Genomic DNA, 72,089 nt, shown 5'->3' with positions numbered 1-72,089 from the left:
GAATTAGAATGTAAAACTGGAAGAATGATGGACATACCAAAGTTTAAGTTTCTGCTATAAATATAGTCCAGGTTTCTGCCAAAAATTATGTCTAGAAATTGACCATTTTATTCCTCAAAGAAAAGATCAGTGCTGGTTTTCAATTCTCACATACTCACGTTGACCTACTACTGATGGTTCCCTTATGAGCTGGAACTTGTGTCAAATTCCCGTTTACTGGAACTCAGTAACAGAAGGAAGTCATCTGAGTACAGTGCAACTACTGTAACTGCACACATTCATAAGTGTCCTGTTTGGCAGGATACTTGAGAAATTTTATTTGTACTAGGCTTAAAAGTGCATTCCTTTCTACATTGTCTTAGAGTGTAGCAATCTTCCAATCAGAAAAAGAAAAAAGAAATTGTCTTCTTTTTCCTTCTCTTTTTTGTGGAATGACAACTTTTGTATGAAGGTGAAAAATATCCTATCTGATTTCCAAAAAAAATTTCCTGGGTTTTCAGAAGAATCTTGGGGAAAAAAGTGCTTTTACTTTTAGGTAGTTGATGTAGAATGAATGAGGTCAAAACAACATTTTAGTTTTTGCATGACATTCCTATTTATGTGAATTTACTTTTACATACATCTGATATGCTCTTCCTCATATTCAACTGATACCCAGGAAGTTCCACCTGAACATGAGGAAGAACTTCTTTTCTGTGCAGGTGACTGAGAACTGGAACTGATTGCCCAGAGATACTGTGGAATCTCCTTCACTGGAGATATTCAAGAACCATCTGAACACAGTCCTGTTGCATGTGAACACATCCTGTTGCAGGATGACCCTGCTTGAGAAGGGAGATTGGATCAGATGACCCACTGTGGTCTCTTCCAATCTGACCCATTTTGTGATTCTGTAATATAAATAATTTGATAGAGTTCTGACAAAGATCTTTAGCATCTAGATCTGCATGTAAATTTTGGGAACATAAAAAATCTAAAGAATAGTTCTAAAACAAGCACTCTGGCACCAAATGTTTCAGTTTGAATCTGGAGTTCTAAGGTGTATTATTTCACTTCATATCCTCTTTCATCTGCTCTCACCTTTGAAGATAGATAAATATCTTAATTTTCTGAATTTTACACTTCAGTCCTGGAATGACTTGCAAAAAACGAATAGTTTCGTAGGACCTCTGGATGTCTGAAGTAGTCTAAGTTGAACCAGGTTTCTCAGACTTTAAAACAAAAAAAAATTGAAAATCTCCAAGTGCAGACATTTCAGAACATCAACATCTTAATGAAACCTGTTATAATACTTGATATTCTTATTAAGATTTTTTTTTAACTATATCTGGAAGAAATGTCTCTTACTTCACCTTTGACCATAGCATGCTATATTAGACGGTGTTGACAGCCTTTCAAAGCTAATGTGGGAAACAATCCACTACTTTCCTTTCATAGAGGTCTACCAAGTTGGTCAGGCATGATTTTCCACTCCCAGAACTGTTGTCTTCAAACACTTTCTTGTGCTTCAGGTGACTGAAAATGCCTTTGTCTGGAATTTGGTCCATTTTACTCCCAAATCTTGTAGAGGACTGAGGTGAGGCTGAACATCCTGCAGTTTCCTGGACCCCTCCTCTTGTCCTTCTTAAAGATGTGCAGTGTAATTCCTCTTTCTAGTTAGGCTGCCTATAGTCTGTAGCAAATACTTAACACAACATTTCCCAGGGCTGGGCACCTCAACCAGTGCAGCATGTCACCAATGCATAGCACTGAATGGAAATTACATTCAGCCTCAAACACCACCTCCATCTTCCCTGCACTTCACAAATGTCTGTATCTTCACCAATTTCTTCATTAACTTTCTAGCTCTTATCTCCATCTCACAGCTGCTGGCACTTCATGTGTTCTAGCTGAGTAGGAGGCAAGTCAGAAACCTGCTTTGCACCTCTACCTCCCCTGAACATGATTTTGCCTGTCAGGAAAATCTTTTGCTTGATATTTTTAGGTCTTGGAAACAGCTCTATGACCTGGAGAACACCATTCTGGAAGTCCATTCTGCCTCCCATGCCGAGCTCTAAATCAGTCTTAATAAGTTTGTCAATTAGGTCTCTGTTTTCCCACATCTGAAGAGATCTAGAGACCTGGAAGGACTCTAACAAAGTTCCCTATGGGATCTATCTGGAAAGATTTTTCAGAGAGCACTCAGCTGGACCAAGCTGCATAAATATAATGGTTACCAATCAATTTCAGAAGCTTGCTTGGAAGAAAGGATGAGACCTGCAGGTCCACTCCAGTGTGTCAAAACTGATGGTCTTCTGCTAGAGCACTATTTCATTTTCTCCTAGACTTAGTTACCTTACCCGAGAGTGTAGGAAAGGACCTTCATCAGCTTGATGACTATTAGCCAGAACTACAATCTGAAGTGAACAGCTGTACAATTACACCTTCAGCTCTTGATTACAGAACTGACATGATTTTGCCATCCTCATTTTTTCTAAAGTCAGGTGTTCACCAGACCATACTGAAGTTGCTGGCACAGCCCAGCTTCATGGATATCTAGTTCTGTTTCTGATAGCAGTTTAACTCTCTGACACATTACTGTGGAATCATATGCGGTCTTATCAGCTGGGTCAATAGAGTATGTAATGTAGCCATATAGTTTCCATTCTCAAAGCTCACTAGTTCAGGTTTAAGATGTAGTTTTAGGTGTGTATGCTGTGCATCCCATGAATAAGCAGAGATGCTATGCATAGTTTCTTCATTTTTTTCAGTTAAAGGACATAGAAGCTTCTCAAACTATAGAAGTTTGTCAACATCCAAGACAAAACCTCCTAAAATACACAGATCATGGACAAAACGAATTCAACAGTGGAGCTGAAAATTATTTCCACTAGACCAGATGTGTTTATTTCTTCTTTATGGTAATCATCATGGTAGGGAATCACTTTGAATAAAGATGCCTTTTAGCAACTTTCAAATTCTAAGAGTGGCCAGCTTAAGCTGTTGTGCTGGTTTGCATTCCTACAGTTAAAAACTATTTCATATATTCCACAAGCATTCTTCCTATGTGATAATGTTTGCTTTCTGAAAGCATGGAGAAAATATTTGCTCTTAAACTGAGTTATCCTTTGCAGTGTTGGCAGATTCTGCAAGTTATTTAAAAAAACATCAAAGATATATATATATTTTTTTTTCATGTTGGAAAGCTGCAAAAGCAAGGACAAGGCTTTCCTTCAAAAATAAGAACAAAACCAGGTATCTGATACCTCTAAGAAACACTCAGAGAGGTGTACTCCTTCACTGGTGTTTTTATATTATCTTTAAAATAATATTTTATTTAACAGTTTAACAGTCCTATTTTCCTGAATTGCTTTCATTTGGTGTTAAGTGTGTAGTTTCCCATTGTCTCAGGATGTTGGCCTGGTTTCTCTTGAGTTCAAAGACATAGTTTGTGTTACTCTTTTTGTACACAGCCATTTGCTGTAAAAACTGAGCTATGGGAAAAGAACAAAGCAAGCAATCCCTACTAATATATTTAGTGGTATGGTCTATCAATCACTTTGGCAGGAAAATATCTTACGAACATACATTTTCAGTTTTTCTTTTATTTAAGAGACAGCAGACTGAATTCCAGCTTAGGACATGGCAATGTGAGTAGGAAGTGACTCAGCTGAAACTAATTGACCAAAAGAAAATCAAAACTATATTAGTGGAAAATTAAGCAAATCCATCGTATTTCTTTGAATTTTCATAGAGATTTTGCTGGAATACACTAGTGACAGTTTGCTTTAGACAAAGCTAAGTAGATCTGAGTTATGAAAGTGTTAAATGACTGCAGTATCTCAAAATTTAGTTTTTAAAAATATCAGTCTTTTTCCATGGTGACTTCAAGGCAGATTTTTTATCACAGAGATTTTACTGATTCCTGCTTCCATTAATGCTTAGAACACACAAAACGTACTATATAGGCTAGTTTATTATTTTTGAAAATAATCGACACTTTGTAAACACAGGCCCAATAAAACTCAGAGATCTCAATTATTTTAAAATATATATTGTATCTCAATTTCTTTAAAATATATATGTCTTGTTCTAGTTATGGTGGATAAGTAGAATATAAGCAGAGTTAGTACTCCAAAGAATTCCAGATGAATATCCATAAAATTGAAGGATTCTCAAAGAAAAGTCATTAAAATTAAAACCTTGTGGAATATATCTTTAATAAAACACTAGTCTATCAGAGTCTTCAGGTTGCCTTTTAAACAGTTTTATTCAACACACTGGATTACATGAATAGCCCATAATGGATAACAACATAGGTCCTTACTCTCTGATCTCATGCTTCAGACAGCCACTACTGGGTCAAAAGATAAATGCAACACAATGTGGTAAAAACTGAAAGAGGCTGTCTCATCTCTGCATCCTTTCCTATTTGTTCTACCTTCTTACTCCCAAACCACACATGTACCAGAATGCATATTCACAGAACTGCACAATAACATGTAACAGAGAAATTAATTGTTTGATTTAGTCCAGATGAGTTCCCTGTGAATAAATATGATTAATTGTTGAATTGTAATTCACAGAAATATCTTTACTTTCTTCAATATTAAATATATTTTAAAAAATTGTCAGGGGTGGATTGCATTGGAAAATTCTATTTTCTTATAATATTAAAATATACTTATAGAAAAAATTAATAATCAATCCCCCATGATTTATTTTTTTCTGTGACACATAGTCTTACCACGATTTCTGCTTGTGGAAATGTCATTGTCCTGAGAGCTTACTATTCCAGTCAGGTATATTTTATATTTAACTGATTTTCAAAGAAGGGAGAAAGGGGACATAGAAGAGTATCCACTGAATACTTAATCTGCTTATGAGACTGGAGAAAATACACATTTTAATAAAGTCTCTATCAAGTAATTAGAACTGGAAGGGACTAAAAAATCACTGAGTTCCAACCTACTTGCCATGGTCAGGGACACTTTCCACTAGAACAGGTTGCTCAAAGCCCTATCCAGCCTGGCCTTGAACATTTTCAGTGAGGGGATATTTACAACTTCTCTGGGCAACCTGCTCCAGTGCCTCACTGCCCTCACAGTAAAGAATTTCTTCCTAATATCTGATCTAAAACTGCTCTATTTCAGTTTTAAGACATTCTCCCTTGTCCTGTCATGCTCTTATAAAAAGGCCCTTTTCCAGCTCTCTTCTAAGCCCCTTTTAGGTACTGGAAGGTGCTGCAATGTCTCCCTAGACCCTTCTCTTCTCCAGGCTGAACAACCCAAATTGTCTGTCCTGGTTTAGGACAAATTAGGGGAAAATCTCCAAAGGAGCCCCTTAAAGGAAACAAACCTCCACAACTCCTCCTCCCTCCCCACTACCGGGTTCAGGAGGAATTTCCTCGGAGGATAAGTGGAAAAAACTTGTTTATTAAACAAGAACAAAAACCACTCCCCAACACAAGAAAAAACAGCCCGAGATGACAACAAATGTTTCCACCAGTCCGAGAGAGGCCGAACGGCTTGGGCAGTCTGCTGAGGAGGGTGCTGAGCTTCTCTGTAATGCAGACTCCGGAGGAGTTCCTTGACGTTCCTGAATCAAGGTCCGAAGCAGGTCCGATGTCTTCAGGGAAGGGGAGGAAGGAAGGAAGGGAAAAACAAAAATAGAAAAATGGCAAAATAAGGCAAGCAAAGAAAAAAACAAAAAAAAGCAAGAGAGCAGAGCAAGCGAAGCGGGCCTAAAGCTAGCAGCAGCAAGCCAGAGCAAGCAGCCGGGGGAGGGACACGGCTATAGACAAAACAAACTGAGAGCATGGGAACAGGAATACACGATTGGGATACAAAGCATGAAAATGTCCTGTCACCCCAGGACACTGTCTCAGCCTGTCTTCACAGGAGAGGAACTCCAGTCCTCTGATTATCCTTTTAGCCTTCCTCTGGTCTCTCTCCAATAGGTTCTAATCAAAACACAGTCTTAGTAACACATCTGTGTGTTCCAGTGCTTCTGCATGCTTGTCATGAATACTTCTGTGGTAGTTTGTTTTTCTGTTGTAGTTTTAAGGTGTTTCTTGTTCTAAGTTTGTAGTGGTTTGTTCCATGTACCCTGTTCATTTTCCCCAATGGTTTTGCCCTGAAGTTGTTTACCACTATTTTCCCGACAGTTCTTATGTCAGTCCTCATGTCAATCTCTCTTACACCTCCCTTATTTCCAGATCCTTCCCTGCCAATCCTGGAAGTACTGCCCTCTTCCCTTGTCTGTCAGAAGTAACTCTACCCCTTTCTCTAGAACCTTCTCTGTCTATCACCCTTCCCTCGAGGGTTCATTAGTGTGCCAAGCCTGTTCCCCTCTCATGTTATCCCCTATTGGTCACCTAAAACTTAACCCCTGCCCTACATTCCTCCCCTGCTGTTCTACTATTGGTTAAGATTTGCATCCTCCCCTAGTACCCGCCCCTATTTTTAAGTCGCTGTTACCATGTAAGAGCTGTCACTTGCCTCTGGACCCTCTTGGAGTTTAAGCGTTCTTGAGAACCTATACAAGTGGCCCCTCTTGTCTCTTTTGCTCTGGTTTCTCAGCTTGGGATCTTACTTTATAGTTGGACAGTGTAGCCCAGTGCCACTAGGAGATACCTGGCCCTGCGTACACCATCACCCAGACTGGTCTCAGAAGTGGTCAGGGGGTGGCCACTCTGGGCATGGGCTGGAAGGTGAGGGCTAGCCAAAGGACATCACCAAGCGACTGCGCGTGTCATACTTCTGTCTAAAACATTTACATTCACGACTTTAATTTGTTATTTCAGTTCCCTAATTGACATAATGTTCAAGGGCAGCACAAAATTAATTTCTGACATGTCAAATTGAGTGGAAATAAGAACTAGATCCAGAAAGATAGAAATATTAACCAACACAGAAGTTAATTGTGTATTCCAGTCATCAAGACACTAAAAGGGTAGAAATACATGTAGTGTTACTTAAATTTCAGGTTGGGATGCCTTTTTCAAATGTGGGAATGGTAATTTTTTCTTGATGAAATCTACACTGTTATACACTCTTTAATGTAGTAACAATGGGGATTGACTGTTAGATAACTGATTTTCGGTAGGTGCTGTTATACATTTAGAGTAAATGCATCAAGAACTAATTATCCCGGAATGGATTTTCTCCAAGTTTTTCAGGTTAGTTGATTAAGAATTAAAACAGAGTAGTCAGAACAAATCCCCATCTAGGGTACAATGGAACAAAATGTATTTTCCATACTGACTAAAAAAAAATAAATCTTGAGAGTCTACAGCACTTTTCCTGAATAAAAGAGAAAATTTCATCATTTAGGATAAGAAAAATGTGACAGAAATTTGCAAACTTCAGTTTTCTCAGAGAAATGCAGGGGCAGTCATTGTCTTAATGCTTGTCAGATCCAAAGATCTGAGTAGACCTAGATGAACTTTGTAAGACTTATAAATATATTTCAACCACCAATAAAGCAATTGATTTTGAAGGTTCTATAATTGTGAGCTGTTTGAAGCAATGCAATTTTAAAATTCATCTCCCATGCCTTTAAATTACCATATGGCAGTTCAATTCAAACAACACTCCTATCAATAAAATTTTAGGCACTTTATACTCACCATCACATGTGTCATCTATATGACCTGATACCATCTATTTGCATTCTGAGTAAATGAAACATCTAAGGGGAAGAAGAACATGAAAAACAATTGGAAGGAAAATGGGAGCAGCTATGAAGATAGGTTGAGATTTTTGTGTTGTAGGATGGATTGGTTTAGTTAGGGATTTTAATAAATATTAGTTAGGTTGGTTCTCTATACCCCTATTTTCCCTTACAATGGTTTGCTCCAAGCTGTCTACCACGGGAGCTCTTACATGTCAATCTTGTAACCACTCCCTGCTTCTTCACAGAAAGTGCTGTGTCAATCACCCCACCTTTGCAATGCTATTTGTCCCAGAACACTGTACCCACCTCTGTTATGTTCCCATAGGTTGTTATGTTCTATGTCCCTCCCCTGTTGTCTGTCCCTATTGGGCGAGGGGGTTTTCCACCCCTGTCCGCCCACCCCCTATTTAACTTAATGCTTTCTTTGTCCCGGCGCCATTTTTGCCTTGCACCGTGTTGGGAACAGTCGCTCCGACCACCACTGCAGCCACACGGGAAATAAAAGTTCTCAGGCTCACTGGCAAAGTGTGCCTCTCTTGTCCCTTCATTTCCTCTCAGCGTGAAGCAATCAAAGCAGCTAACCCATACCGGGACGCTCCACAACCCTGGAGTGCCCGGCAGCTATGGTCTCTGCAAGGATAGCTCTAGCCGGGCTTTCCAGCTACTTGAGGCCGTAGCGAGTAAAAGCCGCAATTTTTGTACTTTTTTTCCCTCTTTGTTTCCCCTCCCAGAATTCATACATGATTGACTTGTCTTCTCAGTCCTTATTCAATTATAGAAATAGTTGTGTGGGCTTTTTTAGCAGTTGATTTTTTTTAAGTTGTTTTTTTTTAACAATTTCGTAAGATTTAGGGCCATCTACTATTTTTCAAACAATAGCTTAAAAAGCTCTGTGTAGTCCTTTTAACAAAAGCTGAGGTCAGTGATAGGAGAATCAAAGACATGGACTTGACCTTGTGTGAACAAAAATAGCAGATAAAATTCATAGGCTTCATAAAATAAATTGCAATAATGGCCAAAAATGTATGTCTGCAATACTGCTCTGGGCCTGACAGTGAGTTTCAATATAACCCAAACAACTATTAAATCTTTCAGAAGAAACATCTGAATGGATAATAATTATTGGTATTGTTTTAAGTAAACATGTTCCTCAATATATATTTCTTCTGAATTTCTTTATGGTGCTCCTTATATTATCATCAGAGTGCTTTGGACATTTTTACTAAATTTAACTGAATTCTGACAACAAGGTAAAACATTTATGAGACAAATTATGATGATTAATACAGTTTTATGAGTAAAGACAGTTGCATGAAAGTAAGGTTAAGAATGTCCAAGAGTTTTAGGGATTCAGTTTGATACAACAAAGATCTGAGGTTTGTGCTGTGTTTTGGTGTGGCATTTATTGTTTGTTTTCAGTGTTGTTTTGTTTATGTGGGCATTTTTCTCCTCCAAAGGATGCAAATACAATCACCTTAAAATCACATTGTATTTTAAAACTATTAGCTTTGGCTATTTTTAGCAGCAGTGAGGACATGTCATACAACCTTCAAATTTCTGCTATAGCACTTCTTAGCTTAGAAGTTTGCTAGTCTTTTCTAAGCTAACGCACTTAAACATCATGTCCCATGGTTTCCAAAAGTGCATCGACCACAATATAATTTACTGTTAATAACTGCTTTACTCTTTTCATTAACTCCATATTTGCCAGCAAAAATTACTTCAAATAAACTCAGTTAGTTACTAGTGAGATAAAATCAAATTGCAGATGTTTCTGAGTGCAAGCACTTGTCAAATTCAAATTAGTAAAAGCAGAAATTTGTTAAAAATATTTGCTTTCAAGTAGGAGAGTTTTCTCTTGCAGCTCTTGTAGAGTGCACAAGATGTACATACTCTAGATGTGTGTGTATATTTAAGAATCACTTCATCAACCATCAACTGCCAATAGGATGTAATTAGCATGAATGAAAAGCAATTCTGCAAATCCCTTTGATGGATTTACTAACTTTTCCTCACAAAAGAGCAGGTAATTTTTCAGTATAACTCAACAACATTATAGAACTGAAGTTAAATTTATTTATCTTGACCATCACTGCAATTCAATGACATTTTTCAGCCCCTGAGAGTATTATAGCATGCATTTAAAAAATGTGAGACATCTGAGAAATAAGAAGGAATATTTCTACTTATTGCAAAGTTTTAAAATATTGTTGGAGGTTAGGTTTCTTTCCTTTTGTTCCTTTTTACTTACAGAATCTTTTCCTGTAAGTTGCTGGGAAACACTAAAGACTGGGTATTTAAGAAAAAAAACAAAAGTGACCAAGTTCAGAGGAGGAGGGCATCTGGTTGTACTTCTCTTATCTGGGAGTTTCCTTCTGAGAGACAGACATACCTGGAGAATGGGGCTGATAAAAGACGGGGCTGGGGCAGCTGCTCCCTCTCTCTCTTGGCTTCAGAGGAGCATAGTTGGAGCTGCTGCTTGGGGAAGGGAATTTGCTGCTCCTGCCAGAGCCCAGCCCAGAGCTGCTTCTTCTGCCAAGGGCTGAGCCTCTGCTCGTGAAGGCTGAGCCTCTGCCCAGTTCCCACTGAACTGGGACCTTATTAACACCCACCTCACTAAAAGAGGGACTATCATCATCTGCTCGGGTGCCTGGGATCCTGAGCTTGCCTCTCCCTGCCCTGCTGGGAGCCAGGCCACCGCTGCCCTGCCCCCACTGTCTCTTCGGCACTGCTCCGAGCTCTCCCTTCACTGTAGCCCTGTAACCCCTGCCTGTCAAAACATCCTGCTGTCCCAGCTTGCTGCTTCTGAGGTTCCTGCTGGGACACCGGGATCAACTGCCCCCGGGGTTTGTGAAGAAAACCCTCCCTTCCATCCCTTCCCATCTTGGCCAAGCCGCCATTACCGGGTGCTCCCCGAGCTCGCGCTGGAGCGCCCCCTGCAGCCGTGGGGGAACCACCGCACCTGCCCCACCCACCGGGAGCCACCAGCGCCCCTGCTGGCTGTGCCTGGAACTGCACCAGAGGGGAAAGCGCTGCGGCCGAGAGAGGCGCTGTCTCTGGGTGCCGGGCTCTCTTTGGTGTTCATGCCATAGTCATTGTTTGTTTGCTTTATAATACATGCTAGTAAAGAACTGTTAGTCCTATTCTCATATCTTTGCCTGAGAGCACATTAATTTCAAAACTGTAATGATTTGAAAGGAAGGGGTTTACATTTTCCATTCCAAGAGAGGCTCCTGCCTTCCTTAGCAGACACCTGTCTTTCAAACCAAGACAAATACTCAGTCTTTTAGAGGAAATTTGCAATGTGCATGATACAAACATTGCACAATACATTATTTTCTTGAGGCATTCTTCATGATGTAGCAGGCAGTATAAAATTTTCATTTGGATGGAAAATAGAGTAGCCATTTGTTGCATTCCTGTCTCAATCATAGCAATGGTACTACAAGCTACATAATAACACAATAAAGCATACAGGATTCCTCAGAAATTAAATAAACATTTGTCTGTATATGTATTTGTTACCTTTACTGATAGAACATTGGTAATAATACTTAAAACTCTCTCACTGAATATTGGTAGGATTAATCACTGATGAAATCTGAAAAATAATATACACTGGTGAAGGATCATAATTGCTCTCTTAAAGGATGGAAATTAGATTGATCTGAACTTCTGAAATGGAACCTTCAAAAGGAAAAAAAAATAAGCTTGTTAAAAGGGTCAGATTTACATTTAACATGTAATTTTACAAGTAGTACTCTTACAATACATTTCAGTCTGCCTTTTTTATATAATTAATAACAGCATGCAGCAAATCAATTTTCCTTTAACAAATAATGTTACAATCATAAAAAAACACATTCTTAATGCTGTATTTAATTTTAGATTTATCAGTGTATGAAAACCAGTAGTTCTCTCTTACATGACAAAATACAACCACATTTTTCAGCCAGTCATTCTCCTACAATTTTCCCAAAGCCTCTTTGAACTGCCTTGTTTACTTTGTTCTTCAGTGAGTGCCTAAAAGAAAATCATGTACTTTACTCCACAGACTAACTACACTGTAAGGGGAGAGGAAAACAGATTTATTAGCTGTCTTATTACAAAAGTTTAAATCCCTTTGTTCTCTTCACCTTCTGTTTTATCTTAATTATACTCGCTCGCTTGAAATCAAAACTACAAATTCATCATTTGGGAGTGATCCTGTTTATGAACTTGATGGTTTTAAAGTTTTTCTTCATATTCTGTAGGTATTTGACAGATGGAGCTATACAGTCCACAAACTGTGAAATGTCTTACGAAGTGAAGATTGTGTTAAAACCGTGACGATATTTCTCTCACATTAAATATTAAGATGGAGGAAGAAATTCTTGTAACTAGATAATGGGTACATGTTAATTAATTATTTAATATTCATGTGTTTATGTAGTGCATTGACTTTGTCTGGCTGTCAGGCAAGGCTCTATCATGCCTTCTTCTTAGCTGTGTGTGACAGTTCTGTTTCCATTTGACTGGCACTGACAGTGTTTGCTGCAGCACTGAAAGTCACAGAGAGGTGCAGTGATAGCAGTTGAGTGAGATTTCTGTTTTTCTTTCTCCTTTGGTGGAAGAATGCAGAGGTAAGGGAAAACAGCTGAGAAATATAAGTCACTTGACTGGAGCCCACACACCATAACAATGAAGAGCAAAAAGTAAGGAGGGTTGTCATTCTCTGCTGGCCAGCATTGGAGTGGGAACAAACTTTTGGTTTGATTCATTCTTATTGTGTATTGTGGTAAGCTGCATTATCAGTGCAATTTGAAAACATTGGAGAAGCTATTTGTAACATTGCCAGAATGTTTAATGTAAAGAATAAAATATATTTCAAATTATTTTTTAAAATTCTGGTTAAATTATGGCTATAAAGCCCTTGTTTGGTATGTTCAAAAGAGGAGATGTGAGAGAGCAGAGAACTTTTCAGCTGTTTATTTTGAGTTTTTTCAGCATGAAGATATTTCTTTCCTTGTTTTCTGAATATTAAGCAAGGATCTTGCTCTATATTTTGAGTCTTTATCATAGTTTGACAGAGACCAAATGGTGAAACTGAGATAACAACATCAAAAAGGAATCACAGTGCATATAATACCAGAGAAGTGAGTGAGTGGAGAAAGACAAAAACCACCAGGACAACAGTGAAAATGAGAGGATAGAAGAGAAAAAGCATGACAAAACAGAGGAGCCTGCAAAGAAAGATGCATGTTGAGGAAACAGACTTACAGAATGAGAACTATTAAATTTGAAGGAACAGAAATGCACTGCAGAGAAGAATTGAAAGGTAATAATACAGCTTCTGGAGGAAAACCAGAAAGGAGGAAATCTGGAAAAGGTAAACAAAGTGTGGGAGAAGAGCTGCTGTTCGCATGATTTTTCTTACCCAAAGTACATGTGAGTTATTCTTCTGAAAGTCTCCCATTTATATTTCTGGCCTACAGCAAAACTGCTCTGAAAAATCCAGTCTCAGTTATTTTCACCTTCTTGCCATTCTCATTACTCACTCAATGGGAGTCACACTGTAAAAAAAAATACCTGAAGTCATCAGCTTCACAGCATTTTATATTGATCCACAAATATCAGTGTCATGAGCAGTTTTTGCCAGGATAAAAAAAAATCAGCAGAAAATGGAAAGGAAGGTGGCTACCTGGGGTTACTATTGCTGAAATATGACTTTGAACAGAGAAAATGTGCTCTACCTGTAAAGAAAATATGGCTAAAGTTTAGATTAAAAGTTTTCAATTCTTATGTTGCTCCATTTTTAAGTATTTTTTTTTAAATGTGAGCATCAACAATGCAACAGAACTACACTTGAAATAAATTGAAAAATTTTATGAACAATAACAAAAAATATTCTATTATTGACATTTAGGATGTGAGTAAAAGATGAAATTTGTTAGCATATACTGCTATGTTTTGAGACAAAAAATTCTGTAACTTAGTATTATTGTGGAAGCAATTTCTGTGGGAAAAATGTCATTTTTTTTCCTTAAAGAAACATGAGAAAACAAATATGTAGAGTCAGGAATAGATTAATATTTCATTTTTGCACAAAATTCAGATGCACTGTGGAATCTTTTGAACACAGCTTCCACCATCTGAAGCCCCATGCTGCTACAATGCATTATTGCTGATGGGTGTTTTCTGTGTACCAGCAGACACATATTTTCTGCTCAAGAAGCTTGACCTAAATTGTATTTTTCAATAAAGTTTTAAGTAACACAGTCCTTTCATTGATGCCACTCTGGAGATGAATTCAGCCATTTTCAAATGTTTCACGCATACCTTGAAAAGTTTGCAAACCACTGAAACATTGGTTAGGTTATTTTCAGAATACGTTTTTTCAAGAGTTTCCAAAACAACATATTTTACAGGTACCCTTTGTTTGATATTTGACATTCACCATACAGATCTTTCAATGGAAACAAAGTACTTTGAATATTTCCTCCAAAAGGAACAGAACTAAGTTTTGCAAATCTTAAATAATTTGAGGTTTTCTTTGTTAAATTTTGAAAATACTCAAATTTAAGGGACCTTAATAAAGTGAAATATTAGTTTAGTGTTTAATTTTATTTCCAGGTGCATAATATTATCCTCATTTATATCTTTCTCATGTAATTCGATATAAACATTACGGATAAAGTGCAATTGTTTTTCTCCCTTTGTAGCCTCCTTCTTCTTGCTTTTATCAAATATGGATATTGAGTGGCTCATTCCTGCTCTTTAGGAAGTAAGGACACCTAGAAAGTAGCTGCCATAACTGGCTCTAAAAGTAAGACGTTGGCATATTGTCATTTCTTCACATTGGTAAGACATTCTAAAAGAGACCAACCACAAAATTAGAAGTACATCTCTAAAGCGCTACTTAAATAATTTAAAAATACAGAAGAAGTCATGTATCAAATACCTTCACAGGCTGATATCAGTGTTTTAATTAAAGATGGACTTGAGCTGTAAATTCCTGAATCTAATGCATTGTACAAAGTTTGTGAATTTCTGAAAGTAAGTCTTAGTGTTGTATTTGTCAATAACATATTGCTGAGTTGTTCATAAAACCCTGCAAAATCAAGTTCTTAATATTAAATGAACTTATGAAATTTAAAGTTAATTTAAGGTATGTAATTACCAATTATTAAAAAACTAACTACATAGGAGTGCAAAGTGCTAATGTTTCTTTGGGTTTTTATCTCAGTGCTGTTATTTTTATCTATACTACAGTAATATTCGGATAGTTCTGCCTAGAATCTGTTGAAGGACATATTATATAAATTATAGCAATAGAGGACCTTTGTTCCATTGAATTATATCCAGAATTATAACAAAAGTATAAAGTAAAAGGAAATGAGAAAATTATGGGGAATTTAAAGATCATTGGTTTTGCTGGACATACAGATAGCCCTCTAGGTCAGTTACGCTAAGTTAAGTCTTCAATTTGAGAACCAGACAATATTAGAAAAGTGCATGTTGTCTGTAGAATAGATCAGGGGGATGAAGGTCACTAAGAAAAGTACTTCTCTTTTCTACTTGGGATGTTATTTCATTGTTATTATGTGATTATGATTATGGTAGATATGTTAACAACAGTATGTCCTAAAATGAATTACTTTAAATGTATTTTTGCAGCTGATAGATTGCAAACAGAAATGCTCTGTCAATCTGAGCCAATCACATTGCACTGCGTCATTTACTGGAAGAAAATCTTTCAACAATAAGAATGGTTAATTGCAGTATCATGAAAAACAATGTGGTATGAAAATTAATAGCCATTTTCTACTGCAAAGCATAGGAATAGCCAAATACTTGCTCCTCAAGCACATGCAAAATTGATAGGATATTGTACTCTAGTACATGGTTCCAGACTGCGTCCAACCAGGAGTTAGGCATAATGTCTCTGTTATTCTGCCTGTGTTAGTATGTTATAATGAATACAAATATTTGAATGTTTGTTTACAGTCTTGCAAATCCTACTTTAAGATTCTTTAATCAGCACTTTGATCCAAAACCAGTTCTGGATTGATTAAAATTATGTCTATTTGCATTTCCATGTAGATTATTTTAAAATTTAAATTTACTTAAAATTTCAAAATGTTAATAACATAAAACTTCAATTTTGACATTTGGTGCGAGTTCAGCTATTCAGCTCTTATACCAGCACATTTACCTGGAATGTTGCAGGCAGCTCTAATCCACAATTAGAACTTCCCTACACCTTCTCTATAATGAAGTAAAAAAGGATGAATATTTCAGTCCTTTAAATAAGTATCAAGTATGTCTTCTTTAAACCAATTCAAATAAATGCATCTGTTTCCTGGTCTGTGGGAATCCACATCTACGATCATATAGACCATATAAAATATTTGCTTACTTCATTTTCATCTGTTCTAATAGAAAAAATATTTAAGTCCCACCTAGTAGAATTCTTAAATTCTTTGCTTACTTTTGGGCCATTAATCTGCTGTGGATTCATTGGTCATTATTAATATTCTTGATCCCTATTGTATACATTTTTCATTTAGCTGGATATATTAAAAATATTATTTTTTTCTTGCTATATATAAGCCTTTATCAGTGTCCTTCTTTGGTTCAAACTGAGGGTACCTGATGTTTTTAGGAGAAAAATGTGTGTTGTCTCCTGAGGCACTTTTTTAGATGATAGGACCATATTGATGCTTTATTATGCTTTATTATTTTATACTGATTGAATGCTGTTTCAATGTACTGGGACTGGTTGGAATAGAGATAATTTTCTTTATAGAAGCCAATTTGGTGTTGGTTATTAGATCTATGCTTATAACAACACTGTTGCTAAACAGTGCTTGCAGAGCATCAAGACCTTTGCTATTTCTCACTCTGCCTCTGCACATGAATAGCCTGGGAGCAGGCAAAGATTTGGAGAGCCTACAGACAGGAAGACAGCTGATCTGAAATTACAAAAGACACATTCCATGCAACATGACATCATTCTCAGCTATAGAACTAGGCAGAGTTGTGATTTTCCAGAAGTTTTCTGTATTTGGGGATTAGCTGGAAACCAGTCTGCTAATGGGAAATGATGAGGGGTGATGTTTTGTGGGAGGCAGCCCAGGGGAATATCAGACAGGGTTGCCCTGGGATACTGCAGTAGTGTAATTGCCTTAGGGTTCCAGCCTTTCCTCATGTCTATCATTGGTTGTATCCTCCCCTGTTAATGTCCATCACCCTGCTGTACTATCCCCAGTTCTGGAAAGTTCTCTGTTCTGTGTGTTGTTATTGGTTCTCTGGCTGAAGCCACACCTCTCTCTCTCTCCCATTGGTTTTCCCCCGATCACCCCATTGTATCCTATTGGTCCTTTGTACCCTGACCCCGCCTTTCCTGCCTCAGTTATAATCCTGACCCCTCCTCTGGGGCAGCGCTCTCAGAGCTCGCTTCCCTCCAGGGTGATTGTGTCTCTGCACCTCGTCTCCTGCCCTCACCGACTGCCTTCCCTTAAATAAACCCTCCTGGATTACAGCAGCCTGAGCGTCCTCTCGTCTCTCCGGTGGAGCTATCTATATCTATCTGGGCACCCATGGATTAGCCAGTTGTGGGGCTACCCCGCTGGTCCGGATCCCAGGGCGGCCCGACAACCTTTGTAGCAATTTTAATTTTTTTTTACCCTTCACTTATTAAATTGTATCTTGATCCAGAAGGATTTCTTCCTTTTGCCCTTATAATCCTCTCCACCATGCTGCTGGGCAAGAGTAAGCAAGCAGTTGGTGAGTGCATAGTTTCTGGATGTGATCAACCCACTGCTATCAGTCATTCTATTAATGTAGTTCTGATCACTGTGGTTCATCTTTAAAGTGCTAACATAATTTTAACTTTCTTCCTGTTCCTTAGAAATTCTGAAATAAAGCAAAACATTTTACATGAACATCAAAAATTCTGAGGAATTATTTAATTATCTGTTTTGGGTGGCAGGAGACAGTTAAAATCTCAGTCTTGATGCTATAATTTATAAACAACTGTGTATTCTCAGTACATTTGTGAAGAAAAATTGCCTATTTTTATGCTTTAACTCTAAATGAAAGAATACAATGGCTCTGACTTTGATTCCCTCTATGCCTTAAGCCATATTCCCATTTAAAAATTTCACTTGAAATATTCAATACTAATATGCTAAATCAAAATTGTTCCAAATATAATTTGGTCATTCAAATGAGTATTTGAAATACAATATGAAACAGTAATCACAGGAGCTATCAAAATTTTAACAATTTTATTGTGGAAATGAATTCTCCTTCAGAAAAACCTTTTTAATTATTCAAAATGTTTTTTTCAGTCACTTACTGTTTGTCCTCTTTTCAGTATGCTTACTTCTTGGCCACACACAATTTTGCATTCATTACAAGAAGAGGTATACCATGCACAGAATGATAAAGAAGTTTATAAAGAACATAATTCAGTGACTGATGGGCCCAAAGGGTTACACCTGCCAAAATGCATTAACTATTTTAATGTGATGTAACAAACTGTGATGTGACTTGCTTGACATAATACAGTATGTCACTTAGGAATTAAATGAACAAATGAGAGAGCAAAACTAGATAAAGTCGAGTAGGGAAAGAGTTGCAATTTTAATTTCTGGTTTTGGAAAATAAAATGAAGTTATATTCACCACATAACAGATTGGTGTCAGGTGAAGTGTTTAGAAGTTCAAGATAATTGATATTCTCGTAGCTCAAGATAATTGGAGTTCGTAGGGTGCTGAATCATCCTGCCTAATGTTGGGAAGGAGGGCCACTATCTTGTAGGAACTATGGCCAGAACAAAAAATATCCAAGGTATTAATGCAACATACTATGAAAATAAAAAATATGTGAACAATACATAGCACATTCACAATGCAATTAAAAAATCATATACAGTGGAGTATTCAGACATATTTATCCCTGCTTCCAGAATACAAATTAGATAGTTAAAACTGTGAGTTTAAATTATTGGGCCTAACTCTAGATGAAATAGACCTTTCTTTATGCTTTGATCAACCTTGAGTAGAAAAAAAAAAAAAAAATCAGAGAGGTAACACTTTTCCAGGTACTGAATATAATAAAATTCTCTAGATCATAAAAGTTAGAAACCAATCTCTGCTGTATTTAGGCAAGAATGCCAAACATCACTCATGTCCATCAGAATTGGACAAACAAAATATATGGGAAAAAAATAAATCAAAATAGTCTGTGCAGTCTTGAGCAGAACTGATTTGCACTAATTTGTGTGCTTGGTTGTAAGACAAAGAACTCAGAAACTTGAAAGAGCATCTTATAATTACACCTTTCTGCTTTCGATTGCTATTGTGATTGTTTTTGTTATTTTACATTGCAAGGGATTCTTCAGATGTTTTGGAAGTCTTGGAAAATTTAGGAATGCTCCATGAAATCTCATACATTTTCCATTAGTAACAAGAGTTTCCTCCATTAGCTCTGCTGATTTTTACAATGTAACCTTATGCTGAGGATAGGATTTGTTTTGGCACTTAGTCATGACAACGTACTATTTTGGACAATGGCCTGCTTCCATGTTCATCAAAACAAACTATTGAAACACATTTATTACTGATTTCCGAGATGCAAATAGCATTAGTCAACTTGCATCACATACATCAGTCTTGTATTATGACATAATTAAAAAAAAGGCTTCAAACAACAACACAATTACTGTCAAAATGCAAAGAAAACCCTGTATATCATATGCTGTAGCATTTCTGATATACCTTCTGACAATGATGCATACAGAATAATGATTTTTTTAAAAAAAATATGCAAAATAAAATTAAAACACATTTTTGAACAGGAGATGTAAAACAACATAACAACATGCAATAGTCTGACTTTCTGTATATAAAATACTTTATGGCAGAGGGAATTGAAATAAAAGTTTCACAAGCACTTTCCAAGCATACTTAAATTCATCAACATGATGTACACCTTATTGAGGGCATCCTTTATGTCTGGTCTTGTGTCTGTGTGTATATGTATACATATATACACTTTTATATGTATGTTTGTGTACTTGATAATGAACCCATTTCTGCTTATTTCTTTTAGCTGAAATCTAGAATATCCTTTAGAATCCTTAAATTAAGTACCCCAGTGCAGAGAAGTGTGAGGATTCCTGCCGATGTTTCCACATTCTAAACTAGTGACTATTAAAATTAATTATTTTAGATAAAAGAATGAAATGTGTTTCTTGAATGTGCTGGTCACATAGTCCAGAGGACTTCATACCTGGTGAAGCATCTTGTCCCTGTGTGCTCTGAGTGAGCCAGAACAGCCTTGCAGAGGAACCACTAGCAGTTGCTTTCTGTATGATTGTCCAGCTTGTGACAGCTGCTAAGCAAGAGGGTGTCTAACCAGGGGAAAAGATCAAAGAGGTAAGAACTGCTCTATTGCATTCTACTTCTTTCTTACTGCTCTGTGAATCTCAGCACAGGAGAAACTCTCCCCCCAGTTCCGACACTATCAGTTATTTTAAAATACAGTATTAATATAAAAATAATACTCTAGAAATATATGTGGGAAACACAATTCTTATGAAAACTACTACTACACTCGTGATGGTCTGTTGCCATGTCCACCCAATGTCCACTTTGGTCTGCCCGACCAGTGATGACACAGCTGACAGATGGGGGACACTCCCCTGTGCCTCCAGGAGGTTTGGGGAGTGGCTAGGATCAAGCACTGACGCAGTTAACCCTAATAGAAGGAGCAGCTGACAACAATCGTGGAAGAAGAAAAGGCTGACTCACTTCTGGGGCAAAGTCCAAGGGTTTTATTAAGAGCTCCTAAGAGCTCTGAGCCTTAGGGAAGCCAACAGACAAAAACCCCAAGAGGGCTCTTGCAACAGTTTATAAACAGGGGTGGTAACAGGGGGAAGGGATCACCCAACAACCAATGAGGGGATCTGGGGGAGTGGAAGGCGGGGAAACAGACAGATACAAGGGCCAATAGGGGGAAACCAGAGGAGGGACACCTGGTCCTCGCCCAATCGCTCAACGCCTTGGGTAGAAGGTTCTGGAGGAGTGGGATGGGGAGTTGAGTGATGGACAAGGCACCAGGGAGAGGACAGGGGAATGACACAGCACTTTTCCAGGGTGCATAGGCAGGGAAAAGGTGACTGACATAGTCGGAGGAGGAGAGGATTGACTTATAAGGAAAGGTGTAGTTTAGGGCAGAACTATTGGGAAATACAGGGGGTACAAGAATGAACCATTACAACACATGTACAAGTGGAAAAACATAATACAATGCTCTGAGGTGCACAGGGAGAAGATTTCCTGATGTGCAAGGGAAATATAAAAGATAAATATAGAGTGGATTGTGCAACACAGGCTGCAAGAAATAGGCCAAGAATATTTTTTAATTATTATTATTATCTTTAATGAATAAATATAGGAATTGAGTGAGAACTGTGAATACCTAATGTGCAGTTAATTCTGGAGAAATTTTATAGTTGAGATGGGAATTCAGCCACATTGTCTGGTTGGCCTGTACACTTTTGTTTTACAGAGTCTTGAAGTCTGCTAGCATCAGAGCAAAAATGAGATTATTATTTTAAGGGGTTGAAAATTCGATAGATTGAGCTGACTAGCATGTTTCTATAACAGCAACTGAGAAATAGTAACTTGTCTTTTTGAAGACAGAAAAGGAAGACATGCCTCTGCTGTTTCCTCATGAAGAAGTGAGTATACCTTTGACTCATTTCAATTGTTTTTGAATTGGAGGAAGATGGGCTCCTTAGAAGGTGTGGTGGGAGGTGCCAGAAGGCTTCTCATTGAGCAGCAGCAGCTGTGAGAGTGGCAGAGTATTTGGTAGAAAGGTTAAGAGGAGATGTGAGCTCTGTCTAAGAGTTGATAGGGTCTCTGGGGTCATGGGAGCTCTGGTCTGTCTTGTAACCATGGAAAAGTGATGATGTTTCACAGTGATCTCTCCCAAGTACCAGCTGGGGTCCCAGAGGTAGCTCCACAAGGAATATACCTCTGCCCAGGCCCTGAGCCATTGGGTGATGGAACAATGATGGTAAGCAAGCACACACTGTAACATAAGAAAGAGAAAACAGAAAATGAAAAGATTCTTTGGGGTGGGCCTTGGAGAGGAAAAAAAAGGGCGAAAATGATATCGCATTCAGGAAAGAATCGTTAGAGGCTGCACTCAAACAGTTCTTTGGGATGAATGACCCAAAACTGGCATGAGGAGGAAGTCCCTTCACTTCCAGGTGTGCATTAACAGAGTAGGTCTAGGCTGCTGGGAACAGCTGAAAATAAACAAATTTTCTCAGGGAAAATCAGAGTTGCTTCAGCCTGATCCACCTGTCATCATGCTCAGAAAACAATGGAAGATAGTGGACCAAGACATCCATCTGTCAACCGTATTATCTGTCTTGGGAGGTTTATTATGTGCCAGGAATTCAGGTGTAAAATGCTTGCAGAGGCATTTCCAAGATTTATCTCTTTTTTAAACTGATACTGATTATTTTCTATGTGACACCAACAATTTTTTGACATCAAGGTAGGCCCTGAGCACATCACAAGAGACTTTAGAATTCTGACAAAGTACCCTTTGACTGCCTTATGGTGTGATAAAGAAAAGATGGATCCAAATTTTTGTCAGAAGTTCACAATGAATGCTCATGAGGCAATGTTTATGAGCTGGAACAAAGCAAATTCCAGTCAGATATTGAAAATAATAATTCTAGCATAAGAGTGATGAAATATTTGAATGAGTTGCTCACTGAGTTTATATAATCTTTATCCATGGAGATATTAACAGTTGGCTTTATATGATCCCGAACAGTATTATCTGACTTTGAATTTTGGTATAATTTCAAAGTTGTCCCTTGCTCTGAGCAGGGTATGGGGTAGGACCAGTGGATGCCTAGAGCTCCTTTTCAACCTAAACTTCTATGACTTATGAGACAATAATTGAGACAAAGAACTTCAAATTTTTCACTGCAGAATTTTTTTTTAATGCTGAAGTAGCTTAGAACTGAATATAGCATCCAATAATCATACAGTACTGCTTATGCTCTTTAAGTGTTTAGTTAACTAACAGTTACTGGTATAAGCAGGCATTTTTATTCAATGCCTTCTGTTCTCAATAACCAGATCTAAGTTCTTCTCCTGTAAATTAGATGACCAAAGCTCAGTTATCTCTTTCATCAGGTCAAAGAGCAAACTAATCTGTTAGCTCACTACTTGTTTCTTCCAACTGTTATACTCTCAACCTAAAAGACTTAAGGCACTTAATTGTGCTTTATAAGGCACAAGGAATCATTGTGAGTAAAAACTGCATGTTTAAATTGGCAGTGATAGAAGGACACAGCATATGAGAAAAAAAGGAAGAAGGAAGGAAGGAAGGAAGGAAGGAAGGAAGGAAGGAAGGAAGGAAGGAAGGAAGGAAGGAAGGAAGGAAGGAAGGAAGGAAGGAAGGAAGGAAGGAAGGAAGGAAGGAAGGAAGGAAGGAAGGAAGGAAGGAAGGAAGGAAGGAAGGAAGGAAGGAAGGAAGGAAGGAAGGAAGGAAGGAAGGAAGGAAGGAAGGAAGGAAGGAAGGAAGGAAGGAAAAGTTTAATAGGCTAACAATCTTCCTAATTCTAAATACCTCATACATGGTCCTAGAGTTCAAAGATGCAGGAGAAGCGAGAAGAGGCTACAGAGCAAGATGAAGCAACAGAATGTCCTCATGCCAGGCCCCATCCTATACACACAGAATGGTTTATTGTAAAATAAAGGAAATCAAGAAATGCCTTCACTGAAGGACAAAAACTCTCTGAGAAGCCATAGTTAAGTGTCTAAGTTAATACTAGCACAGTAGGGGAAAATCAACGTATTCACTGTTTGTTGTAATAAGTAGAATTCATCAGATATAAAAGACCAAGTGTACTTCCAAAATTGGGGGCCTTGAGTACAGTCTTCTGAGCAATGCATTGGTTTGGTTTTAGTTTTTTGAGGGGTTTTTTTGGTAAGCTTTTGCAATAATATAACTTCATAAGTGTTGCAAAGGTTCAGTTCATAAATTGCAAAGAATTACTTTGCAGGAAAAAAATGAAAGAGCAATAAATTTATAGGAAACAAAATACGAAAGTAAGGTTTTAGGTAATAGTAAAAATTACTGGAGCACAGAAAATTGATGTGAGCCCAAACATTACTACCGCTGTGCTCACCCTGAAGCCCCCTGGCTTCGCCTGCCTGGCAGAGGCACGGTCATCAGCGAGGGACACTCCCCTGTTTCTCATGGCAGATTCGTGGAGCGGCTAATACAGAGCGCTTCGCTGTCTGCCTTGTATGGAGGAGAGGCGGCGTCCGAGAAGGTAATGACGGAGTCGACTCACGGCTGGGAAAAGTCTCAGGTTTATTGTAAGCTCCAGGGAGCTCTGAGTTCCATGTCCCTGCAGCCAAAAGTGGCCACGTAGCTTTTGCAATCACCTTAAGTACCGGGGCAGAGACAAGGGGGAAGGACTCCCACCGCCCATGGGGGAATTTGGGGGAGTGGAAGGCAGAAGGGCAGACAGAAACACAAGCCAGTGGGGGAAGGTTAAGGGAGGGACCCCTGGCCTTCGTCCACTCACTCGATGCCCAAGGTGGAAGATTTTGGGAGGGTGGGATTAGGAGCTGCATGATGGACAAGGCACCAGGGAGGGGGGGCAGTGGAGGAGGGGCGGGAAAGCTCAGGGTGAAACCATTGGGAGAAAATGGGGGGTGAAGGGGCAAACCATTACAGAACTGTAACAAAGATATAAAAAACACAATACAACACATTACAAAGAGATTTTTTAAAAATAGTTTTTGACTTACAGAAAAGAGTACTATTAAAGTTATTTAAATTCACCAGACAGGTGTTTGCAGCCAGCAGAAAATCAACATTTCTTCAATTCTTCAAATACATCATGCATTTTATAAGAATCTCAAAAGTATTTAAAATTGCATGCTTGTCTAGTCTGTTTCTCTACAGAAATGAATGCCATGACAGCTAAGAAGCAACCATACTCAGAACATATTCACTGCCATTTGTGTTTGATGTCACAACATTCAGAAAATAGGTGAACTAGAGGCCTTAAATAATCTGAGAAATGTGGCTTCTGGAACAGCATGAGATGAAGCTGTTTGCAAAAGGATTAACATGATTTAATATTGTGAATGAAAGCAAATTACTTTGGAGTGAAGTGATTTCATTAAAGTACGACAGTTTAAAATGTAAACAAGGGAATAAGAAGTCAGGAAAGTGACAGAAATGAAAGGATATCAGCTGGCTTATTGGCTTCAAATTGTTGACTTTATGGGGGAAAACTCCATTTTGATTTTAAACATGATCCATCTTTCTTTGATCAAATATGTATAGGTGAACATATGACAACAGGAAAAAATAACCAAAGCATCTATCCAAAGATGAAGAAAAAATATTTTAAATCTCTTTCTGGCCATCTCAGTTCCAATTCTCAGCAACACTGGCTGCACTGAAGATTAAGCTTCTGAGCATACACTGAAGAGTAAGCTTCTTTTGCAGTTAAGTCAAACATAAGATACTCAAGATGTACAGATTGCCTTGCCTTGCCTTGCCCTATTCCTTCCCCAAAGTATATTTCCTTTCTTCTGCAAAATAAATACTTTTGGAGTTTTGTGGCAGTCATTCATGCTCTACACTACTACACAATTTTAAATCTCTTGAAGTGGAACACTGAGAAGGTATGACTTCTGTGAGTGTTCACAGACATATTTCCCAGTGTTTACAGATCAGGGGATGCTTTCAAGACTCTGACCTAAGTGAATGTATCATTAATCTCTTCTCTCTTTTCTCTTCTTTCTTCTTATTTTTCCCCCAGAAAGCATTATGGTTTCTCTTAAAAAGAGAAATAAAGGTTTATAAAGGTTGGAAATTGAAAAATGAAAACATAAAGGACAAGCAAATGTCTAAAAGCTTTCATTCTTTGAGTGTGTTTCCATGTAGATTATGTTCTATCCAATACTGTCTCCTAGAGTCCTCATATTAAAAAACAGTTATTCAACCAGTTTGAGGGGTTTTAGGAATATAAGTAAGCAGCTGTTTTAAAAAATGGCAGCTCTGCCATTTTTCTCCTTATTGAAGGAAATATTCCAATATTTCCAAATATCCACATTTTCCAAGTAGACTTTCAATCAGTGATGACACAGCTCTAACACAGCATTTCTTTTAAATTTCTGCCCAGATAACATTAAAAAAAAAGAAAAAGTAGTTGTTAGACAAAGAGGAAATTTACCACTGTGAGACCTGTGAAGCTTAGAAAAACAGTTTTAATATTTTTCACTTTTACTGCAATATAAATTATAAATTGAGATCTTCTAAACAGTCTTCATCACATTTTAATTAGTTTAAATGCTTACTAGATGATTTTCTGAGTGTCCCATTTACACTTCTTATTGCCTGTGGCATAGGCAAGGAAATGAGATTGCCTGGAAATTCTCTTTCCACTCTGCAAAGCTTTAACTGAGCTTAAAGGTTGTTGCTGTTACTGCCTGAAGCAAAATAACGAGGCATTCTCTGATTTTGCCACAGATCTTTTACCTAGGAACCAGGATGAACACTTGCACCCCATTAAAAACCCTAAACCTGACAGTTTATGAAGACAAGCAGTGGCATTAGTTCAAATCTAGATAAATTTGTACTTGAATATGAAAAAAAATTCTGCACCTTAATGATGAAAAAGGGAATCTAATTTAGATACAGAAATAGGGTCATGTATTTACAAGTAGAGTTTAGATTTATAATTTTTTAATAAACAGACAATACTACTTACTGATACTCTTCAGCATCAGCAATAGCAGCAAGGAGTAGAGCTAGTAAGTTGTTTAACAAGCAGAACGTGTCTAACAAAAGTAAAACTTGTTTTCACTACTTCTTTTGTGCAACTTTGCATAGTCAGAATTGGGATGGAGATTATTAGGCACTCCCCCAAAACTGACAGGAACAAAAGAGGCTTTTTTATTTTATTTTAATCATACCTGCGTGAGAATGATGTTCCAGAAGAAGCAAAGATCTATAAAGGGCAATGGTTTCTCTATGAAAAGGAACAAATAAGAGTGATAAAGCATGAATGTATTGAGTCTGCTTGGCACAAAGAGAGCCTAGGCAATAGAAGTTTCATCTCAGAGAGGAAAGGAAGAGATTTTATTCCTCTTGTCATTGCCATAGTATGACAGCTTGGACAATTCACTGTATTGCCAATGAAGTCAAATGTGAAGTCTCAAAAGATGACACAGACCTTTGCTTTTGTGAAAAAGGTCCTGATGTAAAATTGAACTGTAAGCTGGGAAAAAAAAAACATCAAAACATTACAAGAGAGCAGAAGGGAACAGTGAGTAAAATACAAATTCCAAGAAATTCTAAGAATTTAGAGTAATTTCTTTAAATATGGAAATAAATCAGCATGTTTTCAAGGGAATCTCACTATTTACACTGAAATATGTACATTATAACTCCATATGTCAGGAGAATTTAAACTTACGAAGACATTAATTTCACTTTTAGATTTCCCTTCCATAATCTTTTTCTTAAACAAACATGATTCTCTGGAAACAGATTTTAAAAAAATAATAAAAAGGAAAATACACAAGATAACTGATATTTTATAATCTTTTTCTTACATAAAATATCATCTGATCATCTGAATTCTAGTGAGATAACTCAATAATAAAAGAAAAGCTGAAATAATATCAGTAGTTTTGAATTGTGTAGAGTTAAAATGCAATGGTGAAATCAATAACACACTTTATCAAAAATTTAGTCACTGCATGTCCACAAGTGACTTGCCTATATTCACATAAAGGGTGATTAATGGATAGATGAACACCCTACTGGGAGAACTTTCCCAGTAAAACCTGATCAGGTTTGCTTTAGTCTCAGCAGTAAATTTTACAGCTCTTATAAAGTAGTTTGAATCAGAACACTGCTCTCCGTCTCTTTTCTGTTGCAGTAGATTCTTCAGCATGAATAGCTTTAACAAGATATACCTTTCCTAATTAATGCTTTTTTCTAGGCATATTTACTTATAAAGTCTTGGTGTTGAGGAGATGCAGGTCAGCAATTTGAAGTCCATATCAAATTACTACTCTAAAAATAGTGTTATGGGTATCTACACAAAGACTGACTTGGTAATTAAGTAGAAAACATAGCTTTCCATATTTTTATATACCTCTGAGATTTTTCAAGTATTTTATATGCAATAAATGTAAAACACGATATGTTCAACTCAGCATATCAGGCATTTAAAAATTGTTCTCTGATTCTCACTTTCTGAAATGCATCTAATCTCCCTTTCTTAGACGCCTGCTTATAGACAAAAGGCATCAGATTCCGATCTGTTAGAAACTACTGCATTTCCACAATTATTGGTAACTGCAGATTTCTATTTTTCTGTTTTGTTCTCTTAGGACTTTTTTCATGATGCGTTTTTGCTGAAGATTTCTACCTTAAAAGTAATTTTTCTTATCTCTAAACTATGAAAATGTTGCATTTACAAAAATAATTTAATCCAGAAACTTTCTGTAGAAAGAAGTTGTCAGAGTGGTGAACTTCTGTGTTCTGAAAGGTGCTATGTCACAAATTACTGAACAAAAGAATCTTTAAAGCAAAATTTTAAAATCACATCTTTGAGAGGGCATTTCCCCTTGTTTTGAAATACTGTTGTTAATCCATAGCTTGTGTTCAAAAGGTCTGATTTATTTTATTGTCTAAAACTTTTCAATATTTGGGTTGAGTTACCAAAAGGAAAATAAAATCATGATGGGGGGGTATGTATAGACTTGTACATTCATTTTAGTTTATATGAAGTATCCTTTATGATAGAACCTTCAGGATTCTATCAGATCAGGATGTGCAGTTTGTACTAAGAATAGGTGATGTCTGGTAAAATAAATAGAGTTATCCAGGGGTCATCAAAAGAGAATATTCCTTTTCTGTTGAGAAAATATGGTTAGTGTCATGGAAAGCACTGACTCAACGACTCTGTGACAAGCAGCTGCTGACCACCTCCAGGACTGGGCATAGAAGGAAATTAATAACTTCATACAAAAATGGGTAGCAGATATGTAGGGCAGGGTGACAGACTGCCTTCTGTGGCAGCCCTTTTCAACAAAGGCCACAAGAAACACAGTTTAGCTGCAGAAGGTCAGAAGACTGTCTTACAAGAAGCGAACTTGCTTAGACTTCTTCACATGCAGAAAGCATTGATTGATATGCATAGCAACCTAACAGCTTTGTAATAAATGTAAACTGCATAAATTCCAAAGGCTTTGTTTAGCTTTGATTTCTCTTGAAAGTATTAGACTGTGAGTCAGAGCAACAAAAAAAAGGAGGCTGTGGATGCTTATTTATGAGCTGATTGATTTAAATGGCTTGTTTGGAGTAGAATTTTTGACTCTGATTCCAGAGGTGCCTTCCAGTCTAGATTTTCCTGCAATTGTGTAAAAAGTACAGAAATGTCTTACTGAATTGATGTTGGGCCAAAAGTTCTGCAGAGGGAAGAGCTTAATCCTAAGGAAGATTACCACTGAATGAAGAATTTCAGACTGTGATTTTCAAGTACCAACATTCTGTAAGGGTACAGAGTTATGGACAGTCTACAGTCTCTTAAAACCCAGAGGATTTGAATGGATATAGGTTTGGTCTGATAACCAAAGTATAGACTTTACATGAAAAATTGATTTAGACAGTGGCTGAATGGTTGCAAATAGTTGAAGCTGCATTGATGACAGTTTTTCCATTGAGTTTGAATGTAATAGCTTTATTCAAATATTGGATCCATCTTACCAAATTAAGCAATTTTCTGTCTATGACAATTCTGTGAATTTTCTGTGCATTTTTTTTTTCTTTCTTTTTTAGAGTGAGAGGCATCTCAAGATGAGATGTAATCTCTTACAGAATGAATGGCTGACACATGATTAACCAACCATTGTATGGCTCTGAGCAGCCCAGAGCAGATATAGGCATATTCATACAGTTATATGAGGAAATCTACCCTTCATACTCAACAAATACTGTATGAGAAGAAAAGGACTTGTTTGCATAAAAAGGTTCCAGGATGTTTGCAGTGTACTTATTGCAGAGCTGAAGATTTGAAAGATGAGAAGGTCCTGGATATAAATGAAGGTAGGAAGACTTTTAACCAAATTAGTCTAGTTCATTGCTTTTACTAAGAAGAATTTTTATTTCCAAGTGTCCTGGTTCCAGTTAGGACAGGGTTAATTTTTGCAGTAGTCAGAAGATGTCTGGTATGTCTAGGACCTGGATGTTAGTCTGTAATACCTCTCATCATTGCCAGGGGCGGAGGGAAAGGAGTCTTTTCCAGTCAGGTTGCAGGGCTGCTCTGTGGTGTGCATTTTGCATGTGAATCACTGTTCATTTTATTTTCTTGCTGTTTCCAGTAACTTGTTCCCATCTCAACCTTATGATGTTTGCCTCTTGTGCCTCCAATTGTCCTCTTCATCCTATCACAGGGAAGGAAGAGGAGGGGGAGGGACTGAGTAGCACATGGTTTGGAGAGTCTTAGAGGGAGTACTAAATTGAGGAATACCGTTGCTAAACCAGGACACGGAGATGATTTTCTGGCTATTATTTTAACCAAACTGCTTATGATGCTTCTCTAACTTACAAATGTAATTAGCAACTTTACTCTGATAAAAAGTTAGAAAAAAAAAGAATAATCTACTTTCAGAAGACCTAAAAATTGTACAGCTGTCAGAAACATGAAATTGATAATCCCACAAGCAAAATAACTGCTCTGAAGATGTAGATGACATAATGTATGGCTGCAAAGCTGTAGTTCATTAGACTGTCTCCCTAAGCAATCAGAAAACATGCAGTTTTTTAGAAGAATCAACAAGTTTATCAAGGATATTCCTGCTGCAATGATGAGTCTGTTTGATTCACGAAGAGTTCTTAGTACATCACCTCTTAACATTTAGCTTACGTTTGAAGGAAGCAATTCATAAGCAAATTAAATAAACTAGTGTGGTCAAAGCTATTATGTCTATGAATCCTGAGCCACAGAAACAGGATTATATTTAAAAGTGAAGAAGAAAACAATGGCCTAATCTACTGAATATTTTATATTCCTATATAGCAAAGCAAAACAAAAAAGTCAAACACTGAAATAGAGGGGAAAAAAGGAAAGCTAAATTAAAAGTTTAGTGCATAAGCACGCTGAAATAGTTTTAAACTGCTGATAACATTTTTGTAGAATAAACTAGAATGATGATATATAGGTGTCCAAAATTCTCTGTCAGAGACAGTGGTGAAGAAAAAGGAAAAAGGTGTATTGCATCAGAATTGCATATTGGCCCTGAAATCAAGGGAAAAATGAAAAACAATAAGCAGATATTTTGAAGGGACTAGGCAGACCCTTGTCAGTATCAGTAAAAAGCAAATGAACTGTTCAGAAAAAGGAGCTTTTCTCTCTCTGGGCAAGATAGATTACTTCCAAGTAGTGAAAGTTTATAGTTACATATAGTAACTGCAAAACTATTATGGATTTGTGTGATTTAAAAATTATAGTACTGTGCCAAAAAATGGTTCCAGAAGTGCCAGAACATTTAAAAATTATATTTATCTCATTTCACATAAATGTTGAAAAAATTAGAGATAACTATGTTTGTATTCCTTTGATAATTTTCTGAAAAAAATTATTGTCCACACCAAGTGAAAAAATATTTAATTATATTACCAGAATTTACTTTGACAACAATATATTAAAACTTCATCTCTATGCAATAATTTCTGGAAATCAACATGATAATATACTTCTACCTAAAAAATCCTCTCACATTATCAGTATTAGATGGAATTGTGTTACCCAGATTTCCCTGACTATTTTTTCAATCAGTTTAATTGATTAATAGATTCATGAGACACTGGAAAAATCCCTTTTTTATGTATTTGGTCATACCTCTTTGCCTATATTAATTTATGTAAAAATATGCTTGAAAGTCACTACTGGGATGCAAAGTCGTATATTTGTTGCTTCTTTTCTATTCAATTATATGTATTAATAAGAATATCCTTTCCTGAAATATTCTGTCCCCTACTGCCCACAGCAAGAGTGACTCTTCTGGTTTTCTGAGTACAATTATTAATTTTTTATCAAAATGCAGTAAATCTCAATGCAGGAATTAAGAGACATTTTCTATCTCATTCCAGACACTAATCCACATGTGCAGAGGCAGCTGATTTGTTCTTAGTAAATCCTTGTTACCAGCACTCTATGAATGTATATGTATAGACATATATAAAATATTTTAAATAACTACATACTACTTATATTAGTGTTTCTTTGGAATTTTCTTGGAACATATGAATTATAATGATCACTCTAGTTGAGTGGTCTATGCATCTCTGGAAGCAAAGAAAAAGAGGAACGGCTAAACTTGTAACACTAATGTTTTTCTATTCTTCTACTCTTATCAGCATTAACCTAGATTGAAGATATCCAGTTTCATGTTAACTCATAGGTAAAATATTTGCCCTCAGAGAAAATAAAATATCATGTGAGTTTTATTTAAATTGTTCTCAGCACTGGTGGCAAGAACTGTCTTGATGCATTGTTTTTTTTTCTCTGTTTCATATTTTCACAAAATTTAAGATGAAAACTGTGTTTAGTTTCTGTGCTTAAATCAGAAATAATTAAAATACCTGTTTTTTGATGAGACAGAAACAAGGTACTTATTTGGATTTAAGAACTCAACTCTTTTCATGCTGAGAAATGCAAAATTATTGTTGGACAAAAGCCCTGCATGACTGCAACCCCTGTGTCATCAGACAAGAACTATGGCACTAGGAGAGTGAAATAAACTTATGAAAGCCCCAGAGCTAGAGGAAAATAAAATCAGAAGTCTTAGAAGTTGTAGAGTTCTGATCTAGTAATAAAAGCATTGCATATGCTCAGAATAGTACATACTTACTCCTTTCTGTGCCTCTACTTCTTTCAGGAAGAAATTGAATTAGTAGCTTCATATTTAAATAGTTAAGGCTTCTCTTATAATTCTGGTATAGCTGATGTAAATAATTTCTTACACCTTAGAATGGCTAGTGAGTAATACTTTCAGTAACAACTCTGAAGTTAGATATGCACTTTTAAAGTATAGTACAAGATTTCATTTGTCATTCCTCATACTAAGTTTTGAATATTTTATGGCTACAGTCAGGAACTGGATGGCTGCTTTAGAATGAATAATTAAAACTCATTTTAGAATAACTGTCTTTGGGGAATGGGTGCCTTAGTGAGCTAAACAATTCCTATTCTCAGCATTATTTCCTTTTAATTTCCTGACCTGATTTGCAGTACATTCCTATATGTTTCAGGAAAGAAATATATGTCAAGGTATCATGAAGGGAAATAAAAATCCAAATACTTTTAGATTGCCACAGAGAATTTAGATGACTAAGCAGAAAAAAACCCTGTTTCCACAAGAGCTCCTTAAATGTTCATCACGTCTGAGTGTAGTTTTAATCCCTCCTTTAAAAAGCTTTTCTGGTCTAGACTGACAATAAATCATTGCATTCTAGAGTTTGCCAGAGACTTTTTGGGAGATGATTTTCCTGTCTAAAAATGTTGAATGATGGGAAGTGCTTTGTGGAAATATGCCAGTCTCAAACAAAGTTTAAAGGGTGATGAAAGAGAGGGGGTTTTTTTCATTTAGAACTGATTATTTATTATTACAAGCCAGAAGGAAAATGTCTAATTCAGAATTAATTTTTGCCAGTACAAATTAATTATATATTTTATTTTTAATTCTATTTGGAAATTATACACATTTACTGGTATAATGGCATTTACTATGCAAAGAAAACACCTATGGTTAATACTTGTTTCTGTAGCATTCCCTAGATGGCTTGAGGAAGCATTTTTCTAAAGAATATAAGCTAGCAGCTCAGGAAAAGCTGTGATGGATTTCAATTCACTTCAACGACTGTTATTCTATTGCTTGAACAAATATTGAAAATAAAGATAGTATTCTGTGACAAATATACACACCACTATACATAGAGATTATAAATGACATAAAATTTCTAACCACATATTTTGCATGGCCTTACAATGAGACCCATGACAAAATATGTCTGACTTAAATTTTGTTCTGGCATATATAAATATGACACACTAGAAAGAAGGTCAGAAAACTAACAGATGTGGCAAAGTCATTTTTTATGTTCAAATCACAAGAGTATTCCAGTTATCCAGGCATTTATTGCAAATTGCAATTGTATATCATGGGTCAGACTCTCTGAACATGCTCAGAAAAAAAAATCCTAATTGCATGAACTCTGCGGTTACTGCAAGATTTCAGGCTAAGTGACAGACACTGCAATATTTAGCCTGCTATCTTTGCTGCAGGTTGATTATTTTAACAGTGACAGAAGAAAGAAAAAGACACCAAGACAAAGAAAAATGTGGGTTTGGAAAAAAAATTATATGTCTGGCCAGAAACCCCATTGTATAAAAAGAAGTCATAAATCTTTTTCTTTGTCTTTCCTTCTATCATGTCAGTCTCACTAATAGTAAAGTCCCCAAAAACTTGAGCATACATAAGTGTTTTAAAGTCAGCAACCAAGCAAAATGTTGGATGTATCCATTTTTGACATTAAGCAGTATTTTAGAATGCTGTAGGTAGAAAAAGGAGCTCTGTGTTTTATTTTTATTCATGGTGTTTTGAATGCCTTCTTTTCCAATTTCATATTTCATTGAAGATTGAAGGCTTTCTCAATATCTTTCCCTGACAAATAAGGAGTGATTTGATTTTAGCCATACTTTTAACTTGCCTGTGATGAAAAGCAGACCAAACCAAACAAAGATGTGTTGGCTGTATCATTTGGAGTTTGAGTTAAGATATAAAATTAAAAAGAATACTTACGAAATCAAACAAACAACTGTTAAGTTTAAGGATTTGAAACGTTTGCCTAAACCATGAAGATTGATTCAAGCTTTACAGATCTGTGGAGGAAAAAAAGCGTTCTTCTCTCTTGCTTTTACTTTGGCTAAAATATCCAGTTAAAGAATCAAATAGTCAGGTAAAAAATCTGTATGTAGGATCATGCAATAGGATACAAATTATTATAATTTCATTACACTTACAAATTTGTTTATTCACACATAGTAAGGAGGAATCGATGATAAAATAATAGATAATATATAGAAATAGGTAATAGATAATATTATTTAAAAGACTAATAGATCTAATTGTCATTTTGTAGATTTCCAAGGCAGTTTCATAATTTTGAGTGATATCAAATGCCACTAAACATATTTTATTCATACAAGCATTTGTTTTGGAATAGTGTATACTTATCATTAGAAGTTATTTCTGTTGAGTTTTATGATTTCTAAAAATAGGTGAGGTGTCCTAAATGTTAGGTGGAATTCTTAATCTAATCCTAATTTTTTAATCCCACATTGTTATGAAAAACTTGCAATATATCTGTTATCCTTCCTTGCCTTCATGTCTAATGACTTCATAAGTAGATTAAGAAGAGAAAAATTGTGGTTGTTTGTGACTCTCTCACTGGAATTGTAAAAATCTCTTAAAAATAGTCTAAATTTTTCAAATGTTATAACAAATTCCTAACATGTGCAATTTCAAGTAAGGAAACTGAAAATACCAAATTACCTTCTGGTTGGTTGATTGGTTGCTTGATTTGTTGATTGGTTGGCTGGTTTCTGTTTTTTTTTTTTTTTTTTTTTTTTGATTGGTTGGGTTTTTTTTGGTTTTGTTTTCATTTTGTGTTTGTGTGGGTTTTCTTTTGTGGTTTTTTTGGGGTTTTTTTGTGATAAATGTATTGCTGCTTGTTTTACTTTTCTAACAATTCAAGCCATAGAACAGGTATGATTTTAAGTTTTTATAGTAAAATAGTATATCTATTGTATCTATGTCTAATACATTTTCATTTTTAGAAAGGTCATTCTTGGTGCATAGAGAGGATTTATGGGATACATTATTTACACAGGTGACAATGCATTAAAAAAAAAAAACCCAAGAAGACTTGAATCATGTTTATAAAATCACTATGGATAAATGGAAGAACTGGAGCATAAATTTTAAGAAAAAAAAATTTTAAGCTTCTTGTCTTTCCAATTGAACATGGAAATGTTTAAAATAAGATTGCATAATAGATGTATGGAATGTTTTTCATCTTATTGTTTAATAAAATGCAAAGTATATTTAATGATACTGAACAAAACTATATTAAATTAAAACTGATTAAATTGTCAGAAAACCTGACTGCATATCACTCCTGAATGCAGAAAACTACAGAAAAAGCTTAGGATATATTTTTTTCTTTTTCCACAAAATCCATAAGACATCAAGAATGAAAATAGTTTCAAGAATGAAAATAGTATCTTTGACTTGCTTTGTTATACTAACAGTGAATGGCTAAGTAATTTTTCACATTATTATTTTTTGTCATATCTGTAATTTAAAAAAATCAAAATACCTTAATTCAACTTCTGTACCAAAGTTTCATAAAAATTTTATATTCCTTCTTGATGCCCATTGACTTCAGTTTCAAAACCGTGGGTATATAGAGAAAGAATGAACCCTCTTAATTGAAATTAACTCTTGAATACTTACAATTTCCTTTTTGCAAAATTATTTTCTACATGTATCTCATTATTCTAATGTTCCAAACTTAATAAAATGTCCTCCATAAAAAAATAGGCTTTAATTAACTTATTTAAATGTAAAGCATTTGATAACATATTGCATCTTAGACATAATGAGCATTTTTTTTTTTCACTTGTAACCTTAATGGTTTTGTAAGAAAGCTGCAAAACATGAATGGTGCACACCTTTTATGACAGTTTTAGAGAGACACAACTAATGCAGGATATAATTTATGAGAAACTACCAAATCAGTTGGTGCCATAAACCTTTAGTTATTACATTGTGTGTGTATAGTAATGCTGATTTACATTCAGACCTCAAACAGACAACTCCAGCTAATTATTCCATTTTACTATGCAGCATTTTTCCTCGGAAAAATAAAGTATTACTTCTTTTGTTTGATTTTTGCTTTTTCCTGTTGCTTTGAAGTTCTTCAGGAAAGAAAACTTATATGGTATTTTTTATTCTATTTCTGTGGCTAGTTTTTGGTATCTAGTAGGCATTCCTCCTTCCATTTATTTGAAAATTAAATTTTACAATATTTCTAAATATATGCTAATATATTTAGTCCATGCTAATAATAGAATACAGGCCAAAGTACAAAATGGATTGATTTTTGTAATTCATTATTAAGGTTTTGAGTCTGGGCAATAAAGATGTTCAAGTATTCTTTACCAGGTACTTTCATTTTCAAATCTAATATTCATAGTGCTATTTCTTGATCTTTTTATCATGTTCTCAGTCTGTAGCCAAAAAAGTTGTCTCTCTCTTTTTTTTTCCCCGTTTTTTTTTCCTGTGTGTCAGATACACTTCTTTCATTTACAGTACTGGTCTAGGAATATATTTTGTTAGTTTTCATTTACTTCACATATCTGTGCCACCCTAGACTGAAGTAATCAGACAGATTTCTGGAATTTTAGAGCACATTTTCGATGTTCTGTATACAAAATACGAATGACTCTCAAAGTATGTGAAAATATTAATTGTTTTCAGCAAATAAAACTGACAGTAGGGGAAAAGCAATGCAACTGTCACTAGTCAATTGTGCAAGGAAAATTCTAAGAGATCCAGGACTAAAGTTTTTTGATTCATAATACTAAGAGCAGGAGTATTTGAAGTGTCACAGTGATTTTTGGCATGCCTTGACATGTCATAGAGTCTGCTGTAACAGTTTGTGCATCATCCAAAGGGAGATTCATGTGCTGAAAGTTTGACTGGTGACAGATGCAAGTTTTCACATCTTTAGTTTGACATTTGAATTCAGTATCATTAGCTTCTCCAGAAGCTTTTCCTGCATACACTGCAAATAATTTGGCACTTTGAACAAAAAAAAAAAAAAAAAAAACACACACTTAGGTGGTAACTAATTTGCTTGGTAAATTTAGAGGTTATTTATGAAAAGGTGGAATTGTACTGTCATTATAAAACCCAGAGAGATTTAGCAATTATTTAAAGTGGCCATACAGAATATATATATTAAGGACAGTACACTGCTGATACAGGGGTTAGCACCTTCCTTTCAGTAGGTAGTTGCTACTGTTATTGTATTAAATATGTACTTATTTACTTTTACATGGAACAGAGCACGCAAGATTTGTAGACACGCCTGGTTGAAAAAAAATGACAAAACCCAAGAGAGTCTAAGGAAAAACTCACAATTTTTTTTTTAGCAGACTGCACACTAGGCATGGAAATTGGTATATATTTAGCCCCTATAATAATAGAAATAAAAGAATAAAAATAAAGAGGAAAGAAAGAGAAGATGAAAGGGAGAGGCAAGGGGATCACCAGTTCTGGGTTCAGCCTGGCTCCAGCCAGTAGGTGTCCAAGGTCCTGATGGTGCCACTCAGGCTTTGTGGGAGTTCCTCCCTACAGGTAAATTTTCCCCACTCTGGGATTACGATTCTCCTTCTTCATGTAAGTGACCATGTGCAGTCCAGTCTTCTGGATCTTCCTGGAAATGGGTTGGGATGCTTTGAGGGTCTTTTGGTGGTCTTAATCCCCCTCTTTTGGTCTTGACCACTCCTTGACCCCACTTCTGCACTTGCGCTTTCTGGTGTGGTCACCATGGAACTGAACTGGAAAACTGGTTTCAGAAAGGTGCTGCTATACCTTCCTGCAGCCCTCCTTTCCCAATAGATCCTGACCTAACTTGCCCACTTGAATGGCCAGCAGTATGTGAGGTATAGCAATGCACTAACTCTCTACTGCCTAGTCTACGACATCTACCCAGAGATTCAATCAACCCTCTTTCTTAACAAAGGAACTCACTAACAAATGTTATTGGGTGATTGTGATTGGATAAAAGCTTTTGCCATGTTTTCATAAAAAATAACCAGCAGAATTTTAAAATAGTTATAAATTTGAGAAATCTATTAATATTAAAATACAATAGGTAGCTAGACAGCCTAAAATTCAGTCACTTCTCACTAGACAGGTTCTCAATTTTACTTTTGTTCTTCTGTTTGCTTGTCTGACTCCTGATCTTTCTTATGCACAGATTCTTATTCTACTCTATTCAGTTCTGTAAGCTGAATGTTATGGAATTTATCATTCTCTGAAATTTTACTGACATCTGGTTATATTCTTGACTCAAAGCTCGAGCTGTCATCCCTTTTGTTTTCCCTGATTCCTCGTTTCAGGTTAAAATGAAGATGATATCTGATATACCCTCCATGAATTTTCTTGATAAATCAATATATTCTCTAGGCTTCACTGCTTCTTTCTTGGTCTCTGTGGCATGCATAGAACTACTGATGCATGCTGCTGAATATATTTGGGTAGTTCTGCTGATTTCAACACAGCATTTCCCTCTTGCAGGTTTTTGGCAGTCACAAGATTAGACTTTAGCTTAGCACCAGAAAGAGAGACAAAGTAGCACTGGTAACAGAAGAGGCTGTGTCAAAGTGTATCATGTAATCACAGCTCTAAAACTGTGAGTGAAGAGATGAGGTGGATTGAAAACAGGCTGAGCTGCCTGATTCAGAGGGTGCTGATCAACAGAAACATGATATCCTTCTGGAGGCTGGTCACACATGGTGTACCCCAGGAGTCCATCTGGATCCCACTTCTTTTTGTATATCTACATTAATGATATTAACAATGAGGTATAAGGAATGCACCCTCAGCAAGTTTGCAGACAAGACAAAACTGGGAGCAGCTGATATACCAGATGGGTTTGCTGCCAGCTAGACCAGTGTGATCTCAAAAGGTTGGAGAAATGGGTAAATAGAAATCTCAGAAATCTAAGCAAAGGTAGGAAATGTAGAAAATCAGTAGTGTCAGCTTGTTTTGCACCTTTTCTGTCTTATATATTTTTCCTATGGCTGGCAAAGTCAGCTAGCCAATTTGATATTTTAATGTGTTACCCCAGCACAATTCAGAGGGTTCTGGTTTTGAGTTCAAAGAAGCATAAATCAGAGTACATATTTTTGTGAAATTTATTTTTACTTAGGAGACAACAAAATTATGTTTTCTGGGTTTTCTTCTCATTTTTATTTGCTTCAGCTTCAGTGTTCCTCCCCAATGCACTTTTATTATCTTTTCTGAATAGAAACTAAAATGGTGACTTCTGAAATACCCATCTGATTACCTTTTAAAGATTTTACTTATAATGGTGGGTCCTTGATGTTTTTTGTAATGCAAATGGGAAAGGATGACAAAACCTCAAAAAGACATCTTGTGGGAAAAGTATAATTAATAAATCTCAGTAGGTTGTCTTCATTTTGATAGGCTCTTTGATTTCATGCTACATTTTGCAGTGAGCCATAGACTGTCCAAACATAAAAGGAATGATTTCCCAAAAGAATAATGTAGAAAATGTCTTAAAGAAGCATCAACATCTTGCAACTGGGACAGAATCACCATCCACCAGCTTCTTCTTTAAGGTAACAAAGTAAAGATGTGACAGCTAACATGATGTATCAATGTATGACCTTGCAGTCTTGTCAGCTAGAAAGAAAAAGGAAGCCAGAAGAGTTACTTGTTCTCTATAGATGTATTCTGGAAGGAAAAAAAAATCAACATTTTAAAGTCACAAATGATACTGAGTAACCCAAAAATGCGAATTTAGATCAAACCACATTTTCTCTAATAATAGAAATCTCTTACAAGGATAAGAGTAAAACTTTTTTCAATGCAACTGGTTTATTTTACAAATAGCATTTTAGAAATTTTATTTGTGTGTGACTGCACAGTATCCTAGCAGCAGCCACAGCTTACCAAAAATATACAATGAATTAAGATGGTAACTGTAAAACATTATAAGTGGATTTTTAGAACTCAGCAATAATAGATTTTAGCCATGATTTGAAAAACATCTTTGAAAGATGACCAAAAAGGTCCCTCAGTCTGTGGTATCTGTCCAAGGTCTCGTCTAGTAAGCGGGAGTAGGTGAATGAAAACACTGAGCACACAGAAATGGAATTTAAGTTATCACCTGTCTCTGAGCTCAGGTTTCCTGGATGAGACCAAAGGGTCTGATGCTTCCAGTCACCTGAGACACACAGCATAAAAAATTCTGAAATTCCCTACACAGAAGAGCGTAATATTTTAAGTTGCGTTGGAAGGACCACTGTTTTCCTTGTAGCTAGTAATTGAGTCAGTAGAACACTTTCCTGAGTGCAAGAGAATTGTATTTGAATTGCTACAGCTTGAAGATAGACTTGAACCATATTTGTATCTGTTTCTTCATTAAATATCATACTTTATTAATATATACATTTGTGTTGACCACAACAGCTTAGTCTGCACTATTCTTTACACCTCAAAAGCCAAGTAATCTGTGGAATGGAGCTTTGAATTTTACCCCAGAGCTGTATTCATCATGTCTCCTCAGCTATATCAAGGAGCTCTTGGATTCAGCTAGGGATCTGGCTGAAAATTTTTATTTTGATACATTATATAATATCATTATTTTTTTATAATATGTTTATCACTGATTATATAACTATTTATATAACTAAGAAAGTCAATGGTTTTACTTTATTACTTTTTATCACAGTACTTTTCTTAGTAATCCTTCAGTGATGAAACTGTGATGAGATAAGTAATTGTTGCTTCATAAGAGAATTCAAGCAAGTGACCATTAGGTCAGTCATGCCTCTTATGTAGAATTTTTCTTGTGGCCTGAAGCTTTGAAAAAGTGAGTTATTTATGATAATTGCAAGGAATATTATGCAACATTATTGCAAGGAATATTGCAACCATGAGGATTTTTAATATATTATTACATTGTTCTCTAAATGGCTGTTATTACTGAGTAAAATTACTATCATCTTGCATGTGTTGTTCTTTCATATTTTCCTCAAAAAGAGGGCTTTGTGCCAGGTTTTATTCTAATAGGGATTTAATTTTTTATGTACACTGCTATACATATAGTTTAAGATTGTTGCATATAGTGCATATACATATATGATACTGTGTATATTAATGAAAGCTCAGAGATATGTGTGCTACACTTAGACCTGAAATCGCTGTGGTGTCCTGAGGAAATTATATATCTCATTTCTCTCTCAATCTCCAAGGAAGCACCTTCCCTAGCAAAAGAAGAGGAAAACTTTTACCTTTACTGTGAAAAACACTGTTACATGAGTTGCTCATTCTAGCTGTTTTCCAGAGTTTCAGATTATTTAGCTATTCTGCAATCTAGTTTTAAATGGAAGAGCATGTTTTGAACTTGACAAAAATCTAGTTGTTTGATAATTGCAATAAAGCAAGGAGAGAGAAGAAAAAAATCTAAGGCACTTGCTCAATGGGAAACAATTCAAATGATGTAATGTTGAAAAAGGTATTTAGTTGACTGATGGCAAAATGGTCTGAGGTTCCAGTACTATGTGGAGGAGTAAGAGGCTACACACTGAATATTAAAGACCAAATGTTGCTCTACATGGCACAGTTTTCAATGTAGCAAAAAGAATTGGGATAAAAAGCCTGTGGGACAAGAAAACTTGCCTATAGAAGGGCAACTTCAGCAATCCAGTTATGGAGGAAAAGGTGTACAAAAAAAGGACTAAGGGCTGACTGATAACAACACTGATGAAATGATCAATGAAAAATCAGTAGCATATAATACATAATGTGCTCAGCTACACACGCCAGACAACAGGAGGATTATTACTCTGCAATGGGATTAAATAAGAGAATAATAACTTGAAAATAAATCAAATTGAAATTAGGCCCTCTATTATACATTGATGCCTAACAAGTGGAACCTCTGAAAACTATAAAAACATTTCTCTAGGGATTTTTTTCTCCTTATCTGACCATAAACTTCTATGAAACTTGTAAGAATTTAATATTTTTCTACCTTTCACTCACTGTGCAATTTTTCAAAGGGAAGGCAGATAAATATAAGAAGAGTATGAAATGTTGTTATGTAGCTTTTACAGTACTGGCTCATGGTCCTTATGCCATAGGCCATTTTTCTACAAGTATCCCAAATTACTTTTAAGGTATTTTTCCTTACTGTCAAGGGAATGTTTTCACTTTGGTTTTCATGTCATGCCTAAATGACATACCTAGCCAAATATTTAAATGTTCTTAGGACCTTAGTTCAATGACTATTCAAATTGTGCTGTCACATGTTTCAGTGGTATTTTCCTTTCATGACAGTTTCTGACTTGAAAAATTTATTGCCTAGTATCAACCAGAAATTCTTCAGTTAAAGAAAGGGAAATTAGTTTGTCACATAATGTGGCATATCCTTCTGTCTTTGTATTGACTTATGCAGAATCTCTCTGCTTTAAACATAGTTACAGCTGTAGCAGGACTTCTGCCCCTGCCACAGGAAAGCTGATCTATTGTTTCTTAGCTGGTACAATAACCCAGGGCATCTTGCTTTATTATAAGTCCCACATAAGCCTTGGTGAAGGAAAGTTTGCCCTGTAGTGAGTTATTTTGGCACCATGGGATTGATGCTTTCAGCTGACAGTAAGCATCTTGCTGTGGAAGCAGATATGGGAAGATAAGATGGAATTTCTCACTGACAGACACTTCACTTTACAAAATATAAAAGCTACACCATACTTTTACAAAGCAGAAATCTTCTGCACATTTCCTGGAATGTGTGGAGTCTTTCATGGTTACTCTTCCAGAGGTAAAGTGAAAGGACTCTGTGTGCACCATCATCAATTCCGTGGCAAGTTACATTGACTCCTAATCTATGCCATTTCTATGCTAGCTAGAAATAGGTACCTTTGTGTTGTGCACTGTTCAATGTAATCTACTAGTAGTTCTTTTGTTTCATACTGTGTAGTAAGTAACTGTGTTTAAGGCCTTTTTTCTGTTAATCTCCTGTCTATTCAATAAATAATTCATTTTATGAGGTCTGCTCTGCCACTCTTGAGAACTCGCAAGCCAGAGCGATTTAGGTGCAGGTTACCTAAGCAGAGCTGCTGCCAAAATCTGGGCCTAAGGCAGGGCTTGTCTAAAGCTCTCACTTAATCCATAACATCATAAGGTATTTGACTGCTAAACTGGACCATCATGTAAATACATTTTGACTCTTTCAATTATGTATGCAAAGTCACTTCATTTTTTTTCAAATTCCATTACACAGGGGCAAACCCACTGACACCAGCAGAGATATACAGATACAAACCAGAACAGAATTTATTCTCAAATGTTAAAGCTATTAAATAGAAGAAAAAATCAACATTATTTCTGTCAAACATTTGGGTCCTTCCTCTTATGGCCATTCTCCAACCTTATCTTAGCAAAAGTACTCCTCACTCTGTTTAGGGAGGTAGTAATTACTCCTTGTCAATTATATTCTCAATCACTGAACTAAAAACAGCTGGTGGTGCATAACCATCATGCAGTTTAAAATTATAGTACACTTTCTTCAATTTTTTTTTATTTCCACATGTTCACTAAATTTCTTGACATAAAAATATCTTATCCCGCCTTTGAAACTGGTAAAAAAAACCTAGAAGAAATGATACAACAGCCTGGAATTATAATGATGGTTATGCATCACCAGCTGCTTGTAGCTCAGTGTTTTCATGTCTAATCCAGAAGGGATAATTGCGTCTCCCTGCATAAGGTGAATTGTCTTCTCACTCTCTCAACACCACTCCTGCCTCTAAATATACATTAAAAAAAAAGAGTAAATAATTTTATTTTAATAGTTTTCAGTACCTAATTGTCCCACATGTATAAAAATAAACAAGTTTTTAGTTTGTTTTCAAAGATTATGTTATTTAGAGTAACTACTAATGAGAATATTTACAAATTTTAAAGTGTGGGCTAACTATTACAAATTAAGATACACATTTTTGTCTATGTATTTTATTCTTATTTTACAACAGAAAATAAAATTCAATGTTGATTATTTACTGACTTTATTTTGTAGAAAGCATGGTTTTCTGGACAAGACTGACAAATGAGTCATCTATAACACCTGTTAGTGCACATAAAGGAAACTAGTTAAAAGGGAGTTTCATTAGACTGGAAACTGCCTAAAAACCAGCACAAGTTGCTTCATTACTATCACATCACTCTCCCATATCACTCACCCAAGGAGAGACAGGGGGATGTTGGAACCTAGTGAGGTGCCCAAACTGTGAGATCTAAAATTTCACTAAATGCCAAATGAAAATTGAAGTATGGGATAAAAGCAAAGAATAGCACAAACTGTGAGCATAACTCTAGAGGCAAAGACACTGAATCTCATATTGTTTATACCAAGTTCAGTGAAGCAATGTAACAAGTCTCTCAGAAGCTAATTGGGCTCAAAATCTGATCGAGGTCTTCATTATTTAAATAATGTGTTTTCACAGAACTGATAACTATAAGACAGGGATAAATGTAAGTCACATTTTTCTCTTACAAAACATGAAAGGACCACTGAGCATTCACCTTAGCTCCTTCTTCTAAGATACTGTCTTGTATCTAGAAAGTATCCTCAAGCCATGAACTATTTTAGAAGTTTTGCAATCTGCATGCACAAATTTTTTGTGAAGTAAAAATCTGCTAGCCCAATGAAAATGAAAGTAGAAGTTGCTAAAAAAGAAAGAAATAATACGTTGGTGTTCTAGAGTCTTTGGCTGAAATTTTGTATATTGCCTTTGGAAATATTTTTTTCACTTTCAAACCCTGTAATTACATGTATACACATACTTAGATGATACCTAAATATTGCTAATTCAAACTGAGGGATTACAGCTGAGGAAATTGAAATGTATTACAGGTCATTGTTTCTTATCATTAACAGCTTTAATCAGCCTTCATATGTAATACTCACAATGTCTTATTTTAAAACAAAGGGTTAAACATAGAAAGACAAGCACATTAATCTTAATAAGGGAAATTTGGACTTGATATTTTCTTTAAAATCATCTTATATAATTGACTATGAAATCTTGTATGCTCATCTTTTCATGAGAAGAATATCAATATTTGCCTCCATCATAAAAATTTCCAGACATAAACATCCATGCATACATTACTATGCTCTACACCTACATCTTTCTCTGTATGACACTTTTTTCTTGACAGTATATATTTTAAGAATTTTCCATTCCCACTGTGGCAAAATGAGTACATTGTTGTTGAATAGAGCTCCTTATGCATAAATGCATATGGCTTAACAATTCCTGATAACAACATCTTTCCAATGAGTTGTAGAATAGATATAGTCACATTTTTGCAGGTCACATTTCTAGTTGCTTACATCAGCTTTTTAACTAGGGCTGGATGATATGTAAACCTAAGCAAAGGATAATTCTATCTAAACCATGTGACCAAATTGTTGTTTAAATATTTATATATCCTTGCCATGGAGGAGTAGACAGTGCAAAAATAGGAAGCCATGTGGAGTTTGAAGCAATGAGTATGTTGTGAAATACAGTGCTTTTCAAATTTCAACACTGTGTAGTAATATGCTAGTAAGCTTTTTGACTTTTTTCTAGTTTTATATGGCAAAATCATGTAAGACATGTTGCCATCAAGTGATTTAAGTACAGCATGTTGGAGATAGGGTTGGTGGCACTGCAGAAGAAAAGGCAGTCTGCAGGGCAGGGAACAAAGATGAGACCACAAAGAATAAGATATAAAAGGGATTCATTGCGTTTTAAATGGAGGCCAGTATTAGTCTAACTGAGCCTGTGCTTGATTATCAAAATCTGTCCTGTCATCTTACTAAATTCTTCCTTGTTATCTTTGTATTGTCTCACACCCTATCCCATGTGTGTGCTGTTGCAAGAACAGAGTGGCAGTTACTGGGAGCGCTAGCATGTATGGCCTGGGTGCCAATTATTGGAATCAGCTGCAGGAGTAACTGGGATACCAGTGCCAATGACTGGAACGGGTGGGGATCTTTAAGCTTCAGCCACAGTGGGGAAATGGTGTGTGTCCCAAAAAACAGCTTCTGGATGTGAGGAACATGAGTGGCATGTGAGGAGCTCAGACAAAGTCGATTGGGAAAATGTACTGGGTTTACATGGTTGGGTTTTGGTAGTGGAGGAGGGGAAGCTACAGGTGTGCTTTCTGCGAGAAGCTGCCAAAACTTTCCTGCATGTCCAGCAGAGCCAGTGTCAACTGGCTCCAAGAAGGATGTGCTGATGGCCAAGGCTGGACCAATTAGAAGTGGTGGTAATGCCTCTGTGATAGCATGGTTAAGAAAAAGGGGGAAAAGAATAAAGTTATTGCACTAATGTAATTGCAGCCAGAGAAGAGCTGGGGTGAGAATGCGTGAGAGGAACAGCTCTGCAGACACCAGGGTCAGTGCAGAAGGGGAGACAGGAGATGCTCCAGGCACCTGAGCTGAGATTCCCCTGAAGCCTGTGGTACAGCCCATGGTGAGGCAGCTGTGCCCCTGCAGCCCGTGGGGATACACAGCAATGCAAAGATCCACCTGCAGCCCATGGAGGAGACCCACACCAGAGCAGGTGGATGCCTGAGAGGAGACTGTGATCCTGTGGGAAGCCCATGCTGGAGCAGGTCCTAGCAGGCACCTGCAGAATACATATTTCTATCAAATGTTTGAATTTATTTAGATTAACTTTCACTCAAGTTTTTTTTTTTTGTAAACACAATTTTTCTCTGAAGACTTTTATATCACACTGCATGTACTATTTCTGTAAATCCCCTTCTGCTTGCTGTCTGGAATTCATGGAATTTACATCATTTGCATCTGTATGACTAAACACAGATGGCATTTCAAAAATATGAATGACCAAACATATTCTGTAACATATCTGTAATTTCTATTTGGTAATTTTAGTAATGTAAATCAGAATGTCATAATTTTGGACTGCCAGAAGCAACAGAGGTTGTAAAGAGGTTTTTTTTTAATTGCATTTATTAAATTTGGTTTCTTTAACTTGTATAAAAAATGTATTAGGGGTTTTTTTCTGCAGAAAGCATTGAGGCTCAATCCTGCTAAACATTATTGGAGATATATTTATAAATATATATTTGAATGTCAAAATGTTTTTAATATTACTCTCACTTAGCTAGAAGTCTTCAAATAATTCACTGCCGATGAAGGAATTTGTCCAGGCCAACTTAAAAATGTGCAAGGATTTATTTGTTTGAGTAACTCTTTATTGTTCTCCATTCAAAAACTCTTTTCATTTTTAACAAAAAAACACCAAACGGTATATAAAGGGCTTTATCATACTACCTAATTACCTATAAAGATGTGATACCAACTATTATTTTAAAATGTTCTGAAAATAAGCTTCATTAATACTTCTTTTACTGTTTTGATACAGATTCCCAACATCAATGACTTTTCCATTTATGTTAGCGTCTATGCTGTATTCCTTTTTTTTTGCAAAACTACTGTGTAGCTGTTTCTCAATACTGATATATTACTTCACACTAATTGGCTGAATGGCTCAACTGAGCAACAAATTTGCAAGGATTTGCATTGTAAATGACACAATTATTTTTTAAAAACTGTGCAGTCTCTATATTTTGATCACTTTTTGATCACCTCAGAGCTTTGAATAGCCCAGAATACTTGTCAGTAGCATAGAAGTTATCTTCACAATATTCTTTTGCCTGGAATAAAGATGCCTCAGTATGGTCCTGAAATAGAAGATTAGAAAGTACTTTTTGACTGGAAATTATCAGTAACCGAAAACCTTTTATATGATTCTTACTTTATGCATTTTTTCCTGTTTATTCAACCTTTTTTTCTCTCCTTATAAATAAAAACTAATGCCTCAGAATAAGTATCATATATTTTGGATTTCACTGATTTCTGCATGGATGTCTTCTAACTCTTGGAAGTCCTTTTTAAATTATAAAAGCTTCAGTACTTCTGAAACATGGACAAAAGATATGCAGAGGGATAGCTGCTTTCAACTAAGGAAGATGGGAAAAAAAGCAGTGGTGTCATAAGCATTCCTGTGAAGGCAGAAGCTATGCTGTAACATCCTTTCTCCTTTACTGGATGTTTAATTTCTCAAAGCATTTGGTGAGATGCAGCGTTCAGTTTTTCTCTGCCCCGGTCTCGGGCAGCTGGGGCTGCCTGGCTAGTAGCGCTGCTCTCGGTGAGACCGGGGCCGCTGCGTGGGTGCAGAGCTCTAGGGCTGAGCTTCCACGTGGGTCTGCCGCGCCGTAGCCAGACGCTGAGGCGAGATAAAGGTTGAGAGAAGGTGCACTTCCCCCACATGGCTGAGAACTCTTTATTCCCGCATGGCTGCAGCAGTGGACAATGCAGCTGTTCCCAAGCCCACATGGGCAAAATGGTGCTGGGGCACAGGGAACAGGGGATTAAATAGGGGCAGGCCGACAGGGGCGGAAGCCCTTCTCGCCCAATGGGGACAGACAACAGGAGAGTGACGGAGAACACGGCATCCTATGGGAACATAACAGGGGTGTGTACAGCATTCTGGAACAAATGGGATTACAGAGGTGGGGTGATTGATACAGAACTTTCTGAGGGGAAGAAGGGAGTGGTCACAAGATTGACAGGTCAAAGCTCCTGTAGCAGACAGCCTGGAGTGAACCGTTTTAAGGGGAAAATAGGGGTACGTAGAACTGATCTAACTAACATTTATTAAAACCCCTAACTGAACCCCACCAGCATGCAACAGTGAGAGACTATTATTAGCCAGATCATTCATATCCCAGTATTTATTGAACTATTTAAAGAGCTTCAAGGATTTTCTCAAGAAGTTCACAGAAGTCATGTTGGCCTTTCCCAAATACAAATCAAAATTTCCCATGTGTCTACTAATCTTTAGAAGCTTGTAGTTACTTTGCTGTACACTTCAGGCTTTTCTTACAATTTGCATCACACTTGCCATCCTACATTTTCAGACATAAATGGAATTTTAAGTGAGAGGTTCAAAACTTTTTTCAGGCCAAATGAATTCTTACTGTTTGTTCAGGATTTTTCTACAACACTTCCACAACAACTCTTATTTCGGATAGATCCAAAACTGAGTTGCATCCTAACCTCCCCACTACCCACCAAAAATATAATGAAATATCATGCTTGAGATCCTCAACAGTTTCTTTACAATTAACAACTCAGAGAATTAATTTAACAGTCTCTGCAATGGCTCTGTCTCATCTGAGTGTCCTTGTAGGGTTTAGGAAATTTAATCACTGATCTCAGAGGACTCCAGCAAAGTGCTGGCATGGCTATTCAGACAATTTTCCTGACTTAGTATTTTCCACTGTGTCTGCTGCCTAGAATTAGAAACCAATCTTTCCTAGCAGAATTCTTCAGAAGAATCAGGCAGTAAAGTTTTGCTGCAGGAATTAAACTAAGACATAAAAGGGGAAGGAAACTATGAAAAAGATATGGACATAATGAAACAAATCCAGCAGAGGACCCCAAACATTGCTAAGGGACTACAGCATTGGTCATATGAGAGGCTAGAGAACGTGGAGAAGGCCATGGGGGGGTTATGAATTTGTACAAATACCTGGTGAGAGGAGCTAGATAACTCTCAGTAGTCCCCACTGATGGGACAAGAGGAAATGGATACAAAATAAAACAGGACATTCCACCTGAAAACAAAAAATAACAGTAGAATCAGGTTGCCCAGAGAGGCCTCTCTTCTTGGAGAGTTTCAAAACATGACTGGACACAACTGTCCACAACCTACTCTAGATGACCCTATTTAATTAAGTCATTTGGACCAGAGGATGTCTGAAGGTTCTTTCCAACACAAGCAGTGATTCTGTGATTCTGCAAAAAGTTGCTTTTTAAAAAAATGTATTAATTTTATTTTTATGTTTTCTCACTGGTGCAGACTTCAAATTTTACTGTGTAGCTCTCCTTTCAAGTTAATAGAGTGTCTCTGATCTCTTTGGCATGAGTAACAGAGGTAGATTAACAGTAGCACAGCATTACATTCAGGATGCTTGGTGTGCTGAGTTATTCCCCTAGTCGACTGTAAACTGAAGGAGACCTAACTGAACATTTGCGACTCTGGTAGATTCATCTATAACTACTTAGTCTGAAATTATTACCACACAGGCACAGTTTTACTAAACAGAAATGGATATATAAGCTAAGAAGAGTGCTGCAGCTGTCTGCAGCAAAGACTGTAGTACTGATGAATAAAACACTACCTTTTTCTTATAGAATATCTAAAACACTCATTTACATTTATATCAGTTCTATATCACTACTTATGGTTTTATTATTCTGGTTACTGTTATTGCAGTTTAACCTTGAGCTTTGTTAGTCACTGAAAATAACACTAGCAAATAGCTTAAAGGAATTCTACCTTAGTAAATTTTCAACAGACAGAATAATAAAATGTAAAATTATGGGAGTTATGCTAAATTTCTTGTATCAACAACAGCTACAGTTCATTAACTTATGTTAAGTAGGTTCCAGTATCAGGGCCAAGTTTCTTCCTGCTACTTTTTATTAAACACCAAGATAAAACCCAAAACATTTTTATGCTTAACATTTTCAGAAGTTAGCATATTCTCACTTGTCTGTCAGTTCTTTGACTTCCACACAGAATAAAAGAGAAAGTGCTGATGGACAATTTCTGTAGTGACCCCACTCCTCTTTATCCCAAGAATCAGAAGTGTGAAGAGTCCTCATAGAGGACATATCTAAGTTCTTCAATCAGTTTTTCAGTCCATAACACTGGTTTCATCTCCTCTTTTAGAGGATTTTAGTATTTATATATGTATGTATTCATTGCATTGACTTCCCTTAGCTGAAGGCAAGCTTACCTAAAATAAAACTGGTAAAATAAGGAAAATACTGTAATTTAAGTGTATTTTAAGAAGACACCTCTCTGCCTTGTGTCATGTACTATTTTTTTCCTTTGTATTCCTGATGATAAAATTATATTCATATATAAATATAAGTTCATTTAAAATAAATGAATAAATTTATTTAAAATCTATTTATTGTCAATTTGAATGCAATTAAATAGCAGTATTTTTTAAGCCATTCATGTGAGTCCAGACCTTGTACTTAGCAGAATCAATAATTAGCAAGTATCTTAATCTTTCAGTGAAAATACTCTTTCCATTACTACACCAGGAGTATATAAATGCCACTATTATCAAGAACTGGGTTCTGAAGGTAGAACTTTTCCTTCTAGAAGACTATGGAAAAATTAATACATTGCCAAGTTCACAGCATTCCTTATACAATCACTTTATCATGCATCTTTTTCCAGTTTCAAGAATTCACTTAATAATTAATACTTGAGTACTTATTTTAGGATTATTAATATTAGAGTATTTAAACCAATTATGTTTTCTTCAAAGTGGCTGAATTATGTTATTGTATTTTTTGTTTACTGAAATTAAAAATGAGACATAATATTCTTTGAAAAATAAATCATAATACTTATTGAGATTACTTTTTAATATTTTGTTCTTCTTTCTTAGGCTATGTTGAAAATAAGGTTTCTTAACAGAAAATTTGGACAACAATTCATTATTTGAGTATACTCTTTAGGGAAATTATTTTATAAAGTCCAGTATATATGAAGCACTTTGACTCTTCTGTATTCAACATTTAATTCTATATAATAAAATTAAAAACATAAAGAAAAACAGGAAAAAAGCACACCATTTTAAATCTACTGAAAAGGACTTAAAAATATTTTCAATATTTGCAACATTCTTTCTTGTTGCCACTATTTGATATTATCAGAGAAATACAAAAATTTAGTTTAATATTCCTCATCTGATATTCAGAAACAATTCCTTACTGCTGAAAACCTCATTTTAAACCTTTTAACAGGAACATCCTTCAGTACTGCTTTATATTAAAAATCGGGGGAATGATGGAAAAATGAAATCATGCATAAATATAAACCCTTTTAGAAGATGGGGATAAAGATTTCTAAAATTTTTACCCAGTTTCCAAGATAAGGTCTTGAGCAGTGCAATTTACTCTATGATACAGACTAAAAAAAGTTGCTAAATTAGCTAGAGGAAAATCACTACTAAGCACAGCATTATTTTCTGAAACTGATATAAAAAAATTAAATAATTTGGTTTTAAAACATTTTAACTTTTTCAGGTGTCTCTACAAAAATATTTTTTCTGAAAACAGGCAGACAATGGATTGTTCTTCCATGAATATGCAGTAATAAGTGACTTTGAAACATTTTGGAAATTCTGTCTCTTCAGGTATTAATGGCATATAGAAAAGCATGCCCTTTTTCATCTGAGACTTGTCTCTCCAGTTAAAAGAAGATGTGATAAGCTGTTAGTGAAGATTTAGTGTTACCAAGAGGTTTCACTTCAGCTACGAATTCTGTTTCCAGGGTTTGTTACTTGAACTGCTGTTATAATCAAATAGTCTGTGAGAATAACTATGGATAATGCAGTCATGGTCATTTGATGTTTCCACTGCAGTCTAGCTTTTTTCATGTTTCCAAATTTCTTATCTACATAATATTTCCAAGCCTCACAAATATTTTCATGCCTCATAAACCCTTGTATTTAGATCCCAGGCCTGTGATTTCACATGTATTTCTCTCATCTAGAAAGCTGACTTATATTAGGCTGTTCTCACTTCATTCTGGAAACCTTAAGTACCCATTCATACCTCTACACCATCTTCTCCATTTTGGTAAAATTTTTCATCCCATAGTGAATCAAACTGATGAACTGGTTTGAATTGGCTATAACCTTTGTTTTCTCACACAGAATGGGGAAATATGAAATTTGCTCCTCAGAAAGGTGCCAGAGCCAAAGGTTATTTTTCTTCAGCAAGATTTCATTGCCTAGAATAATCTTTGTGTTCATGCTATTAGCTTCAACCTTTCCCTTACTTGTGTAACACACAGATGAAATATGGGATGTTCCTTAAACCAAAGGCAGTGAGAAGGAAAATTCTCGTTATGCTCAAAAGGGAAATATCCCTAGTATTTATCTGAGTATAAACTCTAGTACTATTTGGCTTTAATTTTTATATACAAAATGCTTAATTTTTTATTTAGAATCATATATTATTTGTATTTAATGTCAAGTTTGATTCAGTGTGCACTGGACCAAAACTGGTACTAAGACAGAAAGATTAATAATTTTTAAGCTTTAACTTTAAAATTATAAATTAAATAAACACATTTTCTCTATGTTTAAATAAGATAAATTTTTTTAGTATTTTTATTCCTCTTTTTATATAACAGAATCAAGCAGACATTCCTAATTCACACACACAAAAAAAAAAAAGAGTTGCCATTTTCCATATATTTTTAACTAAATAAAAACTAATTTCCTTCTCCAAACATTTCAAAATTTAAATCTGCCTCATTAATTTAGGCAAAGGGCTTTATTGAAGGAGCTGTACTGAGAATTTCACTTGCACTGAGACCAGGATTTTAGACAAATGGTGTTATTCTAAGAACTCTGTTACTAAATAGCAAAATGTGGTTGAATGAGGAAAGAACTCAGATAAATTCATGGCCCGATAATGGAGAGAATGAGAGGCATGGAAGTTTTCCTTTAGACATTATTACCACAAAGGGTACTGGTCCTTCTTGGAAACTAGCAAAAGGGATATATTTTGTGGAAATGTGATAGAGTATTTATGATATGCTATTGAAAATATAAAAGATATAGCAGAAGTATATCAAATTATGAGTGAAATGAAGAGAGTGGTTTAGGACTGTTTGCTCATTCTTTTCATATAAGACCTATCAGGCCTCAGACAAAGATAGCGTATGAACTGATGCAAGTTTCCAAGGCGACCACAACTCATAGCAAAAGAAGAATAAAATTATTCCATCACCTCCTGGCTGGAGGATTTTGAAAAGAAGTGGGGACACATTGCTAAACTTATTCCATCTTAGCAGAGGTAAAAAGTGTGCGGGCTGTTCCCGGTCTGATCTGTCATCTCACTGCACCTGGCATGTTCACAGTACTTCACAATGCCATGCTTTCTGTAACCTCTGAGCTTCTGTAACCTCCCAGTTTCTTATCTCTCTTTCTCCCACTGTGAAGAATGCCTTTTCAGTCTTTGACAGCATTCTGTTATCTTCTACAGAAATTCCACTTCTCGAGAAAGACAGAGGACAATCAGCAGTAAATATGGGAGGTTGCCCACATGGATATTCTTAGCCTTCCCAGCTGCAAGGTCACTTTGAGTGAATCTATCATACTCCTCTCCAAATCATCTATTCTTAACCCTTTCCTAACAGTTAGTATGAATCAAGATCCAAAAGAGTCAAAGAGAGATCTTGACTCTATCAGGTCACTGTGGAGGTCCTTAACTAAAGGTTTAGTGGATGGTAAAAAAATAACATGAGATACATTGAAATAAGATGAGTGAAACAGAAATCTTTATATTGCTTGTGAAATATGTGAAATACTTAACACCAATGAGTGCCTTCTATTGGCCATTTTGGCAAGATATATTCAAAATATACTTTTTTTTCTGATATATTTTGGTCATAAAGATATTCTTATGACTTCTAGAGTAAGATGCTCCATTATAGAAAGTTCTGCAGAGACAATCAAACTCCCACCTGTTAACATTTGAAGTTTTCTTTAAGTTGTGTCACATAGCATTTTTTTTTCATACACATCATAGCAAGTCCTTCTTAAGTGGACTATGGAGTTATTGTTTAAAATATGTCTGCTTATATTTGCAATGAAATGTTAAGTTTTGAAATCACTGCTGTTACATACTGGCCCACCGTCTCATATTTGCCCCTGAAAACCACTCTTCTTCCCATACTAGGTGCACAGCCACTGTCACAGTTCTTCTTTGTTTTCAATATGATCAAGAAGTTAAAGAACTTTAGTCTCATTTTTTACACCCTCTTGAGCTGTTTAGAGTGGATAGCAGTGCTCAACTGTCAGCAAAATAGAAATTATTTGGACAATTTTTGAGTGCTTTCATTGACTTATACCATGACTCTGCCCTGAACCTGTGTCATCTCACTAACTTTCCTTGGATATGGACACTGTATGTCTTCATAATCTTTGAAGAAAAATTACTTGTCAAGTTATGTTCTTACCTTTCATGCTTGTAAAGAAATCTTCCACTTTAAACATTTGCTTCATTTCTTAAGAAGTTTTAAAGAGGAGAAACTGTAATTTTGGTATTGTTACTGTTATTTTTTGATACCTGCTAATGATTCCCCCAGGGATACACTATTGTGGATCCTTTTCCTTTAGCACATTACTATCATATAAAAAGCCTGCATCCTGTCTGTATATTATTATAATAGGGTGCTTATTGAAGCTCCTTTAGTGTTTCAGATCCAAGATAGATTTTGTGACCTGGAGTTATTAGATTTTCTCTTATTTATAAAAATGATGCAGTGTAATTTTAGATGGAAAAAGTAAATAGTCTGATAATAATATTTACAGCAAGCAGTAACAATGTGAAAGAAGATACTGCATCACCTAAGGCATGATTACAATCCATGCTCTTCATCACTTGTATAATACTTGTGTACAAAAATGTACTGATCTAAATCATGCTATGCTTTCAATCTTGTACTCTGGAGGGTTACACTGGAAAAGGCTTGTCAGATCTACAGAATCTATATTTTATATTCATCACCTGAATATCTTAGACTATCAGAACACTAATACATTCTCTTCTAGGCCAAATTTGGTAGGCACTCATAGACAATACGGCAAACATGAAAAGAGAAATCAGAACTTACAGTAATGAACACCATAGCAAACAGCTGCAGCTGCTAAGCAGCAGATAGCCAAATATAACAAATTTATGTTCCATATGCCACAAAACTCTTTCAAGAAAATCTGGGATCTTAGTATTGTCCCACTGAAACCAGTTCCAAAGAAGTAAAAACTTGACTGTGAATTGCTTAATTGCCCTCACCTGGAATACATGGAATTAGTCAGATTTGCTACAGATGACACCTTTTAGAAATGAAGCAAAAAAAATCAGTGGATTTCTACTGCACTGAGTGATTGCAGACTGTGTAGTGCTAATTCAGGAGTACATCTGTTGATGGATGGACAAGGCTTTGTCTGAGTACTAACAGTCACATCAAGGGGCTGAAAGAGAAAACAAACATGTGAAGTCTTGCCCTAGACATTTATAATGCCTGAAAAACTGATTTTCTAAGTTGGGCTGAAATAATGGAATATTGTACTAAAATAATAGAATCATCAAGGATGGAAGAGACCTTTAGGATCATTGTCCAACCATCAAGACCACCACTGTAACCCTCAAACCACTAGACCAACCCCCAGAGACAGATCTAGATGCTTCCTAAATACCTCCAGGGATGCTGAATCCACCACCACCCTGGGCAACATATTCCAATGACTGAACACCCTAAAAGTGAAAATTTTTAATCTAATATCTAATCTGAATCTCCCCCAGCTCAGCTTAAGGTAATTTCCTCTGGTCTTTTCACTGCAGGTACCATAGAAGGGACTACAGCATTCTTTCAAGTGATTGTAGATAGCAATGAGGTCCCTGCTGAACATCCGTTTCTCCAGGCTAAACAACCCCATCTCCCTCAGCCATTCCTTGCAATAAATGTTTTCTAGACCCTTCATGAGTTTTGTTGACCTTCTCTGGACATGCTCCATGACCTCAATATTTTTTTTTTTTTTAAGTGAGAGAACCAAAACTGAACATAGCACTTGAGAGTTTGTCCCACCAATGCCAAGTAGAGGAAGAAAACTAGTTTAAAAAAATTGTTGGGAAATTCATTTGTTACTGCAGAGTGATCCATAGTTCTCTTTGGTCAGAGAGAAAGACTGGAATTTGCCTGAACATCATGACAGCTGTAAGTTTTATTTACAAAACAGACAACAATGCATCACTATATTTCCTAGCGGGAACTTAAGGTAACTGAAAATTGCATTGCTTTTGATAAATACCAGAAATGAATACAACATTCCTCTTAAAGAAATTGTCTCACCAGTTCATTAAGCCATGTTTTTTTTTTAATTTTGCATTCATTTTAGATCAATTATAACATCTAAATGTGTTTGATTCTGTCAGATCAAATCCCTACTGAAAACCAATCCTAAACTATATTCTACTTTCATTGCTACGGCTGTACTACTCAATGAAACAGAGAAGGACATACATCTGAGTGGTGACCTATGACTATTTATACTGTGAAATTGTTAGCACTTGGAATTTTTTTTTGATTGGGCCAGCTAATTTTCCAAGCATGGCACAGGATAAAACATGTACCAGGGACCAACTGCAATTGTGTATGTGGATTCAGACTCCCTGTTCTGCAAAATGAGAGTGTTCAGCTGTGTGCCCACAAGTCATGCCATGCCAGATCATCTCAAGGCAAGAGAGTGGCACTTGAATATTTTATTTTAACAAAGACATAGTGTGTATGAACTGTTTTTATCATCATCAGGAGGAAAGCACAGGCTGGGTAGCTTTTTAATGTTGAATATAATGTCAATATAATTTTGAAGGTAATTTTTCATCTTTTCAGTCCTGAACTAACCAGCATCTCTGAATTAGAAGTAAAAGTATTGGCTTTTCCTGCACCTCAGTGCTACTTGTGACTCTCCTTTTGCACTTTGACATTTCTCCTAGTGTCTCCATCAGTATTGCCTCCCTAATCCTCTACTCCCTCATCTGTATATTGTTGGAACATCAAGTTCTACAGCAAGTCAGCAGAATTTTTCAGGAACTTGTTGCTTCATACCATGCTGTCCTGGTTCAGAGCAAATTTGGGAGAGAACTCCCAAAGGGGTTCCTGTAGAAGGCAGATTCAATTGCCCCCTCCCCTCAACCGGTTCAGGAAAAAATACTTCCGTGGAGAAAAGTGGAAAAAACTGTTTATTAAACAAGAAAACCTAAACAATATTAAACAATGAAACTTCTTGCCACTCCAAAAGAGGGACAAACTCAGAAAATCCCACCCCCCCTCCAGGCTGCAGCTCGGCTCACTCAGTCTCTTATCAGTCCCTCCGGCGCTGGAAATGCTGCGGCCCAGGCCTGGCCCGCTGGGCCACAGGTGCAAGCTGCCGGTGCTCTTCTGGGTGTTGAGTCCAGAGCAGTTTGAGCAGGTCCAAAGAAGAGGAAAAGCCACAGTCCAGGGAACTTCTTTGCCTCAGCTAGCTAAAACTAACTAAAAAGCAAAGGAGAGCTCTGTCCTGCTGTCTGTCCGTCCGCAGACAACACAGTCCAGGAGCAGGAATGTGGAGGAGTGAGTGCAGTTTCTGGAAACAAACCCCGCGCTTCTTCTCCTCCCCTTCACTCCTGGAACAAGTCTTAAAGGTGCAAAACTTATTATTCAGCATAAACAGAACAGATGATTGGGGATAAAAGCATCATACAGTCAACCTAGGACACATGCCTGGCTAATCAATACAATCATGACAAGAAACACCCACAAAGACTTTTTTTTGTCTGTATGGGCTTGTCACTATTGCACATACTGAGTGAAAATGTTTTGTTTTGTTAAATATAGGCCTGATACACCTGTGCTGTTGTATTTGATACCATTGTAACAGTTGATACACAAAAGGAAAATTAAAATAATACATTTCTCTTACAGTTCTGAGATATAAATGATGCTATGAGGCAGGGGCTAACCTCAAATACAGGGGCTAGTCTTCCTCCGCAGATCTATGGAAAAACAACTGTACTTTTACAAGCATGTCATTCCCCAGTACATAGACTTAGCAAGAGTCATGGAATCTGGGACACAAGACTGTGTTTATGGTATCATCATCTGAAGTCAGTTCTAGTGGGATCCTCTTCTTTACTGGTGCTCTTTTCACATATGATTGCCTACCCATATGTGAACTGGTTCAGAGTGGCATTAACAATCAATCCAGAAATTTGAAAACTCAACATTAAATTATCAAAATTGAAAAATTACCTTTCAATTATCTTAGAAGGTTAAAAGCAGTTGGACATTAATATGTCCAGCTGTTGTGAAAATTAAAAAAACACCCACAGTTAATACTGTTTTCTTTTGAAAATCTAGCCCCTTATGAATAATAAAGAAGCCAAAATTCAGTTTGTTTTGTCCTCATATATATTTGCAGTAAAAGAGGTAATTTTTTGCCATGCTGTCTGCAAAGTTCTCTGTGTTCTTACAAGATAAGGCAAACTTATTCCCTACACCTACAGCAAAGTGAAATTTTGTAAGTTACACTGAGCTCTAGTTGACAGTGAATCTATGGTGATGGTATTCTAGCTCCATTATCTTGTCATGTTTCATTCAGTAAGAAAATATTCATGTCATATTTCCTTTGAGCTATTTTTGTATACATTTCTTCTTCCCTATCCTTATACATCCTTGAGAGAGAAATATTTTTAAAAAAACCCTATATTTAATCTTACTATATTCCTTCCTTGCCATTTAAACATGATCTCTGAAATCTCAAATATTTTAGTATTTAGGCGCCAATGCTGCTTATACTGTGCTCATTTGTTGCATTATTTTCAGCACCACAATTGTGTTCATTGTTAAATTTAAAAACCTATTTATATTAGCTTGTCATCCCTACTATTTTTGCAGTTCTACATGAATGACCAGTTTTCACACTGAGCATTACAATATCTAAATCTAAATGCCTATATGTTTTGTGCTCATACTGCTAGTCAAATTAAATTCAGGAAATTTATCTTCTAAGTGTGAAACAAGACCCATCTCTATAGTACTTAAATATTGCTTGCAATAAAAGCTTATTTCCTTATAAGGAAATAATATAATTGTTCCTTAAAATATAGGAACAACTTTAAATGTATGTACTCAACCTCATTTATATATATGAAGATATATACATATATATAAATACTTTGTGCTTTTAAAAGTTATGTCCATATGAGAGAAAAAAAAATTGAAAGAGAATGAGCAGAAATGCCAAACTAGCTTACATGATTATGTATATATTACAAAAAACCCCAAAAACCCCCAAAAAACCCAAAACAAAAAGCCAAAAAAACTACAAAACACTGAAAATCCACAAAAACCACAACCACCACCACAACAACAACAACAACAACCCAAATTATAAACCATTGACCATTGACTGGAGGGCTCCACTGGAATTTAGGAAACTCAGGCAGCCTTCCTCGTTCTGTCAGTGATTATGTGGTCTCCAATGGCCCAGTGAATAGCAATCCTGTAAGCTTGAAAAGTTTGCCTTAACCATTATGCATTGCTGCATTGCTATCTTCAAAATAAAGATAATTATATACACAAAATAATGTTGACAACACCTTGTATTAACATGTGAAACATATCAATCTCTTCATAGTTAATTGTTACTCCTTTGTTATTTTCCTCAACTATGTGAAAAGCAAAATGTTCTTTTTGGCTACATGCATTACAACCAGATCCATCCACTTGAAGTAAAAGGAGAATTGCCTGGCTTGTGGAATCTCTGTCAGTTCTAAAACAGTTTCATCTTTATATGAATGCTGTTTTTTTTTTTTTTTTTTTTTTTTTTCCTGAGCTGGTCTAGAAGTAAAATTTAATTATCTCTTCCTCCACGGAATGTCTTAGCCTTCCAGAGCCATGCCTTCACTGGCCTGACCAGTCCCGGTGTCTTTGTGTACATGGGCACAGCCACAGCCAGGAGGGTCTATCTACTACTGCTTCCAGTAGTGCCTATTGAGGGCACTAATAAACTGTGGTGTCCCTTACCAACCTCTTTGGTGTCTCTCTCTTTCCCTTGCCCATGGGCTCTGGAGCTCATTTCGGCTTGGCCTTCATCCCTTGGTCGTGTGTGTGTGTGTATGCTGGTACCATCCCCTGCTGTTCCTGACTGGACAAAATGCAGGCAACTAGATCTGACTCCCTTTTTTACACTGTGTTTTCCTACTTAAAACTTTTGTATATTCTTTTTCCAAATCTGGAGATTTTGTGGATAGGTGCATGCAGTGTTTTTTTTGCTATGATACATGCATACTTTATAACTATGACAGTGGGTCAGAACATGTAGAAGCAGAAAAGCTGGCATATTTAGCTGATGTAATAAATTGAAAGCAATGGGAGCATATCTTGCTGCTGTTTTTTCAATAATTTTACTTGTCACAAATCAGGCATATAAGTGAAAATGTTGTGTGAGATGCTGATGGATCAGTTTTGCAAGATCCGTTTTTTCTTTTCAAACTCATGTATTTCCCCTCCTGCTTGCTACTTATAATAGGCAAGGTGATAGGAAGTTTAATAGTGAGAGGATGGTGAATCATTGAAAGTGGATTACAAGATACAATAAAACATATGCTGGTTTTATCACAGTGAGAGACAGTAATAAACATATTAAATATACTGTATGAGGTCTACAGTGTTGTATATAAACCAGTTTCTGATGTGAGTTTGTCATATTACCATCTTAAAAACTAGCTTGTTTGGTAAAATGAAAATGGTCATCAAAAAGAAAAAGGAAGTACAGAATAGGGCAAAATTACCTAAGGCACTATCTTCAGATTTCAAGTTTAAAACAGAAGGAAAACAAAGCTGCAGATTTTGCCTCAACAATGATAAATTACGAAGTAGGACTGTTTTTTATGTCACAGTTATAAGAAGGCTGTATGGATAATGGGTACAGTACCCATGCAGATTAATTTGAATGTACATTTTATTTCGCACACAGTTGAGAAGTGAAATTTTCCTAAACTATATCCCTCCTCTGTTAAAGAAGACAGTGATTAAGGAGTCATCTTTATAGATTTAAAATGCCATGTTAAGATCAGTGGGTAGTTTTCCTCTTTCTAACATGCCTCTATTATCCACAAAACCAATAGTGTCTTTCTGGGATTATCTTAAAAAATATATATATTAGTTATTATCAATATCATAAGCTATAAAAATTTCTTTTCCTGTTTGGTTTTCTGAATGGTGTTTTTTTTTTTACTTTTGGAAAAGCTTTTGCCTTCTCAACTAAAAAGATTTTCCATAATAAAAAAGCGAAAACAGAGAGAGATAATTTCTGGTTAGGTATCAGAATAAAACAATTATCAGTTAATGTTTCTATCCTAAATAATTAAAACAATGCCCCTGGCAGAAATTCATCAGTCCAAGGCAAAAATAATATGGCATTGAAAAGCAACAAGAGTATCAAAAGAAAAAAGAGAATGCAAGTGCCAAAGAATGCTGAAGAGCTACATGAAGTTATAAAAAGAAAAAATTGGAAATAGCATCTAGATTTCTACCTGGTATCCTAAGGATTAAATTTCTTTATGAAGTTGTCCTGGTTACAGAAGTTTAGCACTATGTGACTGCTATTCTACTGCCCTCTCTGTAATGATAAACTCTTAATTCCCAGTAGCTGCCCAGTGCACACAAACCTCTCAGGCTACAAGGTGGGTGTTAAATGAGAAGAGCTAAACCCCACAAGGTGGGATAGTGTTTCTTTACCTTCACCATGAGGGGTCATCTCTGCTAATTGGCCAGCATTAACTGAATGAATAAGTAGCTCCAGTGACCATCAAGGACTCCAAAAATATCCCATGGCTCATAGGACATCATTCCATTGTGAAACTCCCTGCCCTGAGGGAGGTACCTCCTGAACCTGACCTCCTATAATCCCAAGGTTTGTGGACTTGGGACACTGCCACTGCTGGATGGACCCAGAGGAGGACCAGACCTTCCACAGGACCAATATTTCAGACACACCTGCAAACATCACTTCAATATGACTGCAACAACCACTTAATTGGGCTGTGATCACCACCATGACTAACAGTGGCCAGGTTGTACTCTGACTTTGAAGGTGTAAGCCAGTTTTTCTGCATCACTGCAATCATTGTAATCTTTCTATTGTAAATTGTAATTCTGACCTGGAATCTCTCTCAAAGTGTTTGTGTAGGTTTCATTTCTCCCAACTTTTTATACATGCTAGGGTGTTTCTAACAGTCATGGCTTAGGAAAGCAGAAGCCACAAAACTTTCATTTAGTGGTAAAAAAATTAAAGGTGTTTCCTTTTTTTTTTTTTTTTTTTTTTTTCAACAAAAGTTTGCTCCGCACAAGATAAAGTAGGCAAAATTATTTCTTTTTAAAGAATCAAGAAAAGCAGAAATGAAATAGGCTGGCCAGCAGGACTAGGGAAGTGTTCGTCCCTCTGTACTCAGCACTGGTGAGGTCACAGCTGAAATGTTTGTATTCAGTTCTGGGTCCTTCACTGTAAGAAAGACACTGAGATACTGAAGTGACTCTAGAAAACGGCAATGAAGAGATGGTGAATGGTCTAGAGTACAAGTCTTATGAGCAACAGCTGAGGCATCTGACACTGTTTAGTCTGGAGAAAAGGAAGCTCAGGAGAGACCTTATTGCTCCTGCATCTACATGAAAGGAGGTAGGCAACCAGTGACAGGACAAGTGTCACTGGTTGGTTTCCCAGTCAGGGAACCAAGAAAAAAAGGAGGGGAAGCCCTCCACCCTTCACCTCTGAGAACACACATTTCTACATAAAACAATAACCTACAATAACCTTGCACCTCTGAATTTTCCCCATCTATCTACCCTATAACCTAATATATGCTTTGCTCTTATTCTTCTTTGATCCCATCTCACAGTCTTCATCTTATCATCATCTTATCTTGCCCAGAATTCGTTTCCCGGTCAGTGAACCAAAAATGTCATGGTTTGACACTGGTGCAATGCCAGCGCCCCCATGAAAATGCACCGTTCCAAATAATTGCTGTGAGATGTGATCAGGAACAGAGCAGAGCAGGCCCAAGCTTAATAACAAAGAAAAGAACTTTATTAATCTACTACTACTATAAAACTACAAACACTAAATCCTGGATGAAGCCCTTCCAAAACACCCCTCCTCCTCCCACCTAATTTCCAAACAAACCCAACAGTGAGACACCACCCAGGATCCCGATCAAGTTGCCACCCTTCAGATAATCAAATACTCAGTCCTTCAAGGGAGACAGGAGTCTCTCCTGTGCCACAGACCCCCCAGGAAACACAATTGCTACCCTTGTGTTTCCATGTCACACATGGCAACCACCCGGAGAAAATCTGCCAGTGTGACACTTTCTTTTCCATGTCACAGTGCTCTCACCACTGTGCATGGACAGACTGCTCATAGGGCTCCTTTAAGGATGCTTTGCCATGGACCAAAAGATACAACAGTTCAGCATCTCATCTCAGGACTACAGTCCCCCCCATTTTCCCCTGGGGCCGAGGGTCCAAGAACAGAGATCTTCTTCTCCTCTTCTTCTTCATCGAAGACAGAGGGCCTCTCCACACCTTCTTCAACTCTCCTCTGTTCTCTCCACTCCTCTGTTGGTAATCACTGAAACAGGTCTTTTGGCTCACCAACGCACCCCCCTAAGTGCAGCCTCTGTCAGGAGAATTTGGTTCAGTCTATGGCTAACAAGAAAAGTATAGCCACAAGCCACTCCATCATCTCCTTCCATCTCAACAATTTACTCTTCCATCATCTCGGATCCCAGACTGTCTCTCTTCTTCTTCAAATCAAGGAGGAGTAATATTTTACAAAGCCTTCATTTCTCAGGAAAGTGTTAAAAGTTCAGACTCCCTGGATGGCTGATATCTCTGCCCAGCAGCCGATTCTCAAGGCCAAGGCTGGGCACCTTCTCCCCCCTCCTCCTTCTCCTCCGCGACGGCAAAGTTACAGATGCTGTCCGGACTCTCTGTCTCTTCCCTCTGAGGGGGGAGGAATGACAAAGGCATCTTCGCTTCTCTCCACCCTTTCGTCCACAGGAGCTGGCTCGGTTCCAGTCCTTCTACCCCTCAGCTCACCTCGACCAGGCTGCATGGCTTCCCCTCCCCCACCCAGCCCCATGGCTGGGCAGGGGAGGTCTGCACAGCACTCTGACTGGAACCAAAGAGAGCGAGCTCTTGGGAGATCCTGCTTTTAACCCCCTGTGTTCTCAGAGGCATGTCCATACCTTCAGTGGTCACTTTAGGTGCCAATATCCAAACTTGACCACTGATTGGTTTGACCTAACTTCCTGAAAACATTCACTTCCATGTCAAACCACGACACGGACATAGTCTCAAGCTATGCCAAGGAAGGTTCAGGTCAAATATCAGGAAGAATTTCTTTACTGAAAAGGTGATTAAGCTTTGGAACAGGCTGTCCAGCATGGTGGAGTCACCATCCCTAAAGTATTCTAGAAATGACTGGGTATGATACTTACTGCTATGGTTTAATTTACATGATGATGTTTTGCAGCAGCTACCTGCCACGACCTCAAGCAGACGAGATGTGCTGGCCAGCACTGCCCGTGTGAGGCTGGGTGGCTGCCACGTGAGTGGGTACTCCAGGGGAATGGCATCTGCCACCCTGGTAGTGCTGAGTGCTGTGGCATGGGTTACACAGCTTTGGTAGCTTCACACGCTGAGAGGAGATGAAGAGACGAGACAAGGACACCTGTTTGTGAGCCCAAAGAGTCTTTATTCCCCCAGGCAGGGCAGGAACAAAGGTGCTCTTGGGGTGGGTGCAGTGACAAATGCCAATGAAACAAAGGATGGCAGCAGATTAAATAGGGAGTGAGAGGACAGGGGTGTAAACCTATTTCGCCCAATGGCGACAAATGAGAGACAGGATTGAGAACCCAAAGGGAGTGAACAAACCCTGACTGATGGGACCAAATAAGGAGAAAAGAGGGAGAGAGAAGATTGACAGGTACCCGGGGATCCAAGTGGCGGGAACTCTTGGGGTAAACAACTTGGAACAAACCACTGTGAGGGGAACAATGGGGGAGTACAAGGAACAAACTTAACTAACATTAATAAAATAGCTGACTAAATAAAAACAAACCACAACAGTGTTTCATCAAAGATTGGACTTGATCTCAGAGGTCTTTCCCAACCTTACTAATTTGATTTTATCATTCCATAGAAAATGTTTAGAAAACTCAGAACTTCAGAATCACACTCGATGAAGGAACAAAATATCAGGTTGCTTAAGATTTTTTTTTAATTTGTTTTGTTTCAAAAGTACACCTTTTCACATACTGCAACAGAGTGTTCAGATACACCAAGTAGTGAAAGGAATGAAAGAGTCTTACATGGCACACACAGGTAATAAATCATTCTGCTCTTTCAGTCAACTGAGCCTGTGTCACTTCTTCAAATTGCCTTGTGCATTCACTGCAACATGCCATCACTATTTCTTTATATCTGGATGGTGTTTCAGGCAAACAGCCCCCTTTAAAGCTCAGCCTTAGCTAATCACTGAAGACATCAAGCAGCTGCATACTCAATGTCAACTGAAACAGAGCCATAGAGTCAAGTGCCATTAGTGAACATCTGGCACTAAAAGACAAAAAATTTCTACATCTCTCCTAGTGAACATATAGACATATCAAGTTTTTCTCCCTTCATACTACACTGTCACAGCAACTGTTCTCCAGGAGCTCTATCTACATGTTGCACACTAAATATTTTGTTTTCCACAGTTACCCATTGCCAAATATGGTATGGGATATTGTTAGCAATTCACTTTACTGAGAGTACAATATTATTTCTCCCTATTAGACTGTTTTTCATTCATTCCTTTAGTCATTCTGATTTTTGGAGAGTAGAGAGAAATGAGGAAAAGAAGATTATTTTTTCCTGATTGCTTTTCTTTAATTTAGATGATCTTTAATTTTCTTGATCACTGCACATCAGGTTTGTTACTGTGAATATCAGTCTTCAGCATCATACTGTTAGGCAACACATTTATTTGAGTTCCAATCTTTTCAGGTTTCCATAGTAACTGGTGCTTAGTACAGACCCCTTGATTAAACAGATACTGTAGCTCTGAAAACTGACAGATCTGGATTCTCTTTTATTATTATAAGTGTATAAAGATAAATTTATAGATATACATATATAAATATTTATATATATACATATACCATCATGTTAATATGACAGCATATATAATATATATACATACACATATATATAATACTATACAAATATTAACTGTATACAGAACACTCTGTGATATGTATACCATATATTAGGACTAAAAACAAAAAATAAGAGTAGAAAGTATACAAAAAAATATTCATTCTAAAGGCCTGTCCACCACAAAAATGAAGACATAAGTTCGAGGGAAGTTAAGAAGTTCAATCATTTTCCCCTAGAAGTTCAATAGCTGCACTATCACTTGTCACTGAATCTGCTGTTATTCATAATACTTAATGGCAAAAGAGTTCCAGCTATCTAATATACCCACACAAAATTGTAAGGAAGTAACTGTGGACTTTATCCAACTAATTTACTGCATACATGAAATAAATGTCAGTTCTATTATTTGTGCTGCCACCAGGATGCCTATTGTATCAGATTTCCCTGTTGGTCGCCTTAAAACACAGCTGTTGTAAGAGGGGCATTGAGATCAAAATGCTTTTTTGATTTGGTCAGCAGAGAACATCATCAAAATAGTGCATCAACCCTTAATGTATTCACTCATGCAATATTTTGTGTAGTTAAATTTTCGCCCTGCAAAAGGGAAAGACAAATAAAATATAGGATCTAAGAATGTCAGAAATGTCAGACATGGAACAGATGTAGAGTTATTCAGCCCAGACTGGTAAAGATGTAAGTGGAGAGGAAATATGACAGTTGCCTATAAAATCTATGGGTCATCCAGTGAAATGAGTGGGAAGTAAATTTAAAACCAAGTAATAAGTTCTCTGCCATACAGTTTCTGATATAGGCTAGGATGTCTTTGGCCTTCTTGGCCACCTGGACACATCTAGCTCATGTTGACCAGCACCACCAGGTCCTTTTCTGCTGGGAGGATTTCCACCCACTCTTCCCCCAGTCTGTAGCTCTGCACTGGGTTGTTGTTATCCAAGCACAGGATCCTGCACTTGGCTTTGTTCAACCTCATTGAAGAGACTCCTGAAACAAGCTAAGCTTGGTACATCAAGTATCTGGATTGTTCAGGGTTTTTTTGAATTAAATTGAATTTCCAATAAGCTGTATTAAAACACAGATTCTAAAGTCAAGACACAGGTCTTCAAAATTGCCTGTTTTGAAATGTGAAATGACCTTATTTCTACAGTCCTCTTATCTTTATCATTAAAATTCCCCAGGAAGCTGAAATTTTACAAGTGTTTATACCTGCAGCACTTCCAGCCATGTTATAATGATAGATGGAGCTGCAAAAGCAAAACAACCTCCCTGAGTCCTGCTCATTTACCTCCTGAAAGGATTAGTCACTTGTTTCAGCACAGTCTGTTGCACATTTATATATAGAAATATGACCAGTTCCTTGAGTTGATTTCTAGAGAATCTTGTTGACACAACTGAAAAAATGGTATGTTGTTTTACAGATGTGAATGCCTGCACATGATCAGGCAGTTTTGCTGTTGAATTCTCAAAAATATTTCCTGATTTTTTCAGCCTGTAAAATCTGTGAGTCCGTACATTTTATAGGCTCAACTGATGCCTTAGGTTTTAGCTTTTATATTTTTCAGATTCTGTACTGCTTTAGTGTCTAGTTCTGACCTTCATTTTAAAGAATGGTAAGCTCTCTTCAAAGAGTAGCTAGACAAAACAATTCTTTTCCTAGCTTGGGACTAAGAACAACTGACCCAAATTTCAGGCCCAAGAGCTTAAACAACAGTGGACTGAAGAGAGAAAAACAAGAAGGATGGGACTTCATGGGCTAAAGCTGTAATTGGACAATTAGCTCCAATATGCTAATGGAACAGAACTTATAAAAGTGAGAGACCTTGAGACTGGTCATCCATTTTTTTGACCAGTTTGGGTTTATTTGGGGTGTAGCCCTGGCTGGGCTCTTGTACTGCCCAAGGTGTATCCATTGAGGCCTTTGAATAAATATCTACTTTATTCTTTAACTCTGTCTAGCCTCTGTTCTAGCCTCAGTTCAGCCTTCAGAAGGCATCACAACAATTCAGTAGAAGCTCATGACTAAATCTGGATGGATTGACTCTGTCACTCTGTATCTGAGTGGCTAGAGGGAGGAATAGATTGCATAATGGATTCTCTCCCCATGCCAAAAAGTGGATATGTATTATTCACAAAGCCTTTTTCACACAAAATTTGAAATCAAGCTGTGGAACAAATATTGGACAGTCTTGTCCCCATCTTTTAGAGGATTACTGTAGCTACTAGACACTGTCATGTTCAGCCTTTTTGTTCTTCTCTGGCCAAATTTGTTTTCAGCTTTTTTATTCAAAATAGAACAAGTTCAGTCAAAATTTATACTGTTTCTATAATACATAACTTAAAGATGAAATTAATTTCAGAAAAATGAGACTGAACTGTAGATTTTTAGTTCCACCATAAAGTAGAATCATCAGCAGATCTTTCATATCTCAGCTAAATCTTCTGTTACTAATTCATTGTTTAAAATTTATCTTTGTATAAAAATGTTCAAAGATAACTTAGCATAGCTATACAAAACAGACCTTGAGTGCTCACTAAAAGAGTTTTCTTCAGTTTGAATCACAGTGTCTCCAAAAACCATGATTGACTATACGAATATTAGAGGCAAGATGTACACCTTTACCTTCTCAGGCTCCCAGCACTGTAAACAGTTCTGAGGCAGTCGATTTCTCCCTTGTAGTTTAGGCATTTAATTAAGGTATTGACTTTGGGGTGTCTGCCTTCATGACTGCAATGCTTTATTTTTGGATGTATGCAGAAAATACTGAGGATTTGAGCAAATATGTAGCTAAGTATCTTCTTAGGATACTTGGCAGTATCTAGTTATACACTACCCTAAAATTCCTACTAGCCATAGAAATATCTGTTATCTCTTTTAGAAAGCTCTTCTTTTCATTCCCCTACTTACTGTAAAAATGCTTGATTCTTAAAATTTTTGTAACAAATATCATTAAAAAGAACAAAAGAAGAAAACACCCTTGCAAATATCCATTGCAGCTGATTTCTAGTTCTCAACTTTTTTATTAGACTTGAAGCATTTTTGGAAGTTAATTACATAGCAAAGTAAACTTACACAAAGCTATGAGCCCAAGCTTTCTGTAAGCATTTTCTGCTAACTATTACTTTGCACATCTATTCCCAGTAGTGTAAATCCTCATTGCTATAGCTTGCTTCTTAGAAGATATCATATATTGTTCTGTTAATATTGTCAACAATCTTGCTGCACTCAGTTTTATGCAGCTTACTGAAATTTCACATTAAGAAGTTAAAATTAATAGAATCATGCACCAGCACATTTTATTTTCTGTATTTTAACAAATTTTCAGTTCTGAAATCAATTATGTGAGCACTGCTTTACAGCTAAAAGAAGTGAAACAGGTCTATGTCCTTCTTTTTGGTAAATCTCAAACTGGGCAATGAAAAACAGGGCTGCATTAGCCTGGGGGGAAAGTGTTAGATAAAGAGAAAAAGATGCCAACAAAATGACGACAAAATGGTAGCAGGAGTGAAGAAGCAAGGTGCTGTTGAAATTTATAACAGCAGAGTGGAGAATTAAGACATCATTCAGCAGAAATATAGGTATGGTAGGGTCAGGGTGCAGCTAGGATAGACTTCTCAAAGCCAGCTGGGAACCAAGGGTCTCAATGAGTCAGGCAGAAGCACCTAAATTTCAGTGTTCTCAGCACCAAAGGATGCACTCCCACAGCATTTGAGCAAAGATTACATGTCTGTAGACAGGAACCTGTATCAGACAAAGTCCTATAATAGGCAGGTTTACAGTGGCAAGGCTAAAATCAAGCTGTGAGTAACAACAGCTAGCCAAAATTACAAAATCAGCAAGGTGCATGCACAGGCATAGGGATACACAGACCACAGCTCAGAGAAAGAACAAGGGTGACTGAGTTTAACTACAGCTCCCAAGGGAAGTAAGGATACTCTAGACATGCTTTACCACAGTGTTACTACACAGCTGCATCCACCACAGTCTGACCCCCGGTAATACTGATGTCTCATCAAGATGACCTTGAGCCCAGCGCAAACTCCTGAGAAGCAAAGAAAGAGGTTACAAAGACCGTTGCTGAAGTCAGAGCCCTGACAGCCAAACTTTCATGGTTTTGAAGGCAAATATAAGAAGGTAAAAGGAGCAATAGTATGTGATAAATGGTGAAGGAATCGAAAGGTAGTTGTAGGGCTAGTGTTATTTTAAAGATAGAGTAACCAAACAGAGAAAGTAGCAATAAAAGCTGAAATCCTTACACTATAAAGACAGGAAAAAAAGGAAAGATTATTTATTTTATTCGTAGATCTTTTGGATCCTGTCTTATCTGCTTACAATACTGATGTGAGGTAAATTTTAGACATCTGTCAGACCTGCTTTACAAGTGAAGAAAAAAAGAACAAAAAAAGAACTCCTGTATATGCTGGGGTTTCCCTATACACTATGTGAGAAAAGTGGTGTGGTAGTTTTGAGATGTGCAAGTACTCCAGTTAGTTACAAGAAAGGTAATGCTGACAATCTTAGACAAGAAGGAAAGACCAACAT

The sequence above is a fragment of the Anomalospiza imberbis genome, chromosome 3 (assembly GCF_031753505.1).
Source record: "Anomalospiza imberbis isolate Cuckoo-Finch-1a 21T00152 chromosome 3, ASM3175350v1, whole genome shotgun sequence".
Classification (NCBI taxonomy): domain Eukaryota; kingdom Metazoa; phylum Chordata; class Aves; order Passeriformes; family Viduidae; genus Anomalospiza; species Anomalospiza imberbis.
This window is presented reverse-complemented; position numbering follows the sequence as displayed.